Here is a 54389-nt window from a genome sequence, read left to right as displayed (position 1 = left end):
CCAAGGACCTGTAGGCAAAGACGTGCTTCCACACCACAATAGGAAGTACATTTAACTCTACGTTAAATATCTTTTAATATCTGGATAGCTTTTTGAAGCTGCAACCGGTAGTTAAAAAAAAGCCACCCCAAACTGCTCTTGCACACCAAAGCACACAACTACAGTAGCACTAAAGAGAGGAAATGAGGATGCACAGTGCTCTGTGACAGACATAATTTCACTCAAAGTTTATGTAAACCTTTTTGTCCCAGGCAATGAATTGCCTGTAGGACCAGTGCCCTTCCCACTTCTTTCTAAAGATGTGTCAATGTACAGAAGGTTAGTTTAATGCAGGTTCATCTCTGAAGTTGATTAGTCCATCCAAATTTATTCCCTGTATTGAAATTTGAAATGAAAACTCAAAAAAAAGTGAGAGGTTGAAGCAAATTCAGACCTTTCCCAAATAAATGTCTTTACCCCAAAAAAAGGACACAATTCACTTGATAAGACAACCTTTCAATTACTTAAATGAACTAGAAGGGGCATCATGTAGATAAAGGCTTACTTGTCTTTAGCAATAAAACATGCTCACTCTTCCAATAGGCAGCCACTTAATGATGAGGGAGGACTTGTGGCTGTGTGTTTGGTAACAAAATAATTTGCCATAGGGTTCAAAAAGCCCCCAAACCACCCTTTCATGCAAATGGATGAAGTGTAAGTGCATTTACACAGGCAGCCCAGAGAAACAAGGCTTGAGGGTCTCTCATGGATCCCCCTTGGTCATTAAGCCCCCAGTTCCATTAACTTTTAGTCCCCCTAATTTCTTGTCATCACTTGGTAGCTGAAGTCTGTCAGAAGGCATTAAAATGAAGAGAACATCTGAGTTAGGCCAACAACGTGTTTGTCCTTGTGTTAAAAAAATGCCCTTGCTTTAATGAGCATAAAACCTTTCCCCCACAACATAGCACCTGCTCTGGTTTGCATCCATTGAAATTAGGTATGCCAGGGATTAATTTGACCTGGAGCCTTGTAAGATAAAAAAGTTTCTGCCCTAAATTGATCTCCTTGTTTTAGGGATCCTTCTTCCAACCACCTCGTTCAGCCAGAAATTTACCTTTCAAGATTAAAAAAAGACAAATACTGGATTTGATAACATTTTCTTCAGCAAATAGGAAAAAAATGCACCTCCTAGGCAACATGTTCCCTCAGGGCTTGGTTTATTAGAAGTTCCTCCATCAGTAAGGTATATTAAAACCAATATATTTAAGGGTGCCTTTGACTGTCTTCATATATACGCCAAAATCTTTCTGCTACTACAGCGGTAAGGTAAGTGAGTCATTTATTTCGACTATAAAATAACAGCAAATCGGCTCCTTGTGACAGAACACAAATATAGCTTAATTTATTCTAGCCTGGTTGTTTGAATCACCTACAGTTGTGTTCCTAACAACCCCAAATACCGTAAGTAAACTGAATGGCTTTTATAGTGTCATTGCTGGGCATGAATCCAACAGCTCCCGGGTCAGTTGGCCAAGGGAGAACATGGCATTTGTTCAGTCTTTCTGAAATGCAAGACTTGTCCTGAACCACGGAAGCGTCAGCTTCTACTGTCTGCCACTATGATGCATTTAACTGTGTTTGTAGTGACCTGCCCTTGTAATTACAGGCAATTACTGGAATATCCTTCCGTCATAATGCAGATTTTCCTTGATGTTTTAACCATACAAGAGTTGCACACAGAATTAATAAACACAAGTCATTTTAACCTTCATTAATTTAGTCATGTGAGCTCCCCTGTGACTTAAGAAACGAGCAGAAAAGAAAGTGAAATAGAGTACGCAGCAGCATCCCAGGGCACGTGTAGGGCCATTACTAAATGCCAACTCTGCTCTCACCAAGAATGTGTCAGCAGAGCTAAAGTTAGAGACTGAAAGCAATTAATAAGGCTGACTCCTCTACAATGCAATTACTGAACGTGAATATTGAAACAGTCTCCAAGACAAGAGTTCATTTGGTGGTTGCGACTTTACCCAGCCTTGTGATCACAGCAGGATTGTTCCGAGGCTCCATTTCCACTCTAAAATCAAGCCTCTTCTGATGGTTGAATTTGCCACTTATTTCAATAGGAAATTATTAAAAAAAAAAAAAAAAAAAAAAAAAAAAAAAAAAAAAAAGATCTGTTTTGTCTAGTACAAAACAAACAAACAAAAAAAACAGCAACCAAACAACAAATTCAACAGTTGCTATCAACTTATCTCCCTCCAAGGAATTCCTGCCAAAAACAACAGGCAGGGAAAATGTGAAATTACTCTTTCCCTGCCTCACCATCTGACACTGTTACATATCTGCTAGTGTCCTGGGCTAGCATCAATCCATGTAAATAAAAAAAAATAAATGTCTTTCTTCCATCCTATCAGACAGCAGCTCCCTTCTTCACACTGCTACTCTACCCCTCCAGAAAAGCACAAACCTGAAACTCAAAAGAATTCAAAGCTTTAAAACGTGACATCGTGTCCTCCATGACCACAATGCTCCATTTTTACAAGTTATTATTTCTTTAAAGCTCCAGAGCTCCATCCTTTCAGTGTGACTTCAATCTGCTTCCAGGTGCAGATATGGGGATTTAAAAAGGAATCCTCTCCCTCCAAGCTTGGAAAGAGCCTTGTGTAGCAGCTGAATGCTCCCTGTCCCCTCACACAAGCCAGCTGAATGGATAGGGAACAAATCCCTGTGCTACAAGGATTAAATTGGACCATTAGCTAGAGCATGTGTGGGCATACACGTGTGTTGCTGGTGGGGGGGCTTCTGGGGAACAGGGAGGGTCCTAAAGGCTTGTGCTGCTGCATCCACAGAGCAGATCTGTCACGCAGTGTTATCTTAGCTATTTTGTCCAGAAAAATGTCCCTGCAGGAAAGTGCTTTCCAAAAACACCACTGCATTGGTAACGGCAACAAACAAAACTTTACAGCACAAGAGAGGCGAGGAAGACTGTGAAACCAAGAGCATGGGGAGAACAAGATGAGATTTGGCTTCTGAGATAACCCAGTAGTAACCAAGACAAGATTCCTGGGCAAAACATTGTTTTGCTACACCCTATACAGCAGCCAGTGTTTTCTCTTGCTTTTTAAGGTGCCATTTCTTTTTATTGGCATCCACTCTGTACTTTTGTACCTTTTTTGTACCTTTTCCTAAAAGGCTGACTTTATTATTATTTTTTTTTTTCCAAACAGTCTCTCTCTCTCTCTCTATATATATATATATATATAATTTTTTATTTATTTTTTTTCACTATGTTTTTGCTTTTCCCAACACAAGAGTATGTGACATGAATTTTCAGGTCCTCTCCAGGAACCCAGGTGCTCTGGGCTCCAAACTGTTTCTCTTCTGTATTTTTAGCCAAACTATTTATATTTATTTTAAAGAAAATCAGACTTACACTGCTGATAGTCTTCTAAAACACAGCAAAGAAATCATATGCTGCAACAACTAATCCAGAAAAGTCTGCCAGAGTGAGTAGAAACACGTCTCAGGTTTTCAGTCACTTAGCAGTGTGAAATATTTCACCTCTTGTGATACCAGGCTGAGTGGGCCTTGCATGATGTCCTTTAGAAACGCTTTGTCTAATCCAGTGATTTAGAACTCATGAAAACATCCTGAATTTAAGATTAATAGGTTTAGATGTAGGAAGAAATTTTTACATTGACTTTCCAAAAAAAAAAAAAAAAAAAGTGAAATGTAAAGATACAAACTTTTTATTTTATTTTTTTTTAATATATTTATTGTCTGATTTTTGTCATACCTTTATGCAGAAATTCCTTTTCTGACTTTGGTTGTTCTTGCTGGGTGCTTACTGCTGAGTTATCCAGGCTGTGGTGCTTCATCTGCCCAGGTGACTGAGCTCAGGTTGCCCTCCAGTGGCTGAACTGAAAAACAGAGGGGAAAAAAAAATACAATTTTTTTCTCCTGCCGTATAAATACAACCAAAAGAGATTTGTACATCGTGAAGGTACAATGGCAGATACTGAGAAGCTACATCTTGACAATTTTAACGATATCCATACAAAATTAATTCCTCCCCCCATGTTCCTTACAGGTATGTGTTCCGAAGCAATCTTTGCTCACAAGAGTTCACGCTATACCTTCTCTGACTCATATTTTGCCAGATTTGTATTGTGGGGCATGCAAAAGCATTTAACTAGAATCCAATCCAGCATCTTGCTTAGCCCTCATATTTCAAAGCGTGGTCAAACCCCTGTTATCGCAGCTCATGCAAAGCAATCTCCCAATAACACATGCTCCTGTAACACCCCAATGCTTCACAGAAATACCAATTATTTGTTTGTTTTTGGCAATAGCATGTGACATAAATCCCAATGAAGTCATATGTGGCAACAAAGGCACATGGATTTTAAAAGGCATAAATATCTCTGAAGTGCCCCTTTGAGCTAATTTTTCAGAATGCAACTGATTTTTACTTTTTTTTTTTTTTTTTCCAAAATTTAGCATAATTTAGCATTTTCTGTGTTGAAAATAAAGCTCTTTTTGTGAACACCTGCTCAGCATGTTTACAGATCTGACTGATATCTCAGACTAAGCACTAAGAAAATACGACTCACATAACCAGTGCCTACTGGCAAGAAACAGGGGTGCCAGTGATTTGTAAATCAGAACATTAGCAACCTGTTGAAGGAAATCAGAGAATTTCTTTCTTCAAGCATCCTTCAGCTACCACAATCATAAGAATTTCTTCTTTCCTACTACATCTTCTAATTTCTCTAAAAAATGAGCCAAGTCCCAGGACTTTTTAGTGCACAGCACAGAACATGAACACGTATTGAACAAGGCTATGGCATTATAGGACAATAAAGTACCTGCTCCCATAGTCAAATCAGTATCACAATATATAAACACAAAGCATTTGATTAAAGTTACAAGAGAAGTTTTAACGTTAGAATTTCTCATTTCTTGGAGCTAGGCCTCATAATCTTAAAATTCTCCTTACTCATTAAAGAAAAAGGCACTAAAGCAATCAAAGTTAAGCAGCTGAAATTCCTTTATATCATCTTTTCCTGACACGGGTCATTAGTTAGGCTGAAGCCTTGGGATCCACAGCATAGGCTTCTGCCACTTGAGCTAATTCAATAAATCCCAAAAAGGGATTCAACAGGAAAAGAGTAAGTGGTACTTAAACAGCAGAGGTGTTCTCAGATCAGCTGAGCCAAGTGAGTTTCATTCAAGGCAAATATAAAACAGCCTAAAGCAATCTCACTGTTAATAATGATTTTCCTTAAAAAGAGAGGGTAGGTGAGATCACAAATTTAACATCTACCTTTAAAAAGGATGGGGAGAGAATATGTGATATTGGTTAATGATGCTGAACTGAGGGGGATAGCAAGCATGGTGGCAGAGATTAGAACTAAAAATAAATCTTCACAGGTTTCATAAGTGCTCTAAAAGAAAAATAGAACACAACTTGTTAGGAAAATGTGCTATTCTTTGGGAATTACTAACATCAGGTGGAAGAACTGCTGGATGGGCAGCAATTCTGCAGAATGGTGCATGCATTTTACAGAAGATTGTTGTTCTCAATATGAGTCCATGGTAGTGTGAAAAGCAAATGTTGTGTGGGGAAAAATGGGTTGTAAACAGAGCTAGCTTGTGATTTCACACTTTCCTTCTCTGTGGCGCTTAATAAGGCCTCTGCTGGCATACTCCATCCAGTGGAAGCTTTTGCTTTGCTAAAAAACTGTGCATTAACTGAGAAATCCAGGAAAGAGAAAGGGACTGGTTAAAGGGGAAGAGGAGGCTATAAATTCAGCAGCTTTTTCAGGGGGGCAGTGAGGAGGAAGAGGCACAGTGATGTCCTCTTTTGGAAGAGGACATCACTTTTTTCTTAAGAGTAAAACCAGTGTTTGAGATCTTTTCCCCGCAGGTGCTTCCCACAGAAGCAACTAAGCAAACTCTGGGCCTGAGGTTTGCACCTCTGAGGAAGACCATCAGCAATCACTGATCAGCCATCATAAATACTGGTGCTGGTCTGCAGCACAGATCCAGCTTGTGCCTGCAGGCGTTTGGAAAGACCTCTTGAAGGGAAGGCAACTGTGCATACCTCGTACTATTTGTGAAGCTCCAACGCAGGAAGATGCTGACAGGTGTCTTGATGCTCTGTTTTGCTTTGTGTGTCAATTTCCTGCATGCTTCATGTTTCAGATTGTTTCCTGAAACTGATCGGTATCACTGTCCTTGCACTCCTTCCTTTCTGCCCTTAGGAAATTCAGTTCTTAATTCCTGTTAGTGCCCACCTCTACCTATGCAGTCATTACCTATGCCTCTCCTGGCTTCAACGTTAATTCTTCCATGGAAAGTTCTGGTTTGCGTATGTATTTCAATAAAACTATTGGGCTAGATTCTAGAAGGCTACAGTATTGCCCTTTCTACCAGGTGTTTATCCAAAGTTTTACTCTGTAGGTATTGGCTCCAAGAGGGAGAAGGGCAAAGTTATCTTTCTGCTTTTACATTGAACCCATTCATGTTTTTGCAGAGCTGTCATGAGCAGCTGGGTCCCAGCTGCAAATCTCTGGATAATACAATCCTTCTTGTAACAAAACAGGGAAGCCATTTTCCTTATTGTCTTGTAACATCGAGCGAAGTTAAACACAAGACAGACTCCTTGTTGCTGCTTCCTGAGAGTGCGCTCATTTTATCCAGGCTGCTTTTTGCAAGAAGAAAAGTAACCAAAAAAGAGAAAGTATAGAAATGAGCGAGAACCTCACTGGGACTGAGGTCTGACACACTTTGTTGCAAAGGAGATTACGGTTGATCACCCTACATGCTGAGACCTTGGAGACTTCACATATTTATTATTTATGCCCGGAGACCGGCATTCTGTAAAATGGAAATAGCCGATTAATCACAAGCATCTTTTGGCAAGCATTTACAAGCAAAGATCTTCAGGTCTTAATCCAGGCTGACAAAGCCCCAGTGTCCCCAGATGGAGTTCATTAATCAAATCTGATAATTACCTATAAGGGAGCACTTTGCAGACTTGCAAAGGTAAAAGGAAATGGGGATTAAAATTTGTCTCAGAAATTATCAGCCAGTTTTCCTTTGAATGTTGGAAATATATCTGGAGAAGTTTGGCAGTATGGAGGTGTAAAGGGGGAATGTTTGGTTTTATTGTTTGTATATTTTATCAAGAGGGTTGTAAGGCCCCATTTATGCCAGATTGAGAGCTAATGCATTAGCAGATCACAGATGGAGTTTCGTGGTTACAGGTTCGGTTCATATTTACCTTAGTTTTATTCCAATTTTATAAGGGAACAGAATGCTGTACCTGGGCCAGGCGCTTCAACCTTCCTGAAAAGCATTTGCAAAAAAAAAAAAAAAAAAAAAAAAAAGTTTCCTAGTTCATGCCCAAGTTAAGTTTCTTTGGGTAACATTTGCAATAACTGTGCTAGCTTTGAGAGCTTGGACCAAAGCCTGGGATCCAGCTCTTGTGTCAATGCTAGGATTCAGGGATGGCTGTAAAGGGTTTTGTGACAAACATAAAATGTTTGTCACATTGCCAAGCTCCTCTGTTCCTTTGAAGAGAGAAATCTCTCAATAAGCACCGGTATTTGTAAAGCATGCTGCTGTCAGAAGGTGAGGTGTGATTTTATTTATTTATTTACTTATTTATTTTTTACTCCAGATACCATTCAATATGAAAAGGAAGTGCTTGCCTTTGTAGGGTGAGTGTTCTGGTATAAGGTTTTTAATGTGTTTGTGGGAGATTTTTGTAGCTATATTAATATCATCGCTTCACACGCTGTTTTGATAATAATTTTGGACAATGTGGCACTTTTTATTTTTTCTAAATACACTGATGATGACACTGTCACAGTCAGTGCCCGGCCCCACAGCCCCGCGCCGCCTCTCCTCAGCGGGCTCGGGCTCGGCCCCGCGCCGCGGCCAGCCCCACGGGGACATTTTGCGAGACACCGGGAATTTCCCTAGGAGAAAAAAAAATAAATAAAAAATAAAAACACAAAGCCTCACGGTGCCACCCGGCCCCGCCTGTTCCCTCAGCCCCGCTCCGGTCCCCGCCCGCAGCTGGGTGGCGCTGCCGGGGGCCGGGAGCTGGGCACGGCGCAGGGCGGCCGGGACAAGATGGCGCGCAGCAAGGTGAGGGGAGAAGGGGGGGGGCGGCCGCGGCTGTGAGGTGCCTGCGGGCTTTTCGGTGGGGGCTGCCTCTGAAATCGCGGCTGCTGCTGGTGGTACGACGCTAATTCGGTGCCCTCGGAGCGCGGGTGTGGTTATAGCAGCTGCCGGTGCTCCTCCTGAAATAACAGGGAGGGTTTTTGCCGTGCTACGGAAGCGTGCGAGGGCTGTTGGAGAAGGCTGTGCTGTGGTCTCGCTTGTGGCAGCCGCCTAGTGTCTCAATCGGTGGTGCTAAAGTGATGTAGCACTGAGAGGTTGGAGGCAAAGGGGGGTTTTTGTTGCTTTCACCCGGAGTGAGGCAGGCTGGTACACCTGAGCTAGCATCAGTGTGGTCCTACAGTGCCGCATCCCGAGCATCGTACAAAGGTAGCTTAGTGTCCTACACCCGAAAATGGCAGTCCTGGATGCTCAAAGATACCCAAAGACAGATTAATAACGGATGAATAGACATACAGAGGAGGATTACTGAAAATTTCATGTGTTCAAGAGCCCTGTCCCCTTCCTGAAGAAGGATTATCCATTGGGGCAGAGCTCGGCTCTCAGAAGAGCGTGCTGGTGGTTGGTGCCTGAGCAAAACCATAGCTCACCAACCAGCCCCTGCTCGGCTTCTTTGCTTTCATCTTTCTAGCTGTAAAAAGCATGTTATGCTTTGGACAGCAGGGTTAATTCACCTGTGTCTTAAGGCAGGACAGCTGCAAGCAGAGTGTCTGCAGTTACTGAAGCTGGGGGAGTAGCACAGCCTCGGTTACTGCTCCTATTCTGCTCTTGGCATCTGCAGACCTGGCTGCCTCAGACATTAATTTCTGGCTCCCAGGCAAGCTCCTAGGGAAGGCAGAGTGAGCAATGGGGTATTGAGACAGGTATAACCTGCTAGATGACCTGCTGCTGAGCCTTCTTTCCTTCCTCCCCGTGTTTCGTGCAGTGTATGTGAAAGGAGCTAAAGAAATGCTTATTAAAATGACAGGAGATGTACATGGTGTATTTTGGGAAAAGGAGAAAGATAAAATAGTTTGAGAGCTGCTAATGCAAAGTATTACACAACTAAACTGGGCAAACTGTTCCTATATAGTTAGTGTTTTAAAAATATATCTCTTTAGGGGACATAAATAATCAGGGCTAAATGTTTAAAAGGTTCTTTCGGGGCCATGCAAACTAGGTGAGGCCAACCCTTACCATCTTTTGTGGCTATTCATCCCCTCTCCAAAAGCACTCTATACGCTTCATATCTCTTGATTCTCAATTTTCTGCTTTATTGCTCACAACCTTTTTGGCAGCTTCACTTCATAGAGACTTGTATGTATTTTGTTTGAAGCCAGTTCCTTATTTTAAAATACTAGGTACTATGTAAATTTCCTGTATTCCAGCAAATGATTTTTTTTTTTTTATAAGCAGTATAATTTAAGCTATTTGCTGTCTACTAGGTAAGATTTTGGCATGTTTTTAAAGAACCATGGTTTAATCAGTGGCCACAGATATGAGCTGGCCTGTTGTCAGTATCTTTGGAGATGCAGGGCATAGTTTTGCTGAATTCCTCTTGTAGCTTCATTTAGCTGGATTGTAAAATTACGTAGATTAAACAAGGTAAGTAGAGTCTGTTAAAACTTTAGGGGAAATTAACAAAGCTAGCTGAATGGACAACACGCTGCGGACAACGTTAAGGTTGAACAACAGAACTCGGAAGAATCAATTTGATTTTATTTGTATGCTAGTTTATAAATCGGTTAAGGAGAAAACGTAAGCATTGTTGCATATAGTTCAGTTAAAGCAGTGATCAGAAATGCAAATATGTGTGCTGGCTGGTGGGATTTAAACCCCTAAGTTGAAATGGGAATTTGTTCTTGTAATGTGTTAAGAGTACCGCTGTGTGCTGCAGGCACTGGTGCTCACTGCAGGGACACCTCCAGTAGCAATGAGTGTTCTGGCTCTTGCTGGAAACCCTGGGAGCACATTCATTTTTGTGTTCTTGCATTAGATCAAGCAAGTTTGTATTGTGTTGTGTGGATATACTGTGTTGTGCTGGTGACACTCAAATGAAGCATCTCTGATTTATTTGCTGGTGAAGAAGAGCCTTTAGAATCTGTTATGCGTTCGTGGGGTTGAATAGAATTTGCTCTTATTGACATCTTACTGTGTAAGATAGGATTTTTCGTATTTTCCATCGAGATACCTGGAATGTGGTACAAGATTAAATGATTTGCATTTCAGTGTAGTTGTATTGGTCCTGTCCTCCAGCATTGGGGCACGTTAATAGTTACTGTAAAAGGAACCAGTAGTGAAGTAGTTTGATCATTTTTATATTTTGTATAGTCAAGGATCTGAACTAACCCCTCTATGCTTATAGTGGCCCTCTTACATTCTTATTTGCTATTGTGTTTCCTTTCTAGGCAGCCATAGTGCTGTGTCTGGATGTAGGCTTTACAATGAGTAATTCTTATCCTGGCGAGGAGTCGTCACTTGAACAAGCCAAGAAGGTTATGACAAAATTTGTGCAGCGACAGGTATTTGTGAATTTGCAGAAGTGTTAAAAAAAAAAAAAAAAAAAAAAAGGGGGGGGGGAGGGGGAGGGAGAGAACCCACAATCAACCAACCAACCAAAACAAAAACCTGGTAAAAAGGGAGAGGAAACAATGACATCAGTGAAGTTATTTTTCTCATTTACTAATAATTGAAATAAATGAGACATGAGCAAGAATTACTTGTTTTTCATGTAGAAGTAACAGTGCTCTTTCAGCTATACTTTTATGGGTGAGACATGGCAGTTGAAATGGCCATTTCTTTTTTAGGTTGGGGATAAAAACAGCTGTTTGTCTAAAATATTTCATCACTCATTCTTAAGATTTACCACAGTGAAGACTCACCTCAAGAAATGAGTCAACCGATTTTATGTGTTTTATCCCAGACATGCTCATGTCAGAATGTTAGCTTAATTTTATCTAAATTAGTGATCTCCCTGTAGGATTGCATTTTGGTAGGATGGAACCAAAAGGTAAATCCACTGTACTTGCTGTTATTTTAAAATCAGCTTGCTGTCTGTCTAACATAGATGTGTATGAATCTGTGTTCTTATATCTGTATTGAATTTTCTCTCCTTCCAGGTTTTTGCTGAGAGTAAAGATGAAGTCGCTGTAGTTTTGTTTGGCACAGATGGTACTAGGAATGGCCTTGCCAGTGAAGATCAATATCAAAACATTACTGTACACAGGTCACTAATGCTACCAGATTTTGATTTGCTGGAAGACATTCAAACTGTGATTCAACCAGGCTCTCAACAAGCAGATTGTATCCTTTTGTTGTAGAGCACTTGAACTGACTCAGCTAAGTAGGAGACTGGAAGTCAGTGCTGTAAATTGGGTTCAGGTTTGCCTCCTCACTGTCAGTTAAACTCAGGTCCTGCATCAATCTTTTTCCTGTTTCATCAGATAAATGGGGAAGAGACAAGATTGCAAACCAGACAGGTCATATAGGAACCTCTTGCACAGTAGATGTTTGAAGAGTCTGAACTCAAAGCGTTGCTTATTACCTAAAATGCATGTTTGTCAGTGCTGGGGGAGGGAACAGTGGAAAACAGAATATTGTTTCATAGATGGAACAACTTTGTGACATGATTCATGTTCTGAATGAGGTTTTTCTTAATTTTGCTTAGTTCTGGATGCAATTATTGTGTGTATGGACTTGCTTCAGAAGGAAACCGTGTAAGTATGCAGTGTAAAGGCCTTTACAGAATTCCGAACTTGCAATTTGGAGTTGATCAGATTTCTTTTATTACAGTATTGTGTAAATATGGAAAATTTGTTTTGTTTTAAATTAACCAACCAAACAACGCACTACACAACTCTGTCCTTGAAGAATTCCCAGGAGACATCTAGCTTCTCTGGATAATCTTTGATTCAATTGGGAGCTTTTCAGTAAGATTCATGAGATAACTAACGCCATTATACAAGGCACTAATGCTTCACTTAAATAGCATTGCTTTTCTTGTGATGTTTTAATAAAAACAGTAATTCAGATGTTAAAAAGTACAGAAAAGCACTACCAAATTTATAGAGGTGGTGGCAAATCTTACAAAGAAAAAAGAAAACAAAACTAGAACGGTGCCTTCAGCCTAGCAAAATAAAGGCTGTTGGAGATAATGTAACTGTTTGTAAATACCCAGCATGTAGGAGATAAATGTGAAATAAACATTGTTTAAACTGTAGGAAAATGTTGGCACAAGAACAAGTGTTACAGAATTGTCAGCAAATGTACTTAGACTGTAACTATCAGCGGACTGGTGTTCCGATAGGAGTGCAGGGAAGGGAAGAGAATCTTTTTCTTAAAAAAGAGATTGAAGACTGCTGATAATACTGAATGATCTAATTGTGAATGCAGAGGACTATACTCTGTGATGCAAGTTTGTATTTTTATGAATAAAGTTAATCTGCATGGAAAGATGTATCAATCTAACAGTTAAAGTTGAGCCTTAAATTAAAATGATGGTATTTATAGCAGTGTAACCTTGAATACCTATGGAACAACTGCTTTTATTACCTTGTGGGTAAGTTAAGCAAACCTGTTCCATTTTCACAAGGACAGATTTACAGCTGCAAAGGAAATAACCAATAAAATCAATAAATACTCTAATGCATTTTATTAGCATCGTACCTTAATTGTTGAAAATTGGTAGAATTCCACTCACTTAGAAGTAGTGATGTGCAAAGTCATAGCACAAGAGTCCTGAGTTTTGGGGGGTAAGAGTGTGCTGGGGGAATAATATGAAAGTGTAAACTTACCCTAAATGATAAGAAAAATGAAATAGCAGCTTCTTCCTAGTAGTTGTTGTTGTTGTTGTTGTTACAAATATATTATTATAGTTTCATTTTTTGTAAGCAAAGAATTAAAAAAGGCCTTCTAGATAATACTTCCAACATACGTAAATGTTCTTTTTTGTATTTTAAGAGGAAAGAAATTTGAGAAGAGACACATTGAACTGTTTACAGACCTTAATAGTCCTGTCAGTGAGGATCAGCTGGAAATTATTGTTGCTAATTTGAAGAAAACAGGAACTTCACTTCAGTTTTTGTAAGTATGGATTTAGCTGTTATACAGAATGCCAGTTGAAAGGGAACTAGTTATTCTTTTTAATGATGACCTGGTGATCATTTGGTATGTTGTTTCTATAGAGTACCAAAATGCAATATGCTTGTTATAAGTACTTAAATGAATTACATGTACCATGAATTCCAAGTCCTCTTGATCAGATTGTTTCTTTCCTTTCTGCACCAGTCTCTTATATTTAGGACTGTTGCCCTCAGACACCCTTCTCTATGAGCTTTCTTCAGTTCAATTTCTTAACAGATACTGTTTTTCAATCTGCCTTGTCTTTACTCTCTTATCCCTCCCTCTTGGTAGACATCTTTACTGAAGTATGATGCCCAGAATCGGTGCAGCACTCTAGTCAAGAGATTACCAAAGCCAAGTAGACCTGAAGTATTAATTCATGTGTTCTGCAAGCCATGCAGCTCTTTGTACTTATAACTTCAATTAGTTAGAAAATGTGAATCTTGATGCAATTTTTGTTTTGCTAGTTTTCTTCTGAATTAGAATAATCAATTTTCTGATTACTACTCTTTGTGTTCTTAGTCTACCATTTCCAGTGAACGATGATGATGGAGGTGGAGATACAAGTGCCCGCGTACATTCTCATTTGCACCAAAATTCATTCCCAAGAAAGGGGCTAACTGAGCAGCAGAAGGAAGGAGTTGATGTGGTGACCAAATTGATGCATACTTTGGACGAAGGAGGAGGGCTAGAAGAAATTTATACTTTCAGGTAAACTTGGTTAGTCCTCTTTATCATGCTCTAAACTTACTTTATATTTTCTCCCCGGAAAGATTAAATGAGTTAAATAGCCGCTTCGAATTTCACTGAAGTTGGTGAATTTTACAACTTTGTACCTTCAGTCCCTTTCAAACAGCTTTGTCTGTAGCTCTAAAATAGATAAGAAATGCTTACAGATTTCAGTGGAAATCTGTCTTACATATCTATATTTAAAGAAGAAAACTGATTTTCCTTCATCTTCAGTGTTTGAGCACCTTTGAGGGAAGGTTTCTATAAATGAGATTTTTAAAGCATGTTTTTGAAAGAGTAGGAATTTGTGATAGGATGCATTTGCATTTGATGATAGTCTTTGTTTCTTGGTCTGAGACTTCTTGTAACTTGCTCGTTTGTCAAGCTCCCACAACTGTTTTGATTGTTGTTATTAATAATTTTATTTGTGAAGTTTTTCTCTCACCCTGCCAAACTGATCTGGTTTGTATCACAGCAGCCAATTAAACTGTTGCTTGAGCAGTAGTGTCATACTACAGAGCAGCCTGAGTCTGTAGAAAAAAGCAGGTTTTGTCATTGCATCAAAAGATTGTCTAGAAAAGCAGTATCTTTCTGGGTCCATTTATCCTTTAGGATAATCCATATGCATTAAGCTGCGTTGTGGCTTGCTCCCCCCCCCCCTTTTTTTTTTTTATTGCAGGCTCCTGCTACTTTGTAAGCTGTATTTGTGCCATGCTTTGAGGGGTAATCCAAAATCTTTGCTTAAATAGGCATTTGGCTAATAGATGCAAGCTTTAGTTGTTTAAGAATGTGTGAGGTTTTCAATGCAGTTAAGTTGCTTATCAAGCTTTAAGAAGTCAGCCTTGCAAAGCCGTCATGATAATTTACCAGCTCAGATGCACTCTCTGTTTTCCTATATTAATTATTCCTGCTGGTTAAAAAAAAAAAAAAAAAGTATTAAGTCTTCCTTGCATGACTAATTTATTTGTGTAAAGTAAGCAAGATAATTTTCTTGTGTTGTTTTAGGGTTTGATATTCTGGCTATCAGGCAAGAGTTCCTTCTGTTGCCTCAGTTTTTTGGAGGAAGTGTAAGGAAAGCAGAGGGAAAAAACTTTTTTGAAGTACTAGTGTGCATTTACTAGTGTTCTATTGGCTGAATGGTCTTCACTAATACGGAGTGTTTTTCTTCTGTAAATACAAGAAATTAAAAGATAGAATTAATTAAGCTTAGTTGACTTTTTTAGGCATTTGTCAGTTTCAGGTATTTGATCTTCACATCCCGACTTGAACATGTGTTGCAGTAATTTTAATAACGTAGTCACAAATTCCTTTTAAAACTCTTATATTGATGTTTCTGTTGTCTTCCTTCCCTTCCTTCCAGGGGGAAAAAAAAAAAGGGAAATTTAATATTTGTCATTAGAAAATCCCAATGTGTTTTTTCCTTTCATAGTGCTTCTGTTAGAATTTAAAACAAAAACCAAACAACACTGCTTATGCTAAGAAAGCTGAAAAGTAGAAGGGCAAGTGGAGCACTCTACTAATATTTTTAAGAGCTGATCTTAATTTCTGCTAGGCAAACTCTTTCAATAATGAGATGTATGTTTTGGGTTTTATCATGATGTGAAAAAGGTGAGGTCAATGCTGTTTTGCCTTGTCATGCAATAAAAATGGCATTGTTTGAGCACTTTGCACTGAAATTACATAGCAAAATAGCTAATACAGTTTGCTATTCTAGTGTGCAACAATTAAGTCTGTTTGATTTTACTATAATAGAACATAAATCACTTTTATTTCCAGCTTTTAAATTTTGGACTACAGTGCTTAAATTTGAGCAATTGAATAAACACTTTTTGGTATAAATTTATTAAAGTTCCCTTTTTTATTTTTATGAACTTGCACATATGCTGTTTAGGCGAGAAATAATCAGAGTAACTTGTTTCATTCTGACTGAATGCTCTGGGAAAAATGAGTTCATTAGCACTGTATTAAAAAAAAAAAAAAAGTCAAAAGTTAATTACCACACAAACAAAATCACGTTAATTGAAACTGGATTCTGTATTTTTTCACCTCCACTGCAGAAAACATTTCACCACCTGGTGAAGCCTTTTCTAATTTAGGTTGTTCAGCTAACTACATGCCTTAATTGGGTGAGCACAGATAAATGTAAAATGCTTAATAAGCAATTGTGTAGTTTCCTCAGAAGACCTACAGTGCTGTCTTAAAGCCCTAACGTCACACCGTCATAAAGGCTCAAGATGGGAATAATCTACTGTGCCACCTCCTTTGTTCCTTCTCTTTTCTCACAACGGTTAATGACAAGATTATTCACACAGTTTATTTTATAATGCTTTGTGCAGTTTAAGTTGAAACAATTGGGCTCCTGCATCTCCCTGAAGAGAGTGTATTGTCTGCAATATTTTATTACAGTTCACCAAAGAGTTCATTTCTGTTTTTTTGATTCCATCGTTTAGAGAGAGCCTGGAGCGTCTTTCAATGTTTAAGAAAATAGAAAGAAGACCTGCACCTTGGTCCTGCCAGTTAACTATTGGTTCCAATTTGTCCATAAGGATTGTGGCCTACAAATCAGTAAGTTCTTAAAATCGTATGTTTTAGCGTACTTTAGCAAGCAGTTAGGTGCAGCTGCATTTTTATTTTTATTTTTTTTAACCTTTAAGGAAAGAGACATTAAACATCCAAAATAATAATGGTAGAGATCCTGTGTTTAGAAGTTAGTTCATCTGAAACTGTGGTTCCCACAGCAACTCCTAGCTGTACCACATTGTACACATATGGTAAAGAACAAAAATTCATGATGTATAGAAATAGAAGCAATTGCTGTCTACACTGTGAAGCCTAATGGTGTTTAAGTTGATGAACCTGCTCTTGTGTGAAGCTTTCCATTCAGCATAAATGAAATGTCTGCAGCTCAGTGGGACTTAATAAATATTTTCTTAACTCCTAGGCATGAGAGGAATTCTGTGTGTGTGTGTGTGTAAAATGATGGGTGTAAAAGTTTTACCAGCTATTGTTCCAAGTAACATCTATTGTTAGTTCAGACTTGAAAAAAGTTTATTTTTTTCAGCTTGTTTGCTTTATACTGTTTGACAGAGCTTATGTGTTGTCTATTTCCCATGTAGTTTCTTTAGTTCCTTCACACAGTGCTAGGAAGATGTGTATTTAAGCATAAAAAAGTACAAAATTCCAGTAACTGAAGAATTACTAGGTAACTGTGTAGTGTGGCAGTACTGATGAATGTTGTGAGATGGAGATTGGTTGGTTTGTTACTTGAATCCAAGACTAAGAGTTTGACCATTATTGTAAGGTTTTAAGATGTATTTAGAAGTGGATGTATACTTAATTTTGAAAGATAGGTGTACTAGCCTTTAAAGAGCTCTCTGCTGCCAGCTTTCTTTTTATACTTATTCATAAATATGTTTGATCAGGATATTCTTCTAGACGTATACAAATCCACAGAGTCCCTTCCCAAAGGTGTTCACACACAAAATAAATGAAGCTTGTGAAGAAGCAACATGAACCAAGTGGCTAGTATGAGGTCACACAGCAATTGAATGAGGGCTAGCAATAGACTTCTGATGTCTACTGCCGTAATCCATTCTGTCTTTTTTTGTGTTCTGCCCAATTCTCCATTTTTATTCTTATTCATTTACTTCTCCATCAATTTCACTTAAATAGAGAAGAAAGCATATTTCTTTCCCTGTAGTTAGGAAACATTTGCTCATTGCAGATACATTTTTCCTTCTTTCCCTTCCCAGTCCTGTAATACAGCTTGTATCTTTTTCTGGTGTTTGGGGAAGTTACAGTAACATTTTTATGCTGTAGTATAGTAATGTGACACAAAACTTGAATAAATGGGCTTACTGAGTGTTGAGTCTTCTTTTATCATTAACATATACCTTAATATTTTGTAAAAATGTGCACGTGTGTGTGTGTGTAGGAAGTAAAATACCTAGTGAGCAAGTTGCATGTTAGCCTGTGACTAAAAGGCTTTCACAAATGACCTAGCCATGACTTTAACAAACAACCAAGGTAAGAATGCAGTCAGTATGATATAGCTTAATGTTTGACAGCTCTCATACAGATAAAACAGTGTGCTGAAGGCACTGCAGTAGCAGTCAGGGATGTACGTTTTGGCTGTCATTATTCCTCCCTTACTGGCAAAATAATGTAGCACTTGGTCTAAGAATTTTTTTTGTGTTGTAGTCAGCACTCTGTATCCAACTGAAATGTTCCTGTTCCTTTACATTCTTATATAAAGGTTACAGAAGAGAAGGTGAAAAAAATGTGGATGGTTGTAGATGCTAAAACCCTCAAAAAAGAAGATGTACAAAAAGAAACTGTTTACTGCTTGAATGATGACGACGAGACAGAGGTTCAGAAAGATGATACTATTCAAGGTATGACTCCTTTATGTGCACCCTGGAGGCAAACCGAAGATAATAAATTGTACTTTTAAATCATCTAAGTGCTTTTTAGTTGTATGGTTAGAAGTCTGTGATATTAGACTGCAAACTCTGTAAGCCATTGGAACACAGAGCTAATGAGTCTTTGCATATTCTAAAAATTCTTATTTTTCCTACTAATAGGACTAGCAGTAATAGTCCCACCATGTGGAAGTTGGAAGGGACTACAGCTTACTAAACTGTACTCTGGAAGACCGTCTGAATTCTGTACTCAGTATTCATGCTACCTTTACTCTTCAAATCTTCAGTTGTACGGGTAACATGAATACTTTCATAGCACTGTTTTTGTTTCTAGATAATCTGCAGATGAGAGATAAAACCATTGAAGTAAGGGGCAGTGTTGAAGAGTCATACCTTTACGTTTCATGAGTAGTCTGATTTGAAGTAGTATTTCTTCTGCAGAGTACTTCTTCTCTATCTTGCTGAGTAGGTTAAGTTCATGGGAAGACTAAAGGTCCCAGAAGCATTATGAAATCTACTTTTTAAAAGTGGAGTTAATCAAATGTGTATTTTCTGTGACTATATTTTGTTACTGATTTTTTTGCTATCCAGTTTACTCTTTGAGTCCCACACAAGTAGGGCAAACATTAGCTACAAAGGGCAGAACTATTCAGATAACAGTATAGAAATTGCTGTTAAAGAATAAAATAAATTGTGAAATGGAGACAAATACTGTGGTTTTTATTTAACCTCTTTGCACTTTAGCAGAGGTGTTTTGCAGTAATAGCAAATTGAAAAAAAATCAGTGCAGTTTTTTTTTTTTTTAAACAGAAATAACGGGTAGCACTCTGACTTTTTTTCTAGATTTACTAAAAGATTTGAAATGATAATATCCACTTTTAATAATGAATATTTTGAAGCCTTTGTGACTGTTCTTTGCTGATGTCCTTGAATGCCCCAGCTGGTGAATTGACTGTGGGATGCTAGTAAACAGAAGCGGTGAAGAGTCCCGTGTGAACAAAAGAGACCATGAATTTCTGTGTAAATAATTTTTTTTTTTTACCTATAAAAAAAAATGTTTTTTATAGGTAAAGAGCAGGTGATGCCTCATGGACTTCTGTGGCCATTTTGAGAATTGGCATAATTAGACAATATTTTGCATTTAGTACACATACGAAAGTATCTTTTGGTCTGCCTGCTTCTTTGCTTTTTAGTTTACAGGAAAGTTTGTTTGCGTACAGGCTTTTCATCCAGGGATTTACTTCTGTTCCTTACCTCACCTGAAGATACTCCAGAGACAGTAAAATAAAATGATAATGTTACTGAGTATTATAACTTAGGGTGGGGGAATAATAAGCAGCTGGAACAGGTGATAGCTGAAAAACTAACAGGTTCCTAATTCATGCAGGTAATGCAATGTAAGACGAGGAAAGTAAAACAGAAATATATAGAAAGGCCGCTTTTCCATGCAAGGGTATTTTGATTTTCCCTCGTGTGATGGTGTATCGCGCTTCCACTGTTAACACATTTGTTCTGTGAATCCCTTGTGGTGTCATTTCCTTTCCATAATTTGTGGTATGCTTTTTCTATTACACTTGTGCGGAGTGTTGTAGTTTATTTGCTTAAATCTATTCTGTGAGCATAACTTTGTTAGGCAAGATGTTCAGTTCCCTTATTTGCTTTCTTGCTCTCTATGAGGGCAGTTATGTTACATAAAATGATGTACAAGGGGTGCAAGTGCTGTTCATAAAGTACAAAATGTGTCTGTGGGGTGTGTGCTTTTTTTTGTTAACAGGGAAAGTAATTTCAGTGTGTGGAGTGTAGCTGTAGGGCATGCGTGCATTGTTAAAATATTCAGAGAGCTAATTTCAGTGTTAGAATGGTAGGCCCATATGCTTACCAGATGCTCCTCTCTTGTTCTCCAGGGTTTCGCTATGGGAGCGATATCATTCCTTTTTCCAAAGAAGATGAAGAGCAAATGAAATACAAAGCTGAAGCAAAATGTTTTTCTGTTTTGGGATTCAGCAGAGCTTCTCAGGTATGTTACTAAACTTCTTTTCGTTCAACTTGCTGAGTTGTTACAGACATGTGACTTCCATTTGAATTTGCTGAAGGTGTTTTATTGTACTGGGAATGGGGCATCTGCTGTCAGGTGTGACAGGAGTGACTTTACATGTATGTAGTCTTGTGAAGAAGAGACATTAATAAATATGGACATGAGGTGTTCAAGGAAAGCAAGAGCCACTGATCTCAGATCCCTACAAAGTGGCTGCAGATGTACTGTAGTCTCATTTCATCAGAGTAAATTAAATAGTGTTGACAACTCTGCAACAGAAGGTGGTCTCTCTTCTGTTCAGGTTATGCAGAAGCCTTCTTGGGCCTTGTCCAGTTGTGAGTGTGTTCTTTTTACTTTCTAACAGAAGAAACCTCTTCCTCAGTGTTACAGAAATGTTAAAGAAAGCTTGAGAGCTAACTCCATTCATTCTTGTTTCCATAAGTATTAGTTGTTGAACTGTGCCTTTCTTTTTGCTTCTACTATAACAAAAATTAAGTGTAGAACTCTGTTCTACGTTCTCTCTACATAAGAGAGAATTTAGATGCATCACTCAAAAACTCTCCATATCCCAATGAAATCTCTTTTTTTGTGACTGTATGCACTTAGCTGTACTTCTGGTATTAATTTTGTCATCTGTTTTACCTGGAGGCTTAAAAAAAAACCTTCCTGAAATGGGTTATATGAGGAAATACAGGAACGTGAGTGCCAATAATTTCTAGAAATTATAAGCTGCCTCTACTCTTTCTTTTCCAGGACATTGCACAGGGTGACTGAAACTTTACTCCATCTTAGAGTGAAGTTCACCCAAAGCTTAAACAAAATCATAGGGTAACTCTGCCTTCTGTTCTAAAGGCTCCCAGACCTCCTGCTCTTCTTTGAAATGTCTCACTGCCTCTACAAAATAGAACGCTTGATAAAAGGCTGAGGAATCGTTTACCTTTTCCAGGAAGGAAAGGTGCTAATGAAATAGGAAGTGTCTGTATCCCAACTGTTTTTAACTAAATATATTTCTTTAACTAAACGTATTTCTTCTCTACAGTGTAAGTGGCACAGATAACCCTGTGTATCAATACCTTGGTAGACAATTGCAGTGTGATGATCTAAAGCATATTGTTACCTGAGGAGCTAGGAAGTTACACTCAATTACTTAAAATTAGAAGCCAGCCTAAATGAGACCTGTAACCTTACTGCTCCTTGCGGACAGTCAGGATTTAAATTTAAGTAACACAGTAACTTATGTGCTGAAAACAATTGATCAAGGAAACATGTCCTGCTTGAGTTTATATACCCTGAATTGGCCAGGGCAGAGAGATGTAAGGGCTGCTAAACCCTGTACCAGGAACTGAGTCTAATGTATGAAACTTTGTGTCTGAACTCAGGGTTTTAATGAGACAGGTGTTTTTTGTTTTGTTTTTATCTTTTCACATTTTCCTAGTTTACAGCTGAGCCTTATTGTCTTCATTTCGTTCTTCAAGATCTGTTTCACTGTGTGTGGTGCTTTCTCAGCTGGAGGCTTGCCTCCTATTTCAGCTTGAAGTCTGACTTTTATCGAAAAGAGAAACTGAGTTGAAAGCAGATGAGAAGTGCCATGCTCCTCTAAGCGAGCAGTCTTTTCATTTGCATGTTTTTCCACTGTTGGTTGGGAGTGTGGTAACACTTTCAGATTGCCTGTATATAATTTAGTGTAGGAATAGTGTTTTGATTCACATAAATGTGCCTCAAAGAATTAAGAAATTGTGTATTTTTCAATGCACAAAATATTGCTTTTGACAGTTCTTATGATGTGCTTCTCCTGTCTGGATTTGATAACAAACAGGAATGGAACTACATCCTAAACAGTGTGTGCTCTGGTCCTGTAACTGGGAGTATGAGTAATTAAGCCAAATAGTGGTTGCAAATACCTCAGTGGAATGAAGTTACTGAGGTGTTGATTACAGGATTAGAATTACTTTGTACAGATAATGATATCAGGAGAATATACTACTAGAATTTACAAGTTGTGTGCTTTCCTTATGTTTTGGCTCCTGAATTTTATTGTTTGGAGTCATAATCCTAACACTATCTGAATGTATGCTTGGTTTTATTTTTATTTTTATTTTTTTTGAACTTTGGAGAAAAGATGAGTTAACTGGAGCAGCTCCAAATGCATAATTAAAGAAGGAGTAGAACCACCTCATATTATTTTCTTAGTTATTCATATCCCTCAGGAAAAAAAAAAAGATCAGAGGCCGCTTAAACTTTGATTTTTAATTTATAAGCAATGCTGTGTAAATCAAGAAATAATACTTGAAAATATTACAAAGGACCCATTTCTGTGGCAAACAGAAAAGGTGCAGTGATGCACATATCTGGGTATTTATCCTGAACATAAAATGCCTCAGCTTTTTAAGACAGAAGAGCAAAGAATAATTGCAGGTAGAGTAATTTGAGTTCAAGAATTGTTCTGTAATACATAAAAGTGATCTGCTCAGGTGTAAGTTGTCACTGACTTCAACAGCATTATGGTAATTTGCTACAAAATGAAACTCCAGGTAGTTTGGAGTTGGTGTAATTTGAAGAGATTTTCTTTAACAAAGAAAGTTCATTTTAACGAGCGTTCTTAGTACTGTGCGGTCTTTTGTGGCTGCTCTTCATAGAGTGGCTTGGCTTAGAAGGGACCTTTTAAAGACCATTTAGTTCCAACCCCTCCTTTTCTGCTGTTGCAGTGATTCTCCAGGTGTGTCTCAGCCTCTGCAGCTCCAGCCCATTAATGAAACTTTTTTTTTTTTTTGTCAGCCATAGAATCATTAAGGTTGGAAAAGACCTTCAAGATTATCTGGTCCGATCATCACCGTTTATTAATTAAGGATGTGACTTTCTTCAGGTCCTTTTTCCTTTATTTTTGCTAGCAAAATTTGATAGTATAGACGCAGCATAGTGTCGGTTAAGTTTAGGTGTTCTGATAACTACTGGAGCTTTTCACACTGATTATTGAATTATTGCAGTGGTATCCAGGCTTGTAATAGCTGCAAGTACTGTAGGCTTTCATTCCTGCTCATCAGTGGGAAGGACAAGGGAATGTCCTGCAGAATATGCCTGAGTATCCGTATTGAGTGAGAAATGGAGTTACAAAACACACGCAGGGCTTTAGCTGATATGCACAGTAATTAAAGTTTATGGCTTCTCATTTGATTAATGCCTTGGTTGTTTAATAATTTAATTGGTCCAGGTGCGTTAACAACATTTGTTTTAGATCAAGCTAACCCCTGACCATTTGAATCTGTAGATTCAGAGGCACTGTTACATGGGCAACCAGGTTCTCAAGGTCTTTGCGGCGAAAGATGATGAGGTAAGGTGAATTCAAGTTTAACACTGAAAGCAATTTACCATGGAACAGAAAAGAATAGTAGTGGTGCTTGAGATTATTCCTTCTTTCCATGTTAATGCAACAGAAAGATTCTTAATGCAGCTTGCAGTATTGTTCCATTACCCATTAACATAAAAAGACTTTGGCTTAGACCCCACATGAATGCCATATTTACCAGTTTATCATTGTCCATGAGATATGGCATTCATTGTGCAAGGACATGGGGAGTCTCATTGTATTGTTTAGATCACACCTCCAAATTATTTTAAACATAAGAAGTAAAATCTTCACTGGAGAGCTGAGATGCCTTCCCTTTAAGGGTCTGACTGCTTGTCCTTTGTCTCATGAAATTTCGGATTTTTTCACACGTAGCGGAAAAGATGGTATGTTCAGGATCTAAAGTTTCAATGGACAAGCTACTATGTTGGGATTTGAACTTCTTTTTATTTTTTTTCTTGAACATGAAAATGCTTGTGTCATTTATTGCTGAAATGGCAAGTAATTTTGACTAAGTCAGTGCCGTTGAATTTGCTGTGAAAGGTGTATTTCAGCAGACTAATGAGAACTTTCATGACTACAGATTTATTTTCTTTCCAGAATGCAGCAGTTGCTTTTTCTGCCCTTGTTCATGCCTTGGATGAATTGAAAGTAGTAGCTATAGTGCGTTATGTTTATGATAGAAGATGTAACCCACAAATTGGTGTGGCTTTTCCGTATATTAAGGATGCGTATGAGGTAATTTTTCACTTTTTCCTTGTTTAGAGAGCCTCCTTATTGTTACTTTGAAATGCTAATTAATGAATGATCATAATTGAACGATATGAATTGGCGGTGCTGTGTAATATCAGAGGAAACCAATGTGATTATTGTAGTAATTTTATGAAATAATACCAAGTATTAAGATAAGGAGGTAGTAAATAATTATACTGTCCTCTATATTAGTGATTTAAGTAATTTATATTTCATTAATAATAATTTAATTTTGTAATCCTGGAAATCTGAGTCTGTTGGCATCTAAGAAAGGTACTTAGCAAGAAAACAATGGTAACTTGTCTGTATTACTAACTACCTTTCAGAGTACAATCCAAAGTTGTGGTAGATTCTTTCATTGTCTTTAACTGCAGAATTATCTCTGGGTTGCTTGGTAGTGCAAAACTTGAATTTATAACTGGCATTTCAAGCACATCCAACTACGTTGTTGTCATTAGGTTTCTGAGTCAATGGGGAATGAGGGAAGGAGCTAACAGCATTTAGAGCTACTGATGAAATTCATATGGAGAGTCAGGAAGACAGTAGTATATCCATTTATTTGAAAAGGTTATTTAAAAAAATGTACAAAACTTCTAGTCTTTTTCTTAAAAAAGGAACCAACAATCGCATTTGAAAGAATTTCTTTAAAAGTTCTGAGACCCAAAGTAACGTAGTTTGTAAGATTTTTTTGCTGCATGTTTCCACCAATCTTTCTTACGAGACACTACTGAAAGAGCTAAATATATACATAGTGTGGCTAAGCAATGACTAAGGTGGGGGTGGACAGAAGTCTTCAGGCTTTTGAAGGTTATAAACATCAAGGATGGAAAGGAATTATTTAGGGTGGTATGAACTGGAGGAGGTATTTGAATAGAGAGAAAATTAGCATGAGAATGTTAGGAAAAAATGACTTTGAAATGCAGTAAGCTGTGATAAAGCCTCCCAGAGCTCCAATGTATGGGATATTTAAAGTGTGGCTGGATGGAAATCTACATAAGAAAAAGGATTGGATGACCTCAAAGGTCTTTATTCAGCCTATAGAAAGATGAGAAGTGTAGCTGTGCTGTATTCTTGAATCATCTTTTGTTTTATGCTACTTAAAACAGTGTTGCTCTATAAATATTTTACTGAATTGCTTTGATATACACTGACATTAGATCTTTTAATTTTTACTGTTTGTATTGCCCTGATATCCCACTTTGGGATACTTTGTATTTCTTTAGGCTCAGTTGCTTCTTGATTTTTTTTTTTTCTTACTTTCTTTTTGCTCAGTGTCTCATCTATGTGCAGTTACCCTACATGGAAGATGTAAGACAGTACATGTTTTCATCCCTGAAAAACAATAAAAAATTCAGTCCTACAGGTAAGATAGTCCTTTCCTGTGCAACTTGACAAAGTACCTCATTGCTCTTCTTTTAAGACATTCTAAAATAGCTAGGATATTTGGCCTTCCAATGAAAACATTATTTTTTTTTCCTAAACCCAAATACTGACAGTCCTATGGAAATAAGTTATGGTGATGTCATCTTGAAGCATGAAGCCTGTAACAAAACTTCAGCAGTTTAGTTGCAGGCTGAGCAGTCTTGAGGGGTTTGCTGGCAGTTTTTTAAGGCTGTCTTGTTGAATGTCTTGTGGCTCAGATTTTATCTGATTTTAAGTCACACATCTGAGAGTTAGTCCTCCATAACCCTTGATCTTTGAACTCATTTGTAAGAGATGGCCAAACTGTATGGGATTTGCAGTATATGATGAGTTAGCTAGGATTAGAATAGAGGAATCAGCTCCAAACAAGCTGGTTTTGCAGCCACTTGTGTTGTGACCTATTGACGTAATGTACAAAGACAAAAAGGCTGAACTCTGTTTTCTGTGGTGTGATGTTTTTTGTGAAGCATGCACTAAATGGTGTCCAGGTTCAAGGGAGGGTGTCTTTGGAGAGCCATAGAACATGCAGCCATATAAAGCTCGATTCACTGTTCTGTGAATTTTCTCAGTAATTAGCATTAATGAATGTAGTTCGAAATCCACTTCCAATTCTTTAATTTGTTGTGCGATCTACCTGCGTGTTGTGTGATCTACCAGGTAAAGCGTGCTGGGTTGTTTCTGAAATAGTTTCTGTATTCTTACTATAACTAGTAGTTTGAGAACAAATCTGAAACTTGTTTTTACCAAAACAGTTGTTGACTATTGTGAACTGAGTTACTTCACAATCCTAACTTTTAAGATTTATTTTACTCAGTTTAGTTTATCAAATCAACTGTTCTCATTTTCTAAGTGGCCTATAAACCTTCTGTTGCAAATAAAAACATCTTGAAAAGAAGACAAATGGAAGCAGGAAGGCAGCAATAAATGAGGTCTTAAATAACAACAACAAAAAACTCTTTGACTTTATGTTGTAGTCCATAAACAAAGCAGGGTTTTTATTTGTGTCCACTACCCATATTCATTTTTGGCACGTCTGTATATGCAGCATATTCTGTGACACTTAATGGTTTGGTCAGAGTCTCCCATTATGAAGTGAATCTTCATCTGCAAATTGTTTCAAGAAATGCATTCATCTGCAAGTGTATTTGATCTTTCTTTGTATACAATCGCTGCCTTAGCGGATCAGTTATCTGCAGTCGACTCTTTGATTGATTCTATGAATTTGGTTTATGAAGATGATGATGGAGAAACTTTTGAGGACCTGTTTAAGCCCAGCAAAATCCCAAACCCTCATTTTCAGAGGTTATATCAGGTGAGATGATGAACTATATGACATTTAAAGAAACATTATTTTCTTGAAGCCTTTCACCTTTCTGTCTGTCTGATTCACCTTGGAACGATCTGCATTGTGATGAGTCCCATGAAAATGTTTTGTATTGAAGTATGGGGTAGCTGGCAATTTCCATGTTGTCTGACACATATTTTGTTCCATGTTTCCAGTAATTTCTGGTTTCCAGGAAGGAAGGGAAATGACATCTGTGCTGAGAAGTCCACAACAGCATCACTTAAGGGTACTAAGGCTAGATAAGTTAAAACTTGCTTGGTTATCTCATCTCTGTGCTGTATGGCAATGATCTATGATGCAGACAAAGACTCAGACTTCAGTTTCTGCGCAGAGAGAGAAATTACCTGACAGTCATGGAGGATTTTAGCTCCTCATTCTGGGTCTCATCAAATCCTGAGCAGAGTCACTTCTTTATTCATTGTTTCGTCTAGCAGTGGTGCCAAAGCAAATCAGTCTGAGGTAAACTTGAACAGTAGTAAATGGTTAACAGGGTTGACGTCTAAAGTACTCCATTTGGGTGTCTGAGTTAATGTGTTTTATGGGCAAGCAGAAGAGTTCACACTTCTTGCAGTTATCATTTCAAACTGTCTACATTCTGATTCACATTCCTTTCATATCATGAAGATTTTATTTGCAACTGTCAGGATGAGAGACTTAATTATGCTTTGGAATTCAAGTGTTCAAAAAAAAATGACACAGCAAATTCAAAAATAAGGAAAACTATGATGTAATTTATGCAGCTGCTGAAATACGTTGTGTACAGGACTATGGAGATATATTGAGTGTGTGATTCCACTCTGAAAATTGACCAGAAATGGTATTATATGTTTATTATGTCTCAACAATTCAAATTTTTTTTTCATTTCACAAGTAGAATGATGTTTTTCTTTTTTTTTTTTTCCTTTAAACAAAAAACTTACCCTAGATTCCGAAGGCCACACTGCTTCGGTATTGTCAGAAGTAACAACAAATCTGAAGGTCATACTTATGTCTCAGGAAACACATAATCCCAATGTCTTCAAATCCTACCCTGTTTGACACCTGAAGAACTCAATGTTCCCTCCAGATTCTGCCAGTCACATTGACAAGACAGTGTAAACTTAATGCAAGATCTGGTCAGCAGAAGGTTATTGCTAGGGAAGAGCTTAAAATGGATTGACCTCTGCATTACTTGTATTTTAGGAAGGATCATAAAGTTTGGGTAGTATGAAACAAACACAGTTTTTCTTGCAAATGAAACATGCAGGAGATAGTATTTCCCCCTACATAGCTAGGTACACTTTTGCACTCTTTTAATTCAGGAGATTTTGCCTCTCACTGGAAGGTGTTTTTTCAGGCCTTACATCTGTCTTTTGAAATAATATGATGGTATTGTCCTAATGGTTGAGTCAAGTGCTGCCAGGAGAAGGTAACTACCTCACTCACACAATTTAGTTGGGGAATAATAAGACTTTGCAAGGGTGATTGCTGCTGGTAGAAAATGTATTTATTTACTGTTTCAATACTGGGTAGTATGCAGTTCTGTCCACAGTGCTTGCTGTTTACAGAGCCTTAAATTACTGGTCCTTTTAGCACTTTCTTTTACCCTCATGCAGCCCCTATGTTTTGTCATGTTTACAGTGCTGCTTATTAACCCATACAAGTTGCAGACTTGAGAAGGAAAGGCTGTTCTTTCCTTTAATTTGTTGGAAATGTGTTCCAGGTTCTTACTATTTTGCTTGAGGAACAAGTGGCACTTCTTGTTTCTTAAGACTTACAAACAAAAAATATACTTCATCTTTTGAATGTAGCCGGGAAATTGATTGGGTTGAACAGGACCTATAAATTGTTTAGAAAAACAGTCCTGAAGAAAGGATGAGCATCCCCTTCATTTCCTCTCTCTTTTGTCTCTTGAGGATGTTTGGAATTAAAACAGAATTTAAACAGAAACGTCAAGTCAAATTATAACTCTGGAAGTAGTGGTAGGCATCAGAAGATGACAGAGTGGGTGGAAAGGAGTTGCTAATGCTTGCTGGGGTAGAAGATGAGGAATATCCTATATCCAGAGCTCTTATTTCTTGCTTCCAGAAAAGCCTAAACAAACTTCCTTAGCTTTCTTGGTGGTAGACTTCCAACCTTGTTGTTTTAGTTGTTCCTCTTCAGTATGGGGATTTGAAGCAGATAAGACACTTGTTGAATGCAGTATGGTTTTTTCATACAAACAAATGGCTTATCAGAGATTGTTTGATACTGAAACAGACTTGGGGGGACAGTGACCTGCAGCATTTAATAGTTCATGGGATCCGGCTGTGAAGTCCACAACTAAATGTGTCAGAACTCTTTCTAGACCACGTGTAAGTGACTCTGTTGGTCTGGGCTAATTTGTAAGTTGTTGGACTTAAAGCAGAGCTGCAGGGGGACAGGAGGTACCTTGGAGTAAGTCTTTAAGGGCTTTCAGCAACAAGTAATCTTATCTTCAGTTGAATGTAGTGGGTTTATCTGCTGGAACATTATTTTGAACTTGTCACAAACTAAGTGTGAACTGAACTCTAAGACACTCGTGTTGGGATTTAGTTCATACATTTAGTTACCCAAAAGCTAGACAACTAATGTAAGCTGAGTTGTCCAAGCCTGCTTCATAAGCCATATAAAAAAAAAAAGCCTTGAGAAAATGAGTGGTCCTTCAGCTTTTGGACACCATGAGCACAAAATGGTTGTGGAGAATGAGTAGGTGACTGGCTTGGACTCAGTGCTTATCTTTTAGACGAACGAATCTCTGTCCGATGTTCTGAGGCTTTAAAGACAGTTTGGTTCCCACAGGCTTTATAGATTTGCTAAAATATTTTCTTATAAAAGTGTGTTCATAGATACTGTGTGGAAGGGAACAAGACAGAATGCTTTCTTGCAGTAAATTCTTGTCTGTTCAGGCATTTATGCCATTACTTATTATGTAGTCAATTCCTGTTTGGCATCAGAAGCTTCAGGCTAAATCTGTTCAACTTCATCTTCATTTAACACCTGAGTTCTGAAGGTAGCTGCCATCTCAGAGCTGGTCAGCTGCTCTGAAAAACAGGAGCAAGTGATGGCTGTCGCTGCAGTCTGCTCAGCTTTTGCAACTCGTGTAGAGATTTCAGATACAAAAGCCTGAAAAACACATTCACAACAGGAAACTTAGATTTTTTGTTCAATTCAATCCACTAATGCTGTTTTGATATTCTTTTTTGTATCACAAAAGCCATTACTGCAGCTTCCAGCAACATTTTTAGACTCTTTCAAAATAATTATGCCTTAAATCATTGCAAGTGTTTTCAAATCAGTAGCCTTGTGTGACTGCCTCCTTTTGAAAGTATGTTCTAATATAGATTGGAATCTTAATGGCAGCATGAAAGCACATCAGTATTGATGTGTAGCATATGGCCTGGATGTTTTTTATTGGCAGCTTTTCAGCATGAATAGAGGTTTGTGTTTTTTTTTTTTTTAATTAAGGTCAAGTCTGACAGCCAACAAAGGAGCAACTCTCCTCTTTTCCTGGTTTCTTGGGAAGTTACCTGACTGTGTGAAAGCTCCCTCTCTGTAGCTCCTGCCATCTCTTCCAACCTTTATGTTCATCCATCAGGGGTCTTCATTGCATTGCTCTTTCCAAAGTTCATATGCAAACATACCTATATTCTGTGCCTCGCCTATGCGCTTTTAACTTCTCTCTTACTACTTGCTCTTGAATGGGTGAAGATTTCTCATGTTACGCAAACTGAGCTTTTTTGGCCAAGAAGAGAGACTTTCTTTGAGGGACAATAAATCACGATGGTAAATGGAATATAAGGTTGTGGTACATATCTTGCTTCCTGATTTTAGAATGTCAATAATCTCTCCCATATCACTGTGTTTTGTAAGAGAACAGCTTTTTAAAGGTAAATTGAAGTTAAAAAGCTGAATAGGTGCTGATGACTACTTCATTCGTGTAACTTTCTTAATAATTTTCATAGAACTCATTACAGTGAGTGTGGGTGCACTCGTATGCATCAGTATTCTAGTTTAATATCATTATTAATCTCCGTAAACAGCTGATGATTTGACTCCACTCATCCAATCATGAGCTGGAATATTTCTCAACATTATTAAGGTAGCTTCTTTAATATGGAAGATACTTTGCATGTACCATATGATATTGCATATACAGGCATATTACTCTAAAAGTACATAACCTTAGAGTTTTTCTTTGCTAAAATTGTTTCTTACAGTGTTTGCAACATAAGGCTTTTCACCCCAATGAGCCACTACCGCCAATTGAACCGCACCTTCTAGAGATGCTGGAGATGCCCTGCGTGGTGAAAGAAAGGTGTCAGGTTCCTCTTGAGAAAGTAAAAGCACTCTTCCCTCTAAAGGATGTTGGCAAGAAAAAAGAAGAGAAGACTGCTCAAGACATCTTTAAAGATGAGTAAGTTAGAGATTTAATATTGATTAAAAAAAACACAAACAAACAACAAAACAACAAAACAAAAACAAACAAACAAAACAACACTTCTTTGCACTTCAAATTAATTTTGGTGAATGTAGCAGGCTCAGGAGCATTTTAATCAATGAGTTACATACTTACAAAGTACTGATGGGTTGAGAATGTTGTGGAACCACACTGTCTGGGCTATTTTGAGAGTAGTGGTCTTACTGCTGTGAAAGTCATGCTAGGATTAGGTCTGCCCCTCTCTGACATCATTATATGCTAATACAGAACTGCAGAATCCATCAGTTTGGAGGGGACCTCAGGAGGGCTCTCTAGTTCAACCTGCTGCACAAAGCAGGGTTACAGATCTGAACTGGTAACTCAGGGCTCCATCCAGTCTGGTTTTGGAGATATCCAAGGATGGAGGCTGCACAGCCTCTCTGGGCAACCTGTTGCAGTGCTTGACTGCCTAGTGACCAAAGAGTTTGTCCTACCAGTGGTTGGACAAAATGGGTTGGATAAGAATAACAGAAGTGAATTCAGTATCAAACGTATCAGTTTACATGAAATTCCAAGGAGCTTTACACTACCTGTCAGGATGAAAATTCCATCCCAGCATACTCTGTTCTACGGCTTTCATTTTGAATACCAAATCAAAAGAAAAGCAGCTTAATTATTATATGCTGTGCAGAAAACGTGAATGTCTTGAAAAATACTATAGACTTTTTCTGGAACATGTATATTCTCAACTGTTTTTAAACTAAAACTCTTGGCTTTTGGTAGTACATACGCTCTGTTTACATTATCTGTGCTATAAATACGAAAAATAAATGCTTAATTGGTACTGCATTGGTACTGTTTTCCCAGCCAAGTCAATTTTGTTCAAACAAAATCCAATTTATAGAATGCCTATAATAAAACTGGCTGGTCCCCTGGCATGTTGGACAGATCTCAGTTCCTCCCCTTTTTGTCATTTTTAGCTGTTTTTTCAGCACTAGGAGCAATGTCTTTGGGCCACTTTAAGGCCCGACTAAGCTGAGCTGCCACGTATCCTTTACTTCTGTTTGGATAGAGCCTCCTGATGTTATCTTTGGGAAGACATGGCATTGGACTTCTAGGGCTGTTGCTCTGGGAAAATGGCCACGTTTCTGTATACAGATTGGGAAACACATTGCTTTTTGCTTTGTTCACTGCTGTGTGCGCCCGTCTTGCCTTGGTGAATTCACACTGATTAAATTATCTTGTCCTTGCTCTGTGCCCTAATCATGTGTGCTGTATATACGTATACATACAAATATTTATATATGTATATTAAAAAGTAGAGAGAAGAAAACTATAGAGCCAGGTGAAAAAAAAAAAAAAATAGCCTACAAAACTTGGGCTCAAGCAAGCCAGGAAGAGAATTTATACAAAAAGCTGTGACACATTACTGGTAGTTGCTGAAAAACATATATCCCAAAGGCTTCAATTTGATAAGCAAGAAGGAAAGCTATTTTCATTATAAACTGGTTGGCTTTAGAGGGGAGATGAAAGCAACTATAAAAATAATTGAGATAGGAATTGGTGTGGGGTGTTATAAAATGATTTAGGGGAAAAAAGGGGTTTTGTAAGGGAGGCAAAAGAACAGAAACTCAACTATGCAAAAAAAAAAAATGAATAATGTAATGAACAATGAAAAGATCTGAATAAAAAATGGATTAAATGTAATGAATGGGAACAGTAGTGACATTGTTTTGTGTGTGGGACAAGCTGAGTGATTTAGTTAAATCACTTGAGGAGAAAAAAGTGTCAGTACAACAGGATAAGGAAAACATTAAACAGCAGGTAACATCCACCTTTTTAAAATTGACAGGTCTAGACAATTTGCACTGAAGAGTACTGAAAAAGTTTGCTAGAAGCTCTCTTGGCTATTTTTTTCTTTTTCTAAAACTGATTTGTACTGTTTTGGTCTCTTGTATTTGATATCCCTATCTTGCTGTTGACCTGATTTCTCTGCCTAATTCTTAAGGTCTATTTGGGACTAAGGCAACATAAATACAGGCACATCTTATTAATGCAAAAGGTTAAAAATTATATTTTGTTTCATTTTTGTTAAGCTCTGTGTGGTTTTAAAAAAAGAAGTCACAAAATACTTTTGATTGTACTAGATTTCCTTCTTAGGATGACTTTGGAGAGGCTGTTACCTCACCCAGTTTTGCAGTATGTGAGAGGCCTCTGTCTAAATGTAGAAGTGGGTGTTTGAAATTAGTCTTGTATTTTATTAATTTGTCTCAGAGCAATCGCACACTTCATAGTTAAAAAATACTGCTAATCAGGGCGTTATCAGTAACAATTTTTAAATGTCAGATCATTGGCTGGTATTAATGGGTATGGATTCATTAGTTTCAGCTGTACTGCACTAATAATAATGGCTGTAGGTTTGGTCCTAGGCAGTTAAATTCAGTTATTTTCATTTTGTTCTCTTCCTACCTCCAGTCCCAAAGCATTTGGAATCAGCAAAAATAATGCAGGAGAAAAAATATTTCAAGGCATTGCAAGGAACTACAAAGCAACTTTTGAGGGAAAAAATGAGAATTTCTGTTTGTTTGTTTTTTGCACTTATCAGCGAACCATCTCAGTGCACACAAGAATTTCTGTTCAAGTAGAAGCTCTGAACTCTGGTGTTAGATAAGTTTTTCCAGGGATAGTGGCTGTCCAAAACAATAAAGCAACTTGTTCAGGGTCAGCCAGAAAGTCAGCAGAGCTGGGAACAAAGCAGGGTATCCTAGTCTCCTTGTCCTAAGGCATCACCAAAGTCATCGCTTCTCCTAGAGTGATAAGTAGGGTGATGTTGGATGACAGGAGTTGCTGAGGAGAAGGGCTTTCATTTCAGTAGTGACAAAATTAAGTAAAAGGAATGATGAGACTACAGAAATGAAGTGGGATAGATGTTGATTGCAAAGCAGGGGAGGAGTATGCTATAGAAAGTAAAAAGGAAGTCTGTACTATTTCTATTTAATAGCTGGTTGCTTCAGTAGCAGGCAACAACTTTTAAGATGAGTTGTAACTTTGAAGAATGCAACATGGCACCTAGTCCATGATCTCTGTTTTTATCCCTGATTTATGAAGCAGTTTCTTCTTTTTATTGCAGTAGCAGGATGTTTTAGAGTAACTTTTTATTTTTGTGTTGGGATTGCTCAAAGATAAATACTGCAGTTTAGATCATTTAGATGATAACTTTCGGTCATTCTTAAACTGAAATCTATTCTGTGTAAGCCTGTTACATTAAACAACACAAAGCAGTGTCCACTTTTCTTCCCCTTTTCTGATAAACTGGAGTTTCTCCTGTTGCCAGAACGTGATCCAAAGTTTTGTAAGATTGGAACTTAAAATTAAGCTTCTCATTTGAAGCGTTGGTTGCATACACCTTGATATATGTGTGTGGGCAAAGGTAGAAAGTAGCCTAAAATCACAATTAGTTTTTTAAAAACATGTCTTTTGAAAGCATTTTGAGGGGTAGCTTGAGATTGTTCTGAGCAAATTCTTAATTGGGGTTTGTCTAGCAAGTTTGGACTGCTAGAAGTAGAAGTTTATAAAGCGCTTGTGTGCTGATGGAGAATATGGGTTATGAGACTCAAAAGTCAGTGTGAGCAGATAAGTAGTAGCTATCAGTTCCAAGACAGGAACTTGCAGGTAATTTTTAAAGAGTAAATGGATTTCTTAATATTTAAATTTTTTATTGCAATTTTATGGAATAAAAAAAGAATCTGTTTAAAAGGAATCTGTTGAGAATACCAAATGTCACATGTGATTATTGATTTACAGTGTACAGTGAATCAGCAAGGTCAACTCAATGTACTGGTTCCAAATAAAGCAACTAGAGAGAGCCAGCCTGTATTCTGAAATGTGGTAAAGAGGTGTATGAGTAAATTCACTCCTGAAATAAGTATCAATAATCCTGTACTTTCGACAAACAGTAGCTTCCATTTATGCTAAGATAAAATTTGATTTGTCTCTACTGTCTGCTTTGTGAAGACTGTGGGAGAAATGAAGTATGGTTTATTGTTAATTTGGGAACAGCTGTATAACGAATTTTGGTCCAGTGTTCAGTGTGTACTTTGCAAATGTACTGACTTCTTATTGAGTAGGCAGAGCAGTTTACTTTGATTTAGTGTTTCTGTTCATTTTTGTCATCCTCATTTGCAGCAATGAAGATGGACACAATCCTAAGAAACAAAAAATTGAAGATGAGGAAGATAGCTTTAGCATCATAAAACTTGCTGAAGGCAATGTCACCTCTGTAAGTATATTTTTACAACAGCTTTGATTTCTGCCAGGAAATGGTAAGCACGGTGAATTTTTATTCTGAGATTATTGTATCCATTTTTTAGTAAACATTTATATTTGCTGTGGTTTTAGTTCTTTTGTAAAGTTTCTGTACTTGTATGCCCATTTAAAACTTCATCTTTAAGATAGTAGAGTGGGCCAGAAGAGGTGAATGAACTGAGTATGAGCTTTTAATTTTGAGCTTCCTGTTGGCTTGCCAAGCCAAAGATTCTGTACCCACATGCCTGGGGGCTCCCGTTAAGAGTCCCATTCCTCATTAAGTGTCTATCAAGATTAGTGAGAGGTCTGTTTCAGAGCTGAACTAACAGCCTGAATTACTGTGCTCTGACCTCTTAAACCCCAGAGAATATAGTTGGCCTATAAAAGTGCAGTGTTTTAAGTGTAATTCATCTGGCTAGTGTCATAACTAACCTTTGCTAGGAGTAGTGCATGTTTAACACACATCGTGTTTTTTGTATCTGCATGCAGAGAAGTGTAGAGGTTCTGTTTCCATGTTAAAAAGAAATCTAAAGGTCCCTATTGCCTCACAAGAAGAAAGAGATGGATATTGACAGACAATTCTGTTGGTTTTGGACCTTTTGTAGGTTGGCAGTGTTAACCCAGCAGAAGACTTCCGAATTCTGGTGAGGCAGAAAAATGCTGACTTCAAAGATGGTAAATGACTTTTATCTATCGTAACTATATTTAGCAGCATCTTCAGAGCTAAAGTGATCCATTTTCCTAAAAACAGGTTTCTGGTGCTATGTGAGATACTTTGGACTATACTGCCTAGCTTCCAGTGCTGCTTAATGAGGGGTAGCACTTGTAAGTCTCAAATAGCCTTGTTTGTGTAAGATGGCACCAGACAGCTACGCTGAGGCATCTGAGTAACAACTTAGCTGTTTCAAACAGAAGATCCTTTCACACTGACTACCTTATTCAAACTGTTTATCAGCTTCTCGTCTGACTATATGTGATCTTTCTAGCTTGAAGTGGAGGCTTGTTGAATGGGCATTGTGTTGACAGTCCTGTCTTCTGCCTACTTAATCTTGTTTTATGGAGAAATAAGAATCAGATGTCTGGGCTTTAAATATTTACATGCAAAAATAATTTGTTACTGCTTGTGAGCAAAGTAAGATGTGTAGAAGGGATGTAATAACCAGCTAGCACCTCAAGAGGTGTGAGCAGGCTCTGTATGCACTGAATCTATCGCTCAGCACACAGAAAGATGGGGTTTTGATGCAGAGGCGAGGAAGAATAAAAAGCTCAGGTCAGCCACGGTCTTATTGGTCTGGCATCCTCTAAGTCTGAAAGTGCGAAGGAATTGTTGTTTGCACAGTATTTTCCTAGTGGAATATCTATACAGAGATGTATGTAATCCAAAGCTATCTTAAAAAGGGTGTACAAGGTGAGTGGGGTCCTTTTTCCTCATAAATGCTGATTTGAAGGTTGTGGCAAGGTAAATCTCATCTGCCCAATGGCCACTAATGTACAATTTCTTTTCAAAGGAAATATTTGAAGGGGTTCTGAAGAAGACAGATGCTGGTTATTTCAACTATGCCTTTGCTCCTTTTGGACTTAGTTTGAGGAGTATGTTAAGTAGTATATTATTTTACGATAGCCTTGTAAAGCTTATATAGTTACTTCTCTTCAGATTTTCCAGAACTATCAGGCAGGTGGCCAGCTTTGTGCATGGATTTAGCAGTACCAATCATGTTTATTGGGAAAAAATGTTGGGAATTGTGTTCTTGTGTCTCAGATATATTAAGATGTAGTAAAAAGCATTGTACAAGACACTAAAATATTGAAACTGAAAAATTGACTACTTTTTATAGTAATTAGTTTTATCACGTAGGAAAGTTTTAAGGCAGAAATAAATGTAGTGATTACCAGTGAAGATCATTTAAGTGAAGAGTGCTTAAATATGTCCACTCAGCAGCTGTTCTGGACGTAACTGCAGTACATGTTGGGATAGCTTCTGAAATTTTGAGAAATCTGCTTTTATACATACGATCTATTATATATAAATATATATCTAGACAAAATGTAGTGCAGTCACCCATTTAAAGGAGAGAGAGAAGTCAATATAAATAAAAACATGCTCTGCATATGATTTTTCTCTTCTGCATAATCCTTTTTCTTCTTCAGAGCTTTTTAGTTGGCTTAGTACATAAAACATTGCAGGCGTGTTTTTAATGGCTTGTTGTATGACATTCTGGTTATATAAATAGTAAATTATGTTTTAAAACTATTCAGTGTTTCTAACAGAGTTTTTTCTTAAATATAGTTTTATATCAAATTTAATGAGGAAACTCTTTTTTAACCCTGCTAGAGCATGTAAAATTTAAAATGTCCTTTCAGGAAAGGGTAATTTATTGCAGGCAATCTAGTAGTTTATTGTAGTCAATAGTTTATATGTAGCAGTTTTATGTGTCAAGATGCAGACAGGTTGTACCCTGTTTTGTTTCTTTGCAATATAAAAAGATGATCCAACGTAGTCTTCAAACTGGTTAGAGCCCACGTTCTCGTTTGAAAAAAGGCAGCAGTTCCTTCTTCCTTCCCTCCCTGAAAAACAGCAACAAAATCCCTCCATAGAACAGTGGAAGCCAATAAAATTGAGGGATATGGGAAAAAGTTGACTTCAAAATTTTTTATAGATTTATTCAGAAGACAGAGGCCTTTTAACTGTTTGCATGGAAGTGGATGAAGGTTGCGTTGTGTTTTGTTTTGTTTTGTTTTTGGTAGATAGAGAAGCTGTAGCAATAGGAAGAATTGTAGTTTAGAGACTGTCAGCAAGGATCTTAATTAAGCTGTGAGTTACCATCTGCTGCAGTGGCCTCACTGGTATTTGATGGTCAGGGCTTCTGCCATTCATAGGAGAAGCCGAAGTGCAGCTTGCACAGTGTCTGTGTGCTGTGTTCCACAGCAGACCAGAGCAGGAGAAATAGCATATTTATTCCTAGCAAGTAGAGTAATGTCTGTTTTGGTAACGTGTTAATACGTTCTTCAGAAAAATGAAGAATTTCATATTGTCAAGGGTCTCAGGGGTAGGTTTTCGGAGACTAGCAGCTCAAATTCTGAACTCAAAATTTTATCAACTTCATTTTTAATTGACATCTGTGTATATTATAGTAGGGATGCACTTAGAGTTCTTGTGATGAGTTGTGTGTGAGGGTGCCAACGTACAGGTTCGTGTTCATTGCTCACGTAAGGAGCATTGAGTTTCCTCTCTAGATGTCTTTACTTCCTCGTTTGCATGCATGGCCGCAGATCTGTCATTTTATGCAGGTCTTCTTTTGAACAGGTTACAAGTGCGCAGTCATCACAAAGAGCAGTTTTCTGATAACTACTTCTGACGTTTTTATCAATGAATGCAAATGAAATAGATGAGTGTGCCTGAGTAGAATCGTTATTCTCATGGCTGTACGATGAACTTCATCATCATTGTGCCTGCAGAGAAGACTCTCAAATGCAGTGACTGTTTGCCACCTTCGTACTGTGGAAGAAATAGCCCCATGACTACTATTTCAATCCTGTTGGCCTATTTACAGATTTCCGTTCATGTCTGTATTTCTGGGAAGCAGATAGTGTCTGGTATAGGGTGTGGTGTTTTCATACAATTCTGTAGAAGATAGAATGGCTTTAAGTAAAGAGATAGTGACACACATGTAGCATTTTCTTTGGTTTCTAAATGTTATGTGGAAGTTATAGGTCAGATATTGTTGGCACTTATAGGACTACTCTCTGAGAACATGGTGTTTGTAGCTGAAAGCTTTTTTTTTTTTGTTTTTACTGATTGCCAGAGATAAATCTGCAGTGATAACTGTACAGTTTATGGATGCTAGAAAAAGTGTCCAGAGAGAAATTGCACTTGACTCTGTTTTTATGTTTGCAGTAAGTTTGTCAATATTTTTTTTTTTCCTAGGCATTTTTGGGAAAATAAGGTTGAGTCAGTCAGCAATTGCATGTGTAGATTTTGGTAAATACTCCATCTTGCCTGAGGTGACACTCTTGCCATGGCATGTAGATCATTTCTTAGTAAAATTCGTAACCAGAGCATTTCACACTGGGTGCTTCATGTGCAGAAAAGAATTGTGTATAACAGATTTGCAATGGAAACTTATTAGACAGATATTTTATTTACAGATTTTCTCTAGGAAGGTGTTCAGTTAGCTACCTTTCTAGACCAAAGATACATTTAAAACAAAACACTAGTGTTTGCTTTTTATTGGCATGTCTTTGCTGTTTGTCTCTATTTTTATCTGACTGGATATATTTGTATATAGCAGAGTATTCATATGCTATTGCTAGTTAGGCCAAGTGCAATGACTGGTTTAATGGAAGCGATTCAGTCATGAGAAGAATGTGACCAAATACTTGAGTATAAAAAAAAAATCACTGAAGTTTTCTCTCTGTCTGCTTCACAGAGAAGATGAAGCCAGACTTTTCTTTGAAGGGCGTAGCGATTGGGTGAGACACAGAGCTCTGAGTAGCAACAAACAGAATTTGGATTAGATAGGGGGGAGAAAAATCACAGCGATGGTAGTCAAACATGAAAAGAGGGGCCTGGACAACTTGGAGACTCCGTTTTTAGAGCTACTTGAAACTAAATTGCTTGGAGCACTGTAGCACCAGGACCTTGATCTAAGTGGGGTTTGGGCCAAACATCCTTTGGATATCCAGTTTTACATCATCCTTATCCATACCCACAGTTACTGGCCATATAGAGAGACCATCCCAAAGCTAAGCAGTACCTTACAGCACACTGCAGTAGCTTAGTAGCTCTTGGTAAGGGCCTTATTTCTTGACTTAAAGATGGAGGAAATACTTAAAAATTAGGACACTTTTCAGTTTAGAAACTGTTTCTTCTTGTCAGGTACTAAAAGATCATCCTCACAGAGCAGCTGTTTAAAGTCCATTATCAAGTAGTTTAACTCATTTGTCAGTGACTCTTACTTTAAACACTGTCCATTAATACAAATCATTATCACCACCACTGGATAAGTCAAAAGGTTGCTAATAATAGGAGTCATTTGTCTACAGAAGGAGCTATGTTTTTAACAAGGAATCACCTTGGAATTAAAGGTATCAAAAAGGAATTGAACCTGGACAATAACACAGTCTCAACTATTATTAAGCTGCATTCTGTTTGGCATAGTAATCAAGACCACAAATAGAAGAAATGTGAGAATATAACTACGCTTTTGTACCATAACTATTCAGATAACAAGTGAATATAATTGTTCATGGCATATTTCACAAGAAGTAACAGCACTGGTGAACGTATTTTAGAGTACGAAATGTGCCTCAGTGCCAGTGGGCAGTGATTAATTTCTGAATGAATTAAGATCTTCTACTGAAGTATTTTTACTTGTAGTTCTCCACTCTGTACTCACTCTTTGCATCACCCGAAAGCAAATACTCAGACTAATGGAAAGGCAGATGATAGGTAGCAGAAGAAAGGGAAGAAAAATAAACAAAATTCTCAGACCTGTAGGTGTAATGGCACAAAGTCCACTTTGGAGAAGTTCCAGTTATAATCCTGTTCTGCTGTCTCCAGTATTTTCTCTGTCCCCCTGCAGTAATTTGGTAGTCCAGTCAGAGCACAAAAATTCTGGTTTGTGTTCGTCAATCATTGGTCTGTCATTTAGTGCAGGCCCAGTGGACAGACCCAATTTTAGCCAAGTTGTTTCAAGACATTAAAAGAATCTGACTTATTGTTGCCATGTTTTCTGCATAATTTTGATGTTTCGTTGCCTATTAAAATACTGCAGGGCTTTTTTTTTTTGTTTGTTTCAGATTTGGAAACGGATTTCAAAAAGGAGCTCACAGGCAGTAGCAAGAAACAGTGTTCTTCTGATGCCTGCCAGGGCAATCAAATAGAAAAGGTTTCTTACAAAAAAAAAAAAAAAAAAAAAAAAAAAAAGTAATGCAAAAGAAGTAGAGGATCTGATAATTCCAAGCAGTTCGCTGGAATCATTCTGACAATAAAGACTTTTATTGCACCCTGGTAGCGCCTGGGGTTTTAATTTAACACATCAATGAAAAAGCAGCATTTAAAAAAAAACAAACAAACAAAAAAAAAAAAAAAAAGAAAAACACAACAACAACCCACCACCAGCAGCAGGACTTGCTTTTATTAGTGCAATTCGTAAGAAATTAGAACATTTAATGAGAAAATCGTTAACCATGAAAAAAATGGACTGACTTAACTCGAGGAGCTTAAGTAGTGAGACTTCAATTTAGTTTGTCAGCTACTGGTAATATAAATAAAGAGTGAGTTGATCACCTCTGGAGCAGTAGGCAATTTAGCACACTTTCTTGTGATAGCTGCTGTTGGACAGACCCGCTCTCTGCCTCCTTTTCTAGCAACTCACTAGAGTCAAAAGCTAGTGGGGGAATATCAAACACTTCTCGTTTCACTCATCTCTTCAGAGGTGGTATCCTTCAGATCCAGTTCAGTTAGGCATTTAATAGAAAACAGTAAGTACTGGCTGTTACATCCATGATTGTGGTAAGCATGGTGGAATACAGCGCTTGCTTTGATGTTATTACACCTTCATTGTAAATTTAACCCTTTCATTGAAATAAGCATGTATTTCAAAGGATGTTTTTGGGCTATGTTTTTTAGAGTTGTAAAATACAACATCGCTCAGCTTTAGGATCCCAAATATTCTAGTTTTACTTCCTGTGAAAAAAGTTAGGCCAGTGCTTTTTTCTTGGCTTTTAGGTTTGGAATTTTACCTTGGCTGTGCTTGAGTTTCTTTCCAGTATACCTAGCTCTTTCAAGGAGGCTGCAGTAATTGTCAGTAGCTTAGATACTGTCAATTATGAAATTGAGTTGTTTGAGGCAGTATGGGTGTGATTAACTCTTTTGATGCCTGTCAAGGTAGAATAGAAAGAGATGCAAATGAATGTATTTATTTAATTTGCTGAGGAATTGTGCATTATTTGGTTTGCTTATTTATTCCTCCTTGTCTTTCAGTGAGTCAGCAGCTGATAAACCGCATTGATCAGTTTCTGGAACATAAAAGTTCACAGTACTACATGAAAGGGATCAATTGTATCAGAGTTTTCAGAGAGGAGTCCATAAAGGTAATGTTAATATGTGAAAACTCTTCCAAATTGAAGATATGATGGGCCTATTTGCTATATTGAAAACATGGTAATTTATTGCTACAGGAGAAGTAGATTAAAAAGATTTTAATCACTTATACTGTTTGAAAGTTTAGAAATATATTGCCATTTGTGTTTCTTTATTCTTGACTTGAATAAGGACTAGATTCTGTGGTGTTACACACTGTTATTTTTGTTCTTTGAAACATAAAATCACAAGGCCTGTGGCCTGATGTTTAAAAAAGAAAAATATGCTATTGCACAAAGTTCTATTAAAACAAGTTTCAAAAAGCTACAGAGATTTGTAGTTCTGTTTTTTGTGGCTCGCTTTTCCTTAGAACTCTTGGTTCTAGTAGAATTAAAATGTGTAATGATTTATGCTCACCGTTTTATATGACTTCATGAAGAATTAACGTTTGCAGCTATTTCCATATTGCCCTGTAATCATGGCTGTTATTTTTTCAGCTGTCCAAGGTGCGGTGCTTTAATGATTTTCTGCAGGCCCTGAAATCAAAGGTGGAAGACAAAGCCTTAGTTGATTTCTGGGAGATTGTGGTACAAGGTATGATGGCATTTCACTTTTTAAAGTATTTCTACTTTTATTATTCGTTATGTAGGACAAAACCTTATGTTAGCAATGGGACACTGAAACTAAACCTAGAGCAACATTTTGATCTAGGTCATTCCCGCAGCCTCCGTAAAAAGGAAAAAAAACTAAACAATCACAACAGCAACATCCATTTCTTTCACATTACAGCTTCCTTTTTTTGTCCTAATTGTTTCCTACCAGTGTCTTGCCGAGTCGTGTTAAAATAGTAAACGAATTGTGTAAGAAAAGAGACAAATTAAATGTCACAAGGTAAGGAGAACGAGATAGGATTTCAGGTGAATTTGAAGATAAGTGGAAAAACTTGTGCAGCTTATATATAAAAAGATGCTTCCAAATTAAGCCTCAAAAAAGGCATGAATAACATTGAAATATGTCACTGATTGTTTTCTATTTAAGCAACTTGAAGAACCAAATATGTGGTAATATGACACCTACCTATGATTAAACTGGGAGATACAGGGCAATGCAATTCCAAAAGAGCTTCAGAGACTACGCAAGTGATAAATAAAGGAACATTTTCACAAATATGAAACATGGTGGGCTATAAAAAACATCTTTTACATCATACTCTTGTTTTTAATTGGAATCAGTGCTAGGAAAATCTGTTAAATGCCTAACTGTGTATTTAAGGGTGCATGCTATAAAATGCAATTATATGCTTTTATATAGCACCTCTCAAAATGAAGGACTCCAGACTGTGTTTAATGCCTGCTTTATCTAACTATTTCAAAAATTTCAAAATATAGGATGGGAATTTGTTTATTAACCAAAACCAACAGCACAAGGCAACTCTCAAAGGCTATTGTAGGGTACTGTCTCTGAACAAATCTGAAGAGGGGAAAAAACCAAAACACACAAAAAAAAAAAAAAAACCTTTGGAAGTAGGAAACTTGGATCTTTTTAAGTCATGCTTAGAATACTGTTTTAATATTTTTAGTTGGTTCAAACCAGAGTTTTCAACAAACTGGACTATATTTCTCAGAAAATAATTCACAAATACTAACAGGGATGATATTTTCATACAAAGCAGATTATCTTCTGAGAAGATGATAAAATCATGATGCTTTATGGATAATCCAATGAGCTGGTCTTGCTGAGTAGCTGAAATTGCTTTTCATTTGCTGCTATCAAAAGCAGAAGTCCTGTTTTCCCTGCTTCTTGTGACATAACACATGCCCTTTTTTTTCCTCTAAATGTGGCATTGGGCCTTGTTATGTGCCACTGCAATCACCGAGAGGATGGATGTGAGTTAATGAGTTAGTGATTCTTGGAGCAGGAGCAAGGCAGATCTATTTGATAAGCTCACTCATCTCGTGAAACCCTGCTGTGTAGCTCTGTGGGCATGTTAAGGTGGCATTAAACTTGTGATGCTGCTAAACCTTTCTGAACCTACTGTTCTTTCCTCTCACACCCACAGATTCTTAATTTGGCAACAAGCATTTGTGTAGCCAAGTGATGGCTAGATTGGGAAAATAATTGGGATGAAAAGTAATTGAGTGTTTTTCTTTTGTTTTTGTGGGTCACTGCACAGGATGGTGGTGCAGACACAACCAGGGCAGGACCAGCACTTTGGTGTAGTCATTCTGTAGAACCACAGCATCAGTGTTTGTATGGTAGGAGTTAATTTTTGTAAGGCTGTTAAGGACTGAAGAGCATGCTGTGAATGACTAAAAGTGTAATTTCTGATAGATTTTCAGCATTTCATCTGTGATCTATGATTTCAGTGTCTCATTAGTTTGATTGTCATAATATTAACAGTTTCCTAAATGGATACTTCCACAAGCTTATGAATATTCTCATTAATTTATTTTTATATCATAGTTGACTCATTTATGCAAGTCACATCTTCCTTTGAGCGATATTTTTTTATTTTTGGTGGTGGTGATGATGACACATTGAGAAGTTGAAATTTGGAGGACTTATTTCATTTCTAATGTTAAGTCTGGTTTTGGGAAGCCTTCTAATGATACTTTTATATCTTTTATTTTTTTAGACAGAATTTCTTTGATCACTAAAGATGAAGCAGAGGGAAGTTCTGTGACTAGTGAAGAAGCTGAAAAGGTATCATTTTTTAATGAGCATCTATTTGTGTAGAGCCCTTGCTGTGGAACAGAAAATTCTTTATGATGTGTATAAATCTTTAGGTGAATGAAATAGGATCCTTATGAAGGAAGAATTATTGTCCTTTTGCTGTAGAATTAATAATACCCTATTCGAGAGCAAAAATAATTCCATAGCATGTACCACAGCATTATATTTTAATTGGTCTTTAGAAAGTAGCATGTACATCATTATCTGAAAATATCCTTTCTGAAGAACAGGAATTTCAGGAGCTCAGTTTAATGGAACAGCAATAAATTTTATATGCAAGATTGCTATTTGAACTTTGTATAAAGAGCTGTGATCTCGTTGTTAACATGCTAGTTCAAAAATCAGGATTTTTTCTGGTCTAAAAGCTTTGCTAACTCTAGCAAAATAAAGCTGTCATAGCTTGTTTTCATCATATATGCAGTGATAGCAGTAATTTCTACTTTACTGAGGTCTTGTGGATTGGACGTCATGGATTATGCTATTATTATTGGTGGTCATATTGGCTTCTTTCAGAAAAAGAAATTTGGGGTATTTGCAGGTATTCTTCCTACAGAAATAAAGCATTTCAGTAACTGCAGTGATGAATGAAGGATTCTGCAGTTACAGAGGAGTGACTTCTAAAAGACAGAATGGTGCCTGTTTGAAAGAAGATATAATTCAGATTTGCTGTCAAAAATTGTGTTTGGATAGAGAGGATAAGACGGGCATTTTTGTATCAGGCTGCTACTTGCTATATGACTTTGAAGGGTTTAGAAGAAGGGAAGTCTCAGTATTACAGACCCCTCAATGTAAGCGTAGGTAAAATCCTTCTACTTTGCAAAGAAGCAGCTTTGTTAAAAGATGCTATATTGATTTTTACAACTTCTGGGCCTTACATTAGCAATAACAAGGGGCTTGAAGTAGGTTCTCCATGAATGAATTAAAGAGTAGGTATGAAGTTTTATTTTAGAAACTGTTTTTTAATCTGTAACAATTTATCTCGAGGTAAAGAAGACGAATGAAAATCTAAACAAGCTCCTAAGAACCCCAAATCTAAACTCATATACAGAGTGCAAATGTCAGAGTGACTTTTTGTTGTACGCATGAAGGACCTACTGGTTGTTTCTCATCATGCATAACTGTATAGAACATTCTTCTGTTCTTTAAAACCAGCAGTTTTAAAGAATATCAGGTTTTGTTACATATTCTGAGTGCTATGAGTTTACTTTGAAACTTCACAGGAGCATTTGTTTCTTGAATTTCACTTTTTAGTCTGAAACTGTCATTGGTGTTCAAAATGTGATAAAGCTGCATGAAATAGCCTCTATTCCTGAAGGAAATCTCTACTAGCCATAAAGACCTTACAGAGCACAGATCTCTGAACTATGATCTTATGGTGGCTAAGAAATACTGTGTCTGCATAGGAATGCAGCAGAAATTATGAAGAGTAGCAAGGAGCAGAGTTAGAGCTGTCAGGCTAAGCTGGAACAAAACATTGTAGACTGACTTTAGAAGGACTTTTCTTTTTAACATCATCCTGCAGTCAGCCAGGTGTTGCAATAAAGGAAGAAATTCTTTTGTGATTGATTGAAGGTCTTGTGACAGCCATAACTTCCCTTTAAAGTAAGGGAATAACAAAGATTGCATGGAGTCAGCTCTGGGCTGCTGAGAGTGCAAGAGTTCGCTAATGTGACAGATAACCTTGCATTTCAGAATAAATGGCTTGCATCCCTCTGCTTAACTAGGCTGTTGGCAGTCCCAGTTATTTACTAGATAACCTCCCCACTCTCCAGAGCCAAAACCAGAACCCTTAAGGAACTGTCATTTTCTGTCAAGGGTTTGTATGACTTTTAACATATGAAACTGGAAGACTGTATGTTGTTGGAATAAGTTCTAGAGAGATTGAAGTTTTGTCTTCAGTTTATGAGGCTGATATTATGTCTAGTCTTGGTCTAGTTAAACTGTGCTGCAAATTTGCTGTGGCGTGTGAAGGCAGCGTTTTCCTAGATCTACAGCAGATTGCTAAAAAGGTTTATTTGTTTTCTATAATGAAGGCCAAAACCTTCATTAAAGGGTTATACTGGATCTTTTAAAATATCATGTATAAGATTAAATTTTTCTTCACCTCTGTAATAGGTCAAATGCTCATAATTCCAAGCTTGTAGGTCCAGGGATTCACTGTCAGTGTGGTCTTCTGTGATACAGAAGCCTTTGAAATCTTTTCTCGTATGTGAAGGTCACTAGCTGGTAGCTTTTTCAGGTGTGTATTGGATATAAGGCTCATAGTTCATAGAATTACTGTTCTGTAATAAAAACTTTAAAGGCTGTTTATTAGAGAGGTAAGGTAAAGTTTTTTTGCTTTTTTTTTTGTTTGTTTTGGTTGAGCTAGGTTATCTGTGCATGTTTTCCTTTCTTCATATCATTGAGAAAAATAGTTCTGTGTAGGCTTTTTTTAACCCTGTGATAGTAGTACACTCTTTTTAGAGTGTAAGGATGATAGGTTAAAAAAGCAGCAAAGTCAAGTGCTTTTGGTGATTAATTTGGGAAAGATAATGGATTTCAACACAACTAGTACATACATGTATAATCTGTTTTTGCATTAATGCAAAACAGATTTTGTTTAAAAAAAAAAAAAGTTTTAAATGTATAGAATTTGATGAAAACTTCCGGTTACAAATTTTCATCCTGTATTTCTGTAGCTTTTGACTTCACCTAATTTAGTGCTAGAAAGCTAATTTTGAAAGCTTCAAAAATGTGCTACTTTTTGGAAATATCATTTGACTCTTAATTAAGTGCGTAAAATGAAATTTGGTTTGGCATAAAATGCCTTTCAGAGCTGACAGTGTCACTAGCTTTTAGTTTCATAATACGTGCTTTGTATTACTACTAGATTGAGAACTTTTCCAGCAAAAAAGACAGACAGGCATGCGACATCTTAAAATTCTAATTTGTTCCATCCTTGTTAGTGCAGCTACAAAACTTGTAAGGTAAGATGAAGTTAACATTAAAACATGAGTGGTGTCTGCGCAGCAAGTTTTCTGCAGCACTCTAGGTTATTGCTCTTCAGGATGTAGAAAAGATTTGACCTTTGGCTAATGAGACAACGAGGCAGACATTGTCTGTATCCTTCATCTTTGGTGTTAACCAAATGCAATATATTTGCTTTTCGTCCTATTGGATGTTTTATTTGGTTCTTTCCTACAACATTAATTTATTGATGCTTTACCTAGCAGAGGGAGCTGGAGAGAATGCCTTTTCCAGTGATTCAAACTGTGAACTCAGGCATTAAAGCATTAGATCACATCTTGATATGATGGGAGAATGTGGCAGGCAACTTCTCGGTGTTTTACCCCCTGTCTAAAGCTGACACTGCTCTAGAACAGGATCAGAACCGTTTAAGTAAAATAACATTTAAGCTTTTTACAGTCCAAGTACGTTGTCTTGGAGATGAGTAGCACTGATAGGGATCCCAGGGCCTTTTACATGACCTCCACGTCTGTAAAAGCTAAGTCCTCAGATAAACAGTAATTTGCTTTCAGAAACCAGTTGTTTCCACAGAAAAGAAAAATGTTACCTGAGCTCAAAACCAATATTCATAGCCTGTTTAATATCATTATTTTGTAACCAGAGATTTTCTATTTTCTATCCTGTTAAAGAGGCTACAACTAAAACTTGTAGACAACTGGACACTTTTCAGGAGGCACATATTTGTATTGTTTTTTTTACTATTATAGCTAAATTACTATTTTTTTTCCACTGTTAGGTTAAAATAAAAATAATTTGTAGGTGGTTGTACTCCAGATATTGTCTGTGTGTTTGATTTCAGTAGTTACAGTATCTAAGCAAGTTAGCTTTATCTTCTGTTTATTGATGCTGTGCTTTAAATGAAGGGCATATGGTGTGTTTGTATCAGCAGCTACTGCAAAAGAATTTTACATAATGACTGTTCTATTTTTAAAGACCAGCATTCGAACCATCTTGCATGTTTGAGAGTGTTTTTTAAATTCATGTCTTTGTTCATCTATTAAATGTTCATTGAATTAAGAGAAAAGCTTCTACTGAGTTCCACACAGAACTAGGTTGTCATACTTAAGGTCTTTACTAACCAAGTTGTTAATCAACTTACATATGTATTAATACTAATAGGGACAATTTTTTTGTCCCCGTCCTGGCAGCTTGTAGCTACGTGTGATATTGCTTTTAAAATTACCCTTTTAAGAACATAAAAATGGCCATACTCTGAACAAAATTTCCATCTAGCCCATGGCTCCAGCCACTGACATCTCAAGTATTTCCTGTGCTTGAGGCTGTTTCTTTGGACTTCAAAGTATTTCTCTCCTATGAACTTTCCCCATCTACTCTGAGACTAAGTACTAATATTTGCAGCATCCTTACTAAATAGCATTCTGCAGCTTAACTGTGCATTGTCTGAAGAACCACATTCTTTGTCAATTTTTAACAATCTGCTATAAAATCCCTTAAAAGCAAGACTTAGGAAATTCCCTGTTTTTGTTTTTGTGTGGTTTTGAAAGGTGGAAACCAGAATGGACTTACTGATAATTTTTCATTATAGGCAGATTAGTTTTGATATGGAAAGGACAAGTTCTGTCCACAGAATCACAGAATTGTCTAGGTTGGAAGTGACCTCAAGATCGAGTCCAACCTCTGACCTAACACTAACAAGTTCTCCACTAAATATCACTAAGTTCATTTAACATTGAGTCAGAGTTTCATCAGTCTAACGTAAGATAACTTGTATTTTCAGTTCTTGGCTCCGAAAGAAAAGAAAAATGAACCTCTGCCTGCTACAGATGAAGGTGGTGATGTTGATGACTTGGTGAGTACAATAAAGACATGATGTGGCTGTAGAATTCAGTTATAGGTGAAAGTTGCAGTAAGAAAGAGCTTCTTAAAGCAGTAGATCACATGTCTTAGAAAACACCTCAGGGAACTGAGTCAGAAAAGAGCCATGTGAAATTGTTTGTTTACTATTGTAAAACACAACCAGATGTGTAATTTTATGATGGCAAATAGAAGGCTGTGTAGTAACATGGGTGTTTACATAGATTAGTCCTGTCCTCTTGTGTATTTAAAAGACCCAATGAGGCTGCGTGTTTGATAGATTATAATTTACTATAATAGCAATAGCGTTTAACAAAGCTTGTAGATCTAGAACAGCTATTTATGTGGGTTGAAACCTAAAAGTCATTTAAAATTAAAAGATGCTTTAATCTTCTCAGTTAACCTTCTTTTATACTAACTTGCTTAAATTCAAGGATTTCAAGAGGGTTTTTTTAATAAACATTTTAGCCATTTCTGTACAGGATGAGTCATTACAAATCTGTCTCTGAAGCTTAAATTGATGGTGTAGACAGTTCTAATGAAGTTTCAATAGCAGGCATATTTTTACTTTTGGACTGTACTTCTTTTTTTAAGTCTCCAAATTGCACATATGATTATGCGAAGATGAGATTTAAGGTTTGTTTTTGTACTTTTAGTGTTAAGTTCCATGTGGTCCACTTATGTTGAATTTCTTATGTTGGAATCCTTATAAGGATTTCTGAATTTGCTTTATTTTCTAAGCAGTAAACACAAGAAATTACTTGAATTCAATACCTCTTCTTCTAAATCTGTTGCTTCTGTTTGCAGCTGGACATGATGTGACTGCATGATACATTGGGATTGAATAAACGAAGTTATGGAAGAAATCTCCCTGTAAGATGGCACACAAATAGGATGCTAATGAGAAGACTGTATAGCCATCTTTATTTTTCTCAAATGAGAGCAGAAGTCCAAGACATTTTCAGTTGGTGTAAATGTCATCTGACTTTTTAAAACTAGAACAGAGGATTGATATCTTTAAGGGGTCTCTCTTTTTTTCTTTAGCACAGAGAACCTGGTTTATCTGTGGAACTGCTTCTAGTTAAACGCCACTAAATTTAATGAGAGCCTGTGTTTGTGCCTGAAATTCTTGTTATATTCCCTGAGAAGGAAGACAGAAATGTCACAGTGAGGTTACCAGGTAATATAGAATCTTTAGTGGACGTAACTCCATAGCATTATTGCTGCAGAAGGAGAAAGATTGTATTTTCATTCTTTTTCCCTGCAGAGAGGAAAAAAAAGGGGGGGGGGGTATTGAAAAAATTCTAGGCCAGGGATTCACAAAGTAATGGTTTGAAATGAACAAAATGAACAGCAGAAGCTAAAACATACAACAAAGCCAAGTGTACTGATCTTGTGACGCTGTACCCAAATCAACAATTGTGGTCATCTTTCTGTGCTCCAAGTTCTCTTTCATGTCAGCTCAACAGCAGAGTTAAAGATCCTCAAAATTATTATTTTTTTTAAAGACTTTTACCTGTGATTCCTGTAGTACTCCTGGTGCTAAAAGGATAAAAGACTCTGTTATATACCTATTTAATACAATGCTGGTAATGCAGAACAGAGGAATACGTGAAAGCTGTACACTGACACTTGTGATAGATAACTGGTGATAGTTAACATTGGTAACCGAAATGGTGTACTAGCTACACAAAGCAATCCAAAGTTGTCAAATACTGCTTAGAAAGAGATACTCAAATTTGATTTACAGATCTGAAGAGAAACTAATGACAGCTTCACAGATGCTTGTTACAGCCAGATTAATTCCTTTAAAAGCTGTTCTTTATTATTGCAAATGTATAAAAGTACTGTGCAAAGTGGTGGTAGTATCATATAAAAAAAATCATAAGCTAAATTAAAAGATGTTTTGGAATATCTGCCCTTTATACTGAACAGCTCCTGTGTGTGAAACAGCAATTGCTTTTCCCCACATTTCCCTACACAGAGACTTGCTCTCTTCTTTCTTTTGTCTTATCTTGATTGAGTTCATGCAGACTTTGAAGAGATCTCTCAAGTGCAGAAGGCAGGCAGTAGGTAACGTTTCCAGGCCTTTAGATCATTTGTGTCATGCGAAGTTATTTTTCTGAATAGTAAATAAGAAATTGTTGGTAACTCCATGGTTTTGACCATCTATTTTTAGGCTGATTTATGGAGTGTAACACTGGTGTTTTTTATTTTTTTTTAATTAGTTTGATTAATAAAATACTTAATGGATTGCTTTTGTTTTCTTTGTAACCATGTTTGCTAAAGTCAGATCATTAACTACCTATGCAGTACCTAGGTGAGACTACTGAAAAACCCTTTTCCAGGCATACAGTGAAAACATCGAACATTGAAAGCCTTCCACAGGAGTTGAATGTAATTACTTTTTCAATATTTTACAAACACGAAACTTCACAACACATCCAATAAATTCATTTTTATTATTTTGCAGAGATAAGTCTTGGTCAAGACTGGACAAGACATTTTGCAATCAAAACAAGGATTAGAGCTTTCAATTTCTTCTGAACTAGTTGGCCACATTTTTAGAGTGTATTGTTTCTGTCAAGCAATAAGCATTTAGGAGTGTGCAGAGTATTTCATATGTCTTCTTGATGCCTATAAAGCACATTTAGGCTCAGTATAGTAACTGAGTTGATAGGACTGAAGAGGGCAATGGGAATTTGAATTGTAGTTAAATTAAGTGAAAGTGAATTCTCAGAAGGCAAGCAAAATATCTTTAATTCTGCCCAGCCTTCCAGGCATCAGTCATCAGAAGCTTGCGATATGCATTAGTGAGAGTTGATCAGATAGCAACCTGATTTTATACTTGTTCTGTGCCAAAGAATCAGCTTTCAACTGAAAAAGTTAAATGACTGGAAGATATCTTCCACTCAGTCTATGCTCACATTTTCAGTTATGAATTCTGACATAGTTACTTACTGTTTTACGCTGAAGATGCTCATTCTGAATTGCAATACTGACCAGTCTTCAAAACTTCAAAAGCAATAGAGCTGTTAGTCATCCACTCAAAACCAAACATGCAGAAAACACCATGCAAATCTCTTGCAAGCAGTGTAACATTCCCTGTCCTGTACTTCATAGCTGTAGGAATTATCAAGGCATCTTCCTAAAAAAGAGATAATGGCTGTGACTTTTGTTTTATGTTACCGAATTATTTTTTCTTGGAAGGAGTAGTTCTGGAAAGTTCTGGTAATAATAATAATATGGGACAACAACCTTGGTTGGCTTTTTTTTTTTGGCCAAAAGATCAAAACTTGTGATTGTGTTGCGTCTTTGTTACCTACCACTCTGATATGACTTTAACTTAATGGACAGTATCAGTCAGCTTCAACGGGGAGGCAGTGATTTCAGTATGATATAACTAAAAAAAGGTTTTATGAAAGTTAATGCTATGAAGAGGTGGAAGAGAAAGAAATGAAATTCTCAGCCTTTATTCCCTGTTTGGCTGGCCTTACAGCTGAGAGTATCAGCTAGCAGGCTAATCATCACGTTGCATCAGCAGTATCATAAGTTGCCTACTCTGCAGGTCCTCTCCTCCTTCTTTCCCCAATTAGATGAGGATCTTGGACTCGAAAAGATATTTTGCAGGGTGGACTTTGGGAAGTGGAAAGTATTCAGAGGTATTAAACCAGGAGGTGTAATGAGTATGGGAGGGAGCTGGGGG

General features: G+C 37.3%; 1 protein-coding gene across 5 annotated transcripts; it reads left to right on the top strand.

Annotated features, from left to right (window-relative positions):
• Positions 1 to 7390: 7390 nt before the first annotated feature.
• On the top strand, positions 7391 to 52936 carry XRCC5 (X-ray repair cross complementing 5; the record flags this gene model as incomplete). 5 transcript variants are annotated; one of them, XM_084523022.1, is made up of 21 exons in its annotated part: positions 8047 to 8142; positions 10563 to 10676; positions 11274 to 11457; positions 11822 to 11870; positions 13114 to 13236; positions 13798 to 13986; positions 16455 to 16569; positions 18260 to 18398; positions 20330 to 20442; positions 23726 to 23788; positions 24404 to 24541; positions 25829 to 25919; positions 27157 to 27290; positions 31541 to 31737; positions 35926 to 36019; positions 36651 to 36720; positions 43031 to 43140; positions 43627 to 43723; positions 45765 to 45832; positions 50607 to 50678; positions 51491 to 52936. In XM_084523022.1, the coding sequence occupies exons 1-21, from the start codon at positions 8128 to 8130 to the stop codon at positions 51503 to 51505; spliced, it is 2190 nt and encodes a 729-aa protein (XP_084379148.1). In that variant the 5' UTR covers positions 8047 to 8127. The 5 variants fall into 5 exon arrangements, with proteins under 5 accessions (XP_084379149.1, XP_084379150.1, XP_084379148.1 ...); XM_084523023.1 differs by lacking the exons at positions 8047 to 8142; positions 51491 to 52936 and adding an exon at positions 7391 to 7620 and having other exon boundaries at positions 50607 to 50699; XM_084523024.1 differs by lacking the exons at positions 8047 to 8142; positions 51491 to 52936 and adding an exon at positions 7691 to 7709 and having other exon boundaries at positions 50607 to 50699.
• Between the last annotated feature and the right edge of the window lie 1453 nt (positions 52937 to 54389).

Source organism: Aythya ferina (genome assembly GCF_964211825.1).
Source record: "Aythya ferina genome assembly, chromosome: 6".
NCBI classification, from domain to species: Eukaryota; Metazoa; Chordata; class Aves; order Anseriformes; family Anatidae; genus Aythya; species Aythya ferina.
Note: the sequence above shows the minus strand (reverse complement) of the source record. Positions and strands in the feature narration are given on the sequence as shown.